Source organism: Xyrauchen texanus, chromosome 27, assembly GCF_025860055.1.
Source record: "Xyrauchen texanus isolate HMW12.3.18 chromosome 27, RBS_HiC_50CHRs, whole genome shotgun sequence".
NCBI lineage: Eukaryota > Metazoa > Chordata > Actinopteri > Cypriniformes > Catostomidae > Xyrauchen > Xyrauchen texanus.
Window position 1 is genome coordinate 24,044,916 of NC_068302.1, and position 72,089 is coordinate 24,117,004.

At 38.3% G+C, this 72,089-nt stretch overlaps 4 protein-coding genes across 5 annotated transcripts in view; 1 reads left to right on the plus strand and 3 right to left on the minus strand.

Moving 5' to 3' along the window:
• xpc (xeroderma pigmentosum, complementation group C) overlaps nucleotides 1-9,628 on the minus strand; it is a 16,990-nt gene extending 7,362 nt beyond the window's left edge. The window contains 8 exon segments of the mRNA XM_052094202.1: nucleotides 1-395; nucleotides 504-596; nucleotides 2,009-2,129; nucleotides 2,232-2,389; nucleotides 2,613-2,697; nucleotides 7,706-7,814; nucleotides 7,981-8,241; nucleotides 9,382-9,628. The exon segment at nucleotides 1-395 is cut by the window's left edge and continues 41 nt beyond it. Of these exon segments, the coding sequence (XP_051950162.1) occupies nucleotides 1-395; nucleotides 504-596; nucleotides 2,009-2,129; nucleotides 2,232-2,389; nucleotides 2,613-2,697; nucleotides 7,706-7,814; nucleotides 7,981-8,241; nucleotides 9,382-9,478 (1,319 nt within the window). The 5' untranslated portion in view covers nucleotides 9,479-9,628.
• A 29,789-nt stretch (nucleotides 9,629-39,417) lies between these two features.
• On the plus strand, nucleotides 39,418-45,228 carry si:dkey-72l14.3 (Glyco_hydro_56 domain-containing protein). The gene is made up of 5 exons (XM_052094206.1): nucleotides 39,418-39,600; nucleotides 41,720-42,316; nucleotides 42,953-43,348; nucleotides 43,487-43,576; nucleotides 44,420-45,228. The coding sequence occupies exons 2-5, from the start codon at nucleotides 41,795-41,797 to the stop codon at nucleotides 44,927-44,929; spliced, it is 1,518 nt and encodes a 505-aa protein (XP_051950166.1). The 5' UTR covers nucleotides 39,418-39,600; nucleotides 41,720-41,794; the 3' UTR covers nucleotides 44,930-45,228.
• A 3,182-nt stretch (nucleotides 45,229-48,410) lies between these two features.
• On the minus strand, nucleotides 48,411-56,379 carry borcs6 (BLOC-1 related complex subunit 6). The gene is made up of 6 exons (XM_052094207.1): nucleotides 56,297-56,379; nucleotides 53,399-53,907; nucleotides 50,605-51,079; nucleotides 50,328-50,491; nucleotides 49,596-49,679; nucleotides 48,411-49,494 (listed from the first exon to the last, which is right to left on the minus strand). Exons 2-6 carry the CDS (start codon nucleotides 53,894-53,896, stop codon nucleotides 49,369-49,371), a joined length of 1,347 nt encoding a protein of 448 aa, XP_051950167.1. The 5' UTR covers nucleotides 53,897-53,907; nucleotides 56,297-56,379; the 3' UTR covers nucleotides 48,411-49,368.
• A 2,244-nt stretch (nucleotides 56,380-58,623) lies between these two features.
• sema3h (sema domain, immunoglobulin domain (Ig), short basic domain, secreted, (semaphorin) 3H) overlaps nucleotides 58,624-72,089 on the minus strand; it is a 28,004-nt gene continuing 14,538 nt past the window's right edge. The window contains exons 9-17 of one of the 2 annotated variants that reach the window (XM_052094204.1): nucleotides 68,832-68,901; nucleotides 67,261-67,405; nucleotides 65,082-65,301; nucleotides 64,880-64,968; nucleotides 64,083-64,124; nucleotides 63,577-63,731; nucleotides 63,244-63,305; nucleotides 62,782-62,924; nucleotides 58,624-61,166 (exon numbers count right to left, since the gene is read on the minus strand). In XM_052094204.1, coding sequence (XP_051950164.1) covers nucleotides 60,732-61,166; nucleotides 62,782-62,924; nucleotides 63,244-63,305; nucleotides 63,577-63,731; nucleotides 64,083-64,124; nucleotides 64,880-64,968; nucleotides 65,082-65,301; nucleotides 67,261-67,405; nucleotides 68,832-68,901 — 1,361 coding nt within the window. In that variant the 3' untranslated portion in view covers nucleotides 58,624-60,731. Of the gene's footprint in view, nucleotides 61,167-62,781; nucleotides 62,925-63,243; nucleotides 63,306-63,576; nucleotides 63,735-64,082; nucleotides 64,125-64,879; nucleotides 64,969-65,081; nucleotides 65,302-67,260; nucleotides 67,406-68,831; nucleotides 68,902-72,089 lie in introns of both variants that reach the window. The other variant, XM_052094203.1, reaches the window with a different exon arrangement.

Consider the following 72,089-nt stretch of genomic DNA (forward strand, 5'->3'; position numbering starts at 1 on the left):
TTGATCCCACTCGACCTCTGAGGAGCCTGACTTTTGACCATTTCTTGGACCTTAGATTTTCTACTAATTTTCATGTCCTTACAGTCGGAGTCTTCACTTTCATCATCATTGTTTGGCTGAAACTCCTCCTCGCTCTGCCCCTCCTCCTCACTGCTGACTTCTTTGTATGATACTTTTGAAGCTACACTTCTTCTTCTGGTGTTTTTGGGTTTTTGTCCTCCTGATGTCTCCTCTCCTCCTCCGTCTTTCTTTTTCCTTCTCTTTCCACCCCTTTCTTCTTTTAGTTCAGTGTCTTTCACTGAAGGGCGTTTGGACCCAGGGGAGATCTTAGGATCTGGGGAAGGATTCTCAGACTTCACTTTGGCAGGAGGACTCTTAGTAGTTTTGGCTTTATTCTACAAACAAGAAAAAACTCTCTATAAGTCAATCAAAATGCAAAGTCATTACAAGCTTCCACACAAGCCATTAAAAAGAAGTAAAATAAGAATCCAACTCCTTATTACCTTATTGGCAGGTGGTGGCTTGAAAGGTAGGGGTTGTAGTGACAGCACCAACCGGCAGAAGAGTTGCAATGATCTCAGCACCAATAAGAACAGCTACAGAAAGTGACAGCATTGATCAAACTTAGTTGACAAACAATATTTCAGACCTACACAAGTTTTTCTAATACAACCCCAATTCCAAACAAATTGGGACAGTATGAAAAATGCTAATAAATACAAAAATTTGTGATTTGTAAATTATATTCACCTTTTGCTATATTGAAAGCACTACAACTACACATTATATGATGTTCTACCTTGTGAAATTCATTGTTTTTTTAATGTACAGTAATTTCAAATCAGATGATTGCAACACACTCCAAAAAATTGAGACGAGGCAATTTAAGACTAATAACAATTTGACGAGTTCAAATAACAAGGCAATGTGAAACAGGTGAGTCAATCATGTCATAGTATAAAGGGAGCCTCCAAAAAACAGCCTAGTCCTTCAAGAGCAAAGATCAATCGAGATTTGTTATTTTGCCAACAGATGCTTCCACAAATAATCCAGCACTTTGAGAATAATTTTTGTGCATTTCACCCCCTATAGTGCACAATAAATTTAAAAGATTCAAGGAATCTGGTCAAATCTCGGTGCGTAAAAGGTCAAGCTGAAAACCATTTCTGAATGCGCGTGATCTCTGATCCCTCAGACATCACTGTTAAAAACGTCATTCATCTGTAATGGATATCATGAACATGGGTTTGGGATAACTTTAGTAAACCTTTTTAGTCAACACCACTCACCGCTGCATCCACAGATGCAAGTAAAGACTTACATCAACACTGTCCAGAAGCACTGCTTTTCTGGGCTCGTTCTCATCTTAGATGGACAGTAGAACAGTGGAACTGTGTTTTTTGGTCTGAAGAGTCCACATTTCAAAACGTTTTTGAAAAACAAAGCAGTCATGTTATCCGGGGCATCATGTCCTAAAGCCAGTGTCTGTATGGGCCATGGGTGTGTCAGTGCCCATGGCATGGGTAACTCGCACATCTGTGAGAACACCATGAATGAAGACAGATATGTACAAATTTTGGAGCAACATGTGCTGCCATCCAGCACCATCTTTTCCAGGGACGTCCCTGCATTTTCCAGCATGAAAACGTCAAACCACATACTGCCTGGGTTTCAAGATAATAAGTGTTATTAGAAGAAATTGTGTTGTTTCACAGTGGAAAACACTCTACTGTCCCAACTTTTTGGAGTATGTTGCAATCATCTGATTTAAAATTACTGTACATTTTCAAAAAAACAATGAAATTCACAAGGAAGTTGTAGTGCTTTCAATAAGGGTGAATATAATTTACAAATCACTCCTTTTTGTTTATATTAGCTTTATACATTCTGTCCCAACTTTTTCAGAATTGGGGTTGTAGTTAATCTGCTATGAACATGACTTGGAAACAAATAAACCCAAAGTAACACAAGAAAATTCATAGGTAAAGGAAATTGTGATCTTGCTCACATAGGTCATCTCCTCATGGTCTCTCACTGATAAACAGCCCATTCGCTTTTCCAGCACCATCTTCAAATCCCCACCTTTTTCCTCAGGTAAGGCGGGGTTAAGCGTAAACTTCACTTGAAACCTGGACAAGGTCACACCAAAAACATTTTTTATACACACAAAAAATATGATCAGAGTCTTACTACAAACAGAGCCAAATCACATTAAGCAAAATCAGGCTTACCATTTAAGAAGCCCCTCCAAGAAGGCTATGTTTACATGTTTTGTGGCAACTGTGGTGAAGTGGGTAGGCAGTATTGACAAGGTAATAGCCAACAGGTCAGGCTCACAGCAGAGTCTGTTTCGAAAAAATCCGCTGGCCAATAAGCATAGCAGGTGGACCTGTATGACAGTGTAAATAAACAACTGTGAGAAATCAAACCACAGTACAATGAAGGCAACAAAATAGAAGCAAATAACTACCAAGGATAGTTAATATTAAAAATGTGTGCAATAAAATGGTCAAATGGACACTACATTGTTATTATGCTATATGTTATTATTAATTTACAATGTTGTTATTATTATAATGATATGTAATGTAAAGATTTAAGAAAACAAACACCTTGTGTGTATCTTCTAGCACCTCCTTGTTAAATCTTTTCATGGTTCGGCGCAGATAAGTTTCAAACTCTGCTTTCCTTTTCTCCCTGTAAACAGTTGCCATAAAGTGTAAGTGTGTTTTATCTGTCACTGATCATCACAGCTTCACTTAGTTTCCTAAAGTTTGTAATATATTCCAGTTGATATCAGCCGTTTCATCTTTATCAGTATCAACATACTCAGAAAAAGTGCTTCAAGAATGAGATTGCAATCTTCTGGATACATACCACTTAGAGACATTTTACAAAGTTTAATTATTTAGCAAGCTCCTCAGCTTAAAAATATAGGTCACACAAAAATGAAAACTCTGTCATAATGTACTCACCCTTGTGTCATTCCAAACTAGTATGACTTTCTTTACAAATAAATAAATAAACAAACCCCATCGACAGAGGTTAAGTGACGCCATGCGAGGTAGCGGACGTGCGAGCGATGAGCTCTGCGCACTTTGCTAGTTTTTTTATTATTTTCATGTTATAATCTGGAGAAATTCGATACACCCAGTTACACATTTGCTCTCTGAGGTAAACATGGCAAAGAAGTCAAAATCCTCGGGCTCTGGAGACTTTTACTGACTTGTAGTGATATAGTGACACTTACTTGCTCAAGATGAAACCTCTGATGGGATTGCAGACCGGGGACTCGATTTGGATGGCACGGCCGGGGAAATTCAGCGTCTACTGTCCAACATGTTGGTGATGCTAATGAAGGTTGTTGCTGACTTGGAGGATCTCGCGGTAATACATCGATCGATTACAGCGATGGAAACTAAATTATCTGAGTTGGTTACAAGAGTGGCAGATGTTGAGAAACGGTTAGATTATCTGGAGTTATCGGAAAGGGAATTATCCACTAATCCACTCGTGACCAAAAAAGACCTGGAAGGTAGTTTGGAAAAACTGGAAGATTTGGAAAATAGGAGCCGAAGGAACAACATACGGATTGTTGGAATTCCTGAGCATGAAGGCAGAGATATGGTAAAATTCCTGGATGAGCTCTTCCAAAGTTTGCAAGACATAACAGGCCATAATCTGGAAATTGAGCTAGATCACGGAGTCCCATCTCACAGATCTGCAGAGGGAGACAGGCCTCAATCAATTCTGGCCATCCGATAAAGATCTCGTCTTGTGGCAGGCGAGGGGCAATGGAAAGCTTTCTTAGAAGAATCACCATATTTTCTTGTTCCCGGACTTTGCGAAATCGACAAAAGAGAAACATGATCGGTTCAAGGAATGCAAGAAACTCTTGCATCAACGGAAGATCGCTTTTGCACTAATGTTTCTGGCCAAACTGAGAATAGACACCAAGAACGGCCGCAAAGTATTTTTATGCCCCAAACACTGTCCTTCATCGAAACAATGGGTGAGTAAGCCATTGGGTGTTTCTCATGTGAGTGGATTGACTCGCTGTACACTGAACTGTACATTGAGCTGAGATTCAGGAATTTTGGTTGAAGGTACAGAGTTTTGTGTTTGATGTTTGGGCATTCTGATTTCGTTTTGCCCCAGACTCCATGTCTTGGGTGATGGGGCGGTCATCAATGTAGGTGACAAATACATAAAAAATTGGGTCTTCACCAGTGTGATGATAGGCAGGCAGATTGTTTTAAGGGGTTGGAAGTCGGTGGGAGCACCCTCAATTCAGGAGTGGTACGAGGAGATGAGAAGGGTGGCAGCCTTTGAAGAGGTAACGTGTATAAGGCTAGGGATATAGGATTCTTTTAATGGGAAATGGGGTAGATATTAGATATTTGTATATATATATATATATATATAGTCTTACTTAAGTAACCACATATACAGAGTATATATATATATATATATATATATATATATATATATATATATATATATTCTCTGTATATGTGGTTACTTAAGTAAGACCACTGGGATGTTCGTTATGGGTCGGGTTCTTGATTGGGGAGGGGTAGTATTGGGAGTTAATGTTGATTCATTGTATATATATATATATATATATATATATATATATATATATATATATACATACACATACACACATTTCTTTTCTTTGCTTTAACATTTGTATTGATATTTCAATCACAAAAAAATAAAAAATAAATAAACTCCATCTCCACAAACAAAACAAAAAACGTGCAAATGAATAGTGACTCTGTGCACATAACACTTGGTCATAAGCTTGACAGACCGGGATCACTATTCTACGGTGGCCCAGGGGTGCACAAAACAAACAAATTAGCAAAGCACATAAAATCTGAAAACACAATGGAAATAAGCCACAACACAATTAAATTAAAACTGTAGTAAAATTAAAGGTGTAGTTCACCCAAAAATGAAAATTCTCTCATCATTTACTAACCCTCATGCCATCCCAGGTGTGTATGACTTTCTTTGTTCTGCTGAACACAAACGAAGATTTTTAGAAGAATATCTCAGCTCTGTTGATCCTTACAATGTAAGTGAACCCTTCAAAAATGTGAAGCTACAAAAAACACATCAAGGCCACAAAATAGTAATCCTTACAACTCCAGTGGTTTAATAAATGTCTTCTGAAGCAATATGATAGGTGTGGTTGAGAAAATTTTCAATTTTTAAGTCCTTATTTTACTAAACACTCTCCTCCCTGTCCAGTAGGATGTGATATGCATGGAGAATGCGAATTGACAAAAACAAAATAACTCTTAGGAGTGCTTAGAAGGGCTGTTTGAAAGTGACAGTAAAGTAAAAAATTAATTTAAAAAAAGTTAATTTTTTATCGTTTTTTCATCCATACTTAAATCACTTCTGAAGAAGTGGATTTAACCACTTTGTCATACGGGCACTGTAAAAAAATACTGTAAATTTACAGCCAAATTCCTACAGCAATCTACTGTGATTCTTAAATACAGTAGTTTGCTGTTAAAAATTTTGCATTCTGGGAGATCAAGAGCAGACTCACTGTGAAGTGACTAGTTTTACAGTAAATAGCTGTTCTATGCAAGGCATTAGGGGAAAATGAACATTTAAAATTGTGATATCATCTCAAGCTATAGAGACATTTTGAAACAAATATATGTCTCATGATGCTTCTGACCAACTCCTCACTTGTCTCTCTAATGAGAAGTCAAATAAAAAAAAAATCAACCTTTGAAGTAATGTACATATTACATGTACAGTTTTGCCAAGATTGAAAAGTGTATTTTTTATGATAAAACAAAAAACCAACAACAACCTGCACACAGTAAAATAACAGCATAGCACTGCATTGTGGGTTATAATGGTGACATACCCATAAGCCTTTGCGCTTGAATAAGTATGCATGCTTCGGAAATGCATTGGGGCTACAAAAATTAAAAACAAACAAAAAACATGAACAAAAGTTTTTATTCAGACTTAATAGAAGTCTGAATAAATTTAATTAGTTTAATTAGTGTTGTTGTTTTGTTACCATTATGGTGATTAGTGTTCTCTTAAACTTGCACTTCGGACCTTCTTTATTATTATATTATGATCTTCCGGCCAGTCAATTTGTGTTTAAGTAAAACACGAGTTGATGCACTGTGATAGTTGGAAGACAAAACATAAGGTCAGACTGAATATCTGATCCTACCTCATAAACGACACTAAACGTGTCAATAGTTATGCATTACACATTAAAATATAAAAGCAAAAACAGTAAAGAATATTTCAGCAAAATTATATCAGCAAACTGAGTGTTTTATGTTTTTGATGAACTTACAGAATAACAGAAGTTGCCAACAAGACACACACAGATATCAACTCTCGGCATACAAATTGCAACAATGGTGACAATTAACAAACAAACTTTTACATAAAAAGTAAAAGCTGAACATTAAAATACAAGTATCTTAGACTGCAACAAAAACAACATCAAAATAAACCAGCAAATACTAAAAAATCTAAGTAAATTCTTCATGCCGCAGTGCATGCTGGGAACATAGCTGTTAACAACAGTAGACAGCAAGTAATTTAACAGCAATATGCAGCTAAATTGCAGTTGTATAATGTAGCTGTCAAAAACAGTAACTTGCTGTTAATTTCAAGAACGGTAACAAACCGTATTTTTACAGTATAATGCTGGCAACCACAGCTGCCAGTAGTTTACTGTATTTTTACAGGATTTATTTTTTTACAGTGTACTTTTAGGCAGCCTTTATGTGCTTTTTGGGGCTTCAAAGTTGTGATAACCATTCACTTGCATTGTATGGAGATACAGAGCTGAAATAGTCTTCTAAAAATCTTTGTGTTCAGCAGAAGAAAGAAATCTTACACATCTGGGATGGCATGAGGGTGAGTAAATTATGAGAGAATTTTCATTTTTGGAAACCAATTACATGCTGACTGGGAAACTTCTCTTGTGAGTGACTTGCTGTGGGATGAGCAGCACTTTGCATCTTCCAAACAGCCTCATGATCTTGCATGCATTGAGTCAGACTGCAACACAACTTAAAATACTAGTGTGTAAAAATTATTTGTTTTCAGTACATTTCATTGTGTTGTGGACTAATTTTGCTGTTCTTTGGCTTAATTTCATTGTGTTGTAATTTATTTATTTTGTGCTGTGGCTTATTTCCATTGCGCTGTTGCTTATTTTAATTGTGTTATGTCTTATTTTTGTTGTTCAGTGGATTTCTGTTGTTCTGTGGCTTAATTTCATTGTACTGTGGCTTATTTAATTTGTGCTCTGGCTTAATTTTGCTATGTTGTTGCTTATTTCCATTGTGCTTTGGCTTAATTTTGTTGTGGCTTATTTCAGTTGTGTTGTGGCTTTTCCATTGTGTTGTGGCTTAACTTTGTTGTGTTGTGGCATATTTATGTTGTGATGTGGCTTTTCCATTGCGTTTTGGCTTATTTCTGTTGTGTTTTCAGCTTTGATTTGCTATACTTATTTGGTTGAGTTGTGCACATCTGGGCCACTGTACCAATCACTTGCATTATGGCAAATAAACCTTGTGCTATTTTTTTAGAAATTCACCTTATACAGTTTTGAAGCAACATAAGGTAAATAAAGACAGAATTTTCATTTTTGGATGAACTATTCTTTCAAACTCTCGCCACATCTCTCACCCATACTCACTTCCTCTCTCTCTTGCGAGCCATGTCTGGTGTCTCGATCTCAATCTCCACAGGTTTTGAAGCAACTGCTAGTTCTGTTGAGGTCTCAGAACTGAGTGGTTCTGCCATCTCTGAGAAAGCACACATTTCAAATAAGATAATGTTAGTGTATGTGATTTCAAGACACACTGGCTTAGAAATACAGTTCCTATAAAAGACACAAACCCAAATGTAAGAGATTCAAAGACAAATCAGTTTAAATATCAACAACTGACAACAAAACATTATACTATTTACCTTCTACCTCCTGCCAGTCATCATCCTCATCCTCACTCTCTTCCTCTTCTACTTTCACTTGTTTTGATGATGGTGAAAACTCTATGAACTTGGCACTCATCTCCTCACTGTTGTCACTCATGTCTTCAGGCTCTTCTGCTTTAACTTTGATGTCCTGGAAGTACTTGCTTGTCTTCCTGTCAGAGGGATCTTTGGCCATTTTGGATGCTCGAGATCCCACTTTGCAGTTTTTGAGGTTGTTTTTCACCAACATGCCATTTTCTGAAACAGACAAGCAGGCCATGATTGACACTCTTATTGTGAGCACAAAAAAGCCCAGTTGCAACAACAACAAAAAAACTACTTAAGAAAAAACGTAATTGTAATAATACCAATTATAACACTATTGTCATTAAAGGTGTTGTTAAAGCTGAAGTGAATAACTTTTTCGGTGTTAAAATACTTCCATCTACCCCAGCAGAGACAACTATAAGTAGACCCTGCATAGGTTAATGTTTTTCAAAACTGAAAACACGTCTCTCTCTCTCTCTGGTATTGTAAAAAAAATCCTGTTTGTTTTTATATTGCACACGCCCACCCTAATATACAAGCTTCACACTCACACACACACACACACACACACACACACACGTAATAATTGTAATATGTAATAACTGCACTGTAAGTCGCTTTGGATAAAAGCGTCTGCCAAATGCATAAATGAAATAAATGAAATGAAAAAATTCAAAGACACACACACACACACACACACACGTTGTGTTTCCATGTTTTATGGGGACTTTCCATAGACATAATGGTTTTTATACTGTACAAACTTTATATTCTATCCCCTAAACCTAACCCTACCCCTAAACTTAACCCTCACAGAAAACTTTCTGCATTTTTACATTTTCAAAAAACATAATTTAGAATGATTTATAAGCTGTTTTCCTCATGGGGACCGACAAAATGTCCCCACAAGGTCAAACATTTCGGGTTTTACTATCCTTATGGGGACATTTGGTCCCCACAAAGTGATAAATACACGCTCACACACACACACACTCTCACACACTCTCACACACACACACACACACACACACACTCTCTCTCTCACACACACACACACACACACACACACACACACACACACACACACACACACACTCTGAGTGTATTGTATCGGTATTTCATTCGAAGTGCAATAAATAACAAGCCACACAAGAGAGCTCAAGCAAGACAGCCTGCACACCTGCACATTGCAGCTGTCTGCATCAACCGTGCACTAGATTCAAACCAATACTGTTCATTCAATTAAATGTTGAATTGTAGATCTGCATTTACCTGATCACAGTGACTAGCTGTGTTTCTACGTTTGAACAACGCATAGCAAGACAACAGTTTTTAATAGAAAGTGGATACCTTTGATTTTTTGCGTTTTGGGTGCTGGTTTGTTCTTTGCAATCTGCTTCGGTTTCTTTGTGTCCGTTTTCTGCTTAGTATCTTTTCTCTTGGCCATTCTGTTGCAGCTGTGAGATCGCGGACTGTTTCAGGACAAGTTATCTCCGGTGTGTTCTGAGAAAAAGAGACATGCATTACACGTGAACTTGTGTAACCAGAAGACCCGTGTTACCCAACACAATCACTTCAGACCTTTCATAACACTGAATGCATGCGCTTGCTTGCAGCAGTCCGGTAGTGTCTAGAAGGGATCCCTCGCTCGTCAACTTCTCGCGCATGCGCATTCTGTTAAGATGTTTTCGCATGTGCTTATTTGCTCCGCGTAATAATTATGGAAAGCATTAGCAACTTAAATAATATCAATAATATAACATTATTATTATCCTTATCATAGAGTAACTATTTGCACTAGATGTAAATACCTGCCACATAGTGCGGCTATTTGCACTGAAATAGTTTGGTGTAAACAAAGAAAAAAGACAATCACCTCAACTGTTTATGCAATGGCTTGGTGAGATAAGGCAGTATTTGTGCTTTTTCTATGTGGATGACCTGGGTTCTAATCCTCCCTTTGACCCAGTTTTCCCCATCCTATCTCCACTTTATATATTTTTCTTCAATACTACTTATAATAATAAAAAATACAATTTATATAATTGTTGATTTAAACTGGCCCCAATATTCACACATATCTTCAATAGATTACTGGAGCAGTGTGAAGTCCCATGCTGTTTCAAACGCTCAATCATTATCTCTGTCCCAAAGACCTGTACAGACCTGTTGCTCTGACATCTGCGGTCATGAAATCCTTTGAGAGACTGGTGTTGGCCCACCTGAAGAACATCACTGACCCCTTTTCTAGATCCCCTTCAATTTGCTTATCGTGCAAACAGGTCTGTGGATGATGCAGTCAACATGGGATTGCTTAATATCCTGCAACATCTGGACAGACTAGTGACATATGCAAGGATCCTTTTTGTGGACTTCAGTTCGGCTTTCAACACCATCATCCCAGCTATACTCCAGAACAAATTACACCAACTCTCTGTTCCCATGTCTATCTGTCAGTGGATCACCAGCTTTCTGACAGACAGGCAGCAGCTTGTGACACAGGGGAAATTAACTTCCGGCACCTGTTCAATCAGCACTGGTGCCCCCCAGGGATGTGTGCTCTACCCACTACTCTTCTCCCTCTACACTGCATCGCCGTCGCTGAAGATGACACTACTGTCATCGGCCTCATCCGAGATGACAATGAGCCTGCATACAGAAGGGAGGTTGAACGGCTGGATGTCTGGTGCAGTCAAAACAACCTTGAGCTGAACACGCTCAAAACGGTGGAGATGATTGTGGACTTTAGGGGGAACACCCCAACACTGACCCCCCCTCACCATTCTAAAGAGCACTGTGGCAGCAGTGGAGTCATTCAGGTTACTGGGCACTACCATCTCACAGGACCTGATGTGGGAGACACACATTGACTCCATTGTGAAAAAGGCCCAGCAGAGGTTTTACATCCTTTGCCAGCTGAGGAAGTTCAACCTGCCACAGGCACTGCTGATACAGTTCTACTCAGCAGTCATTGAGACTGTCCTCTGCACTTCAATTACTGTCTGGTTTGATTCAGCTAAATCAGACATCAGAAGACTACAAAGGACAGTTCGGACTGGGAGACGATTATTGGTTCCCCCTACCCTCCCTTCAAGAACTATACACTTCCAGAGTGAGGAAAAAGGCTGTAAAAATCACTCTGGACCCCACTCACCCAGCCCACTACCTTTTTGAACTGTTGCCTTCTGGCCGATGCTTCAGAGCTCTGAGCACCAGAACCATCAGGCACAGGAACAGTTTTTTTTTCCCTCAGGCTATCCATCTCATGAACAGTTCAAATTGGCCCATTGAGCAACAATTATCTGCAACACACTGTTCAGACTTTTTTATATTTATCCAACATATCTACCTCTTCTGGCATTTAATTCCTATGGGGAAAAAAAGAGAAAAAAAAGGAGAAAAAAAAAATACAATTTGCACAGTACATAACAGATAAAATATTTGTATTAGAATTGCACTATGTATTTGTATGTGTGTATCTATGTATGTGTGTGTCTATATGTACGTATGTGTATAATTATTTTTTTATAATTTTGTATTATTATCTATATCTTGCTGCTGTTTTTGTATTGTTTTTGTATTGCTGTGCACTGGAAGCTCCTGTCACCGAGACAAATTCCTTGTATGTGTAAGCATACTTGGCAATAAAGCTGATTCTGATTTCCTTGCAATGATAGGTTGGTGTAGGGTGTCTGTGGGACTCTAAATAAACACAGTGACACCATGTTAGTATTTAATTAGAGGTGCAAATAGTATCTGTCTAACACTATTTACAATTAGTGCAAATAGCCTCTACCTAACTATTATAATTATTAGAAATTGTAGTATTAGTAGAATTATACAGAAATCCTGTTGTTTTCTTGATATTTCATATAGCATCCCATGTTTCTTGGATACAGTAATATTTTGACATAAGTTCATGTTAAGGCACATATTATTTTAATTCTTAGATTCTGCTATTGTCACTTAATTGACATGAAAAGTAATTCTTTAATTAAAAAATGTTGTGTTGAAAAGAAAAAAACTAGCTGCTGTTTATAGATGTTTATCTCTTTTAGAACTAGAAAATGTAAAACAAATCTTGTGGAAATGTTGTTTGTGTTCCACAGCTAGCTCTCCTTCCCAGTCTAATCGCAAAAAAAATAAAAAAATAAAAAATAAAAAAAATGCAAACAAATGTGTCCCCACTCAAGATATACGTCCACTGAAGTGCAGATGCAATCTTTGTTTATTGAAACAAAGTTGCATCTGAGTGGATAAGAACCCAGGACTTTTTAAACAAGGGAGAATTTACTATCACTTCACCACCCAGTCAGACTCTCAACAACTGAGCTGATTATGTACTCCTCAGTGACCAACAATGTCTCATGACCGTAACAAACGCACAGCTAAAGTTATCAAATGTATTATGTCAAATATTTATTTTAGAGCTTGAATTGATCATCAAAACTGACTGTTCATCAAAACATCTTTAACGAGCGCTTCTCGTTGCTGTGCGACTTCAAATTAACGCCATGTAAGAATCTCGCGAGATTGACGATAGAGGGATCCCTTCTATATACGACCGAGGAACCCCAAGCAGACGTCACATCCGATCCGAATCCGCGACCGGGTACAATCAGGTGGTTAGCAGGTCACTATTAGCCTCTGCTGGTAGATACTGGAACTACATCACCCGATGGCAAAAAAACATATTTCTGCATAGACAGCCATTCAAAAGTAGCCGTGTTTTATGATTAAATGAAAAAAAAAAAAAAAAAAATCCAAGAACAATTTCAATGAAATTATTCCATTACATTATAGCACATCGTCATCCCGTTATGAACTGTTTTTGAAGGGCTCTTTGATGCGTGAAATTTATTTATATTTAAATATATATTTATATATATTATTTATTTATATTTTTATAAATTTATTTATATTTTCCCTATTGACGAGGGATCAGTCACGTGACACTCAATCCCGGAACTGTGTGCTCATGAGCAAAGATGGCAGCCTCCATTTAGCTCTTTTTTATTTTTATTATTATTATTATTATTGCAATTATACATCACAAAACAAAACAGGGAGCATTCAACAAATGTAAGACACAGAACAAACTTAAAGGAACAAGGACAAGGTTCAAGATTCAAGACTGAATAGGATATATATATATAGATTAATATATATATATATACATACACATACACATGCATACACACACACACACACACACACACACACACACACATATATACACACATGCATACATATATAAACATACATATAAACATACATACATAAACATACATATATAAGAACACAAAACAAGGTTGTACTAAAACAACAAATACTTTGACAGCAAAACATAAAGATTCAGTCTTTCTATTTTGCTCTATTTCTGGGAACCATGGGCTAGTTGAGCACAGTCATAGAGATGAATGGGGATGCTAACGGAGAGCTATCTCCAGGTGTGACATACCAGTTAAAAACTAAGTTTCTTATTTGGGGACCAAATGTAATGTTTGGTTAATCAGAAATGTATATTTGACTGGTAGAATATTGCTATCAAAGGCTGAATGGTTGTCAAGATTAGCTTATATAGCAATGGTTTTAGATGCTCCAAAGTTAATTATTAGGCAAGTTAATAAGAAAATGTATAATTGTATTTGGAAGAATAGGCCACATTACTTAAATAGAGGTATATTAGGTAATCTATTTCATCAAGGTGGTTTAAATGCAATTGACTTTGAAGTTTCTAATACTATATTTAAAATTAAATGGATTCAGAATTGTATCAAATGTAATAACAAATTGTGGTATTATATCCCAAATTTAGTTTTTAACAAAATTGGTGGTATTAAGTTTCTCCTCAGTTGCAATATTGATATTAATAAAATCTCCATTAAACTGTCTAACTTTCATAGACAAGCTCTGTTATCATGGTTGCTGGTATACAAACACAATTTCTCTCCCCACAAATGTTTGATTTGGAATAATAAAAATATTACATATAAGAATAAAACACTTTTTTATATATATTGGTTTAGAAATTATATTTTATTTGTGACGCAGTTGCTTCGCCATGATGGTCACTTACTTTCATATGGAGAATTTCTAGGTAGATTTAAACTTCCAATATCTGCAAAGGATTACGCAATCGTTTTTGATGCCATACCTTCTGGACTCCTTCAATTGTACTTGTAATATTTTGTATTAACATTGTTGTTTTTTATACTGTTTTTATTGCAGTTATTGTTATTGACGTTCTCTGTTTGATTATTGTGTGATTTTGATACCAAATAAATAAATAAAAAACATAAAAATAAAAAAAGGGTCTTCATTTTTGGGCTAAACTTCGACAGCAGTGAATGGGCTATCACAGCAAATATTATTTTCGCTTACCCATTTGCTCCAAGACCAAAAAAAAAAAAAAACATCTACTATTACGTTTGAATGACTTACCAGAAGAGGAAAAAATAGAGAGCTGTGGAATCAGATCGGAGAAGATGCCAAATTTACTGTCTTTCTCTCAGCAGCTGTAATAGAAACCCACCTCACAGCAATGGTACGGTGAGTCGTTGTAAGTCCAGGTTAATATAACACAAAGCATATAATGTTGTAAATTTCCACTCAATATTTAAAAAATGTATATGCTAAATAAGGCGCGTCATCACAGTCTGTGAAAAAGATCTATTGCAGTGTGATGAAGTAAACACTAGAGGAGGTCAGTGTTTCACAAAGTTATTTCAATAGAGTTCGCAAAAAGGCGATAATGGCCTTGTGTTTGTTTCTGATCTAACTGAAAAATGACTGGGAAAATGTCCCAAAACGTTAAGCTAAATCGTAAAAACAAAAAATATTCCGAGGATATCCTCAAAGGTAACAATTAGGGTTATAATATATAAAATATTTAGACAACTAGGTAAGATAATAAACTATGTACTACAGGTATTATATTAATGTTGTAAATTATCTATACATAGTATTTTTTTGTATATCTATTTATACTCTTGGACATATTGTGTGTGTGTGTGTGTGTGTGTGTGTGTGTGTGTGTGTGTGTGTGAGAGAGAGAGAGAGAGAGAGAGAGAGAGAGAGAGAGAGAGAGAGAGAGAGAGAGAGAGAGAGAGAGAGAGAGAGAGAGAGAAACAACCCATAAGACTTTGAATCTATCTGGAACTTTACAGACTGATTTGTTTCTTTCATGATTATGCTAATTGTGTTTCATGCATAAACCTCAATTTCATTTGTTATTAATATGTTTAGAATTGTATAATGTCTTTTTAATACAAACACCTAAACACCTAAAATCATAACTCAATAAATGACCACACATAGATATATATATATAACTGTACAGTTTTTATTTTATTTTATAATTTTTCCATTCAGCTTGTAAATATTTGAGCTGTGATGAAAACATGCAATGACTCATTGTCAGAAGACAGTGTTTGCTGTTTCAAACATACAGGTTTCTTAAAGGCACGTCTGTGTACACTATGATGTGGTGTAATGCATGTCATCTATATAACAAGAACTCTTAATGATAAAATACTGTATTGATTTACATTAAAATGCTGCAAACAGCAGGCTAACCTCATTCAGTCAAGTTAATTAACATTTGGGTCTGAGTTTGTCTGTGTGTGTGTGTGTGCGCCTATGTGTATGTACCTGATGGTGCTGATGCAAATTAACAGCTGTCTTAGCGTCACTTGGCAGCAGATGTCCAGCCAGCATGTGTGTGTGTGTGAGAGACTTCAGAGAGCTGTCTTTGGACTTGATTGGCAGAGTAGGATCAGATATTCCCCCTACAGCGAGCCAGGCTCAGTGGGCATCTGTGCCCTGACCAATGCCAGGACAGGTGTATGTGTGTAACATGATTGGCGAGTAAGATTGGTGTTTGGCACCAAATCTGAAACAAACACTAGGTATCCATGACGACACAGTCTCCCAGCCCTGCATGGCTTCCATCCCTATATGAGTCCTTAGAATTCTCAGATAGGAATAAAAAGCCATACGGGGCAAAGAGCAACGAGAGGGTTCTCCTTCGTGCTCAACCACATATTCACTCGCACAGAATAGCATCTAATCTTTCGAAGTTACCTTCTATGTTCTGGCGAGACATCTAGTGGACAAGTGCGGTATTGCAAGGTTGATATGGCCAACAGACGGAGCGAGACAGATGACGCTCTTTATATCGCACTGCCATAATCGTCACCACTACCGTTGAGACCATTACAGGACATTCTTTCCGATACAAGATCGACAACAATAAGGTCATATCCCCACACTTTAAAAAAAGTGCTTTCCTAGCCTGTGCTAAAACATACACGGCAAAGTGCACTAGGTCTATATGAGAAGAAACCGTGGTTTTTACAAATTATATAATTAGGTTTCCCATTATTGTATACTAAAATGCATTTTGAGGTTAATGGCAGTTAATGAATATTAAACAGAACTCCGGGATTTTCGCGCAGAGAAGGAAAATGCACCTGTTGTCCTGCCATGAGCTAAGGTGAAAAACGGGAAACGTTTAGCGACGATTAAACCGTTTTAAATTCTCTTCATAGGTGCACGATACGAGTAAAAAAAAAACTTGCAAAAAATTACTCAGTACACTATTAATCGTGGTAAAGGTTGGGATTTGTTTTTCAGCTGCTGGCGTGCAGTTTGGTTGCTAAAAACTTGCAATCGTCTACTTGTCATGCATAACATTAAAATGAACAACGTATGATGAAACGACTGGAAACGTCTTCTGCAATAATGCAGATCACTATAAGCACTTATACCTGCTTTTTCTGTTTTTACCATTTCGATGTACCCGAGTTTTGCCCTGTAAGAGATAAGTGAGTCAGACAGAGAAGGAGGCAAGACAGAGGTAGACAGACGGGCAGAGGAGCCCTTGATCGATAATATCAGTGACCGGATGAGAGAAGCCATGGCGCAGCTGTCTGACAGCAGAAATAGCCTATGATGAACGGCGAAGTGATGCACAGGTTTAGTCGCGTGTGTCCGGCTGGTCCCGACTCCAGAAGAGAAGAATCTGAGAGGTTAAAAGTTAACAGAACCCCATTCGAAAGCATGGTTCGGATCACGTCATCCCGAACCCCCGACCCAAATGACCGTTTTCAGCTCCCGTGCCGTCATAAGAGTTGGTTGGAGCGACTGCGAGCCAGCAGGTGGATGTCGCCTCGCCCAATCAGAGTGCCTGTTTAGCGGGTCTCAGTCAGTCATCCGGTCGGGCCGCTCTGAGTTTGAGCAGCGTTGTGCAGTTGTGCGCTCCTCCATTCACTCGCGCAGACAGAGGCGAGGGGGGCACCGTGAGGAGGGGTGGGGGAGCAGGCAGCCCCCCCACCCCCCCGGACCGGTTCGACCAATGGCAGGCGAGCACCAATAACAGAAAAGACATCATACCTGAGCACGAGACCAACCTCCGTGCGCGCGGGGGCTTAACCCCCCTCATCTGTTTCAGAAGCGCGCTTGTTAATAAAGGGCTGCAGCCGCTGAATAGGGTCTTTTTTAGCTTTCTTTTCAAATACCGCCTGAAAGCAGTTTCTTTCTGCCCCTGATAGTACATGAGGGACACATGGAGTGAGAGAGCCGTTAAATAGGCTATGTGCGATGAGTGTGTGTGTCGTCTTTTATTCTTCCTTCATCTTACTCCTTCATTCCAATGAACACCTCACCAGGGCATCAATGCACTTGCGCCCCTTTCTCCAATGTTAAGTTATGTGTGTGTGGTTCCCAGGTTCCCTATTTGTACTGTATCAGGCGTCCGTTCCTGTTGGTTGTCCTAACAACACTCTTGAGACAAAAGACAGCTTCAAGTGTCTACTGAGAGAAGAAGGGAGAAAAAAGCCCTTACAGAGCCATTTGGAGAGTTCACTGCCCCCCTTCTCTTCTCCAGCACATTCCACAGCGTTTCCTCGCGCCCTGTCTCCCCCGAGCATAATGGCATAATGGTGTAACGGTGAGAAGGAGGGAGAGATGGGGTCGAAGGCGTTTTTCTGAGGGAGAGCGTTTCTTTTCTTCAGGCGATTGCATAGCCATTTGAGGCAAATGTCAAATGATGTCACTCTGCTATCTGATTTTGTTTTGTTATTTTGCATTATGCCCAATAAATATTTGGACTCAGAGATAGGAAGAGACTGCTGTATATTTCTACTGCCAAGTGGGATCATACACCTGATGATGGTTGGTTCAAATGAGAGGTCTTGCTTAGTCTTAGAGGGCAAGACACAATATGTTATTTTCGTAAACAAATCTGTCTTTTTGAACAAATCTTTTAAGTGAACAAATTGTTCTCGGTCATCTCCATACACTTACTCATCTTTCTCAATCACTGACGTCTCTCCTTTTCAAACCCAGTGAGTCTGAAGCGTGAGACTGCTTTGGTGGCTTTTCTTGCCTTTAAAGCCTGAGCCAATAGCATTGGAGTGCAGCTGTGAAGCAGCATATCATTGGTTTGACCGGCTGAACAAATTGAGCAGGTTCCTTTACTGAACCATTGGAGTCGGTCATTTGAGTCTAAACAAGATAAGACGTTGGGGAAATGCTTATGATACTTAAATACTGTAGTGATGAAGTCTCCCAGTAGAATTGTAGACACACAAATTTTAATAAAAGATAATTAGACTTGTTCTGGTCGTGAATTACTGTGCTTTTGATTCAATGTAATTCACTCATTCAAATGCAAAAGATGGTCATTTGGTGCCGTCTACTGTCACAAAGGTCTAATTTTCAGAAATGGTCAATAAAAGAATCAATGAACAAATTTTTTTGGTGAATGGATTGAAAAGACTCGAGTCACTTAAATGAATCAAAATCGCCACCACTAAACTAGACTGATCTCACATAGAAATAGGAAAGAGTAGGTTGAATTTTCTTTGGCAGAGATCAGTCTACACTGACTGAAATTTGATACACTGCCCCAAGTGGCAAAAGCGGTTAGTGTTGTTGGGGGTATGGGCATGTGTGTGTGACATTTTGTAGTTGAAATGAAAATGGCGGCAAAAGCAAGTTGAAAGGCGAGCTGTTTTCAGCTGTACAGGATGTAATACAGTGAAGAGAAATGCATATTTTATCATTTTTTTTGGCAAAAAAATCAATTGATTACTATAACTAATTACTTTGTAATCGGATCATACCCAAAACTTTCAGCAAATGTATCATTTGTGCTAGTACTAGATATATTTAACTTTTGATGAACATGGTGAAAAAAGCATATCTCTGTGATATGTCTGAATTGTCATGCTTACTGATCCACCAGAGAAACTCTTTGGCACATCTAATAAAGAATAATGGATAAAAAAAGCTCAGACACAATTGTGCCATTTGAATCACTTCGAGAGTAATGAGACAGAACGGTTTCATGGTTGAAAAACCCCTATTCATTCTCCCAAAATAATTTGAAAGCAGGTGTCTGAAGTAGTTTTCAGACTTATCGGAGAAGTAGCAAGTGGAAACTATTGCTTGGTAAATTGGAATACTTGGGGGGGGTTGTATGGTTTCTCTTGTGGAAAATATTACCTGAGTTTTAGGGTTGAAAGTTGGGCACACCTGCATGTGCGATTAGACGAAGGGATTGTGTGAACAGCAGTGTCGGCCACTGGAACAAAAAGAGAGACAGGAAAATCATGAGAGTCATCTGGTCTGCAGCGAGGCACCCCGTCAGAATTCCAAGCTCAGCTCTCTGGACGCCACACCAGCACAACGACACAATGAACTGCATAATCAACTGGGATTTACCTAACAAAGACAGCCTTACACACATGGGCACATGCACACACACACACACACACACACACACACACACACACACACACACACACACACACACACACACACACGCTGGCACCTGAACACACTTGCTCAAATAGAAACACACAAACACACACACATTTCAGCAGCTGATATAAGCACACCTTTGAGCCCGCAAAGCACACCTTCTCAAAGTTTTAGAACCACTGAATCAGCAGCAAACCAGTGCCAGTAGTAAATGAGAACACACACGCAACCACACCACCACACACAAAGACAAGTCTATACAGCAAAATAAAATCACACACTTTAATTAGTGACTGTGATGTGATTTATATATGTAATTGAAGGTGCAGATCTGTGTGCATAATTTGTGCATTGTAGCATACTGTATGTTTCCATGTGGCTGTGCGTGTGTGTGTCTGAGATGTGAATGGCTGGGTGAGATGTGTGTATATGTGAGCATGAGGTGTGAGTCTGGTAGGGGGTCGAACAGGTCTTTGATCATTACAGTCTGCGGAAGAGAAGTTCTGACAGTGTACTGCAACCCCTGCACACACACACACACACACACACACACACACACACACACACACACACACACACACACACACACACACACACACACACACACACACACACACTTTCAGTACATTTAATTTTAAATGAACATCTGTACACACACTTTGAATATGGCCACATATATTGTATGTAACACCTGTAAAGCACTGTTTGGATAAAAGCAATGATCAGTGTGCAGTTTATTTAGAGATAAAGGAGCATGACTTTAAGTAATGTTTGCCAGCTTGCTGTCAGAGCTTTTCTCTCAGGGTTTTCTGTTCAGTCCGTCCCCTCAGTCACTCAAGGGTGAAATCTCTGTTTCTTATCTTCTTATACAGAAATGTGAAAGCAGTCTTTGCTTTCTCTCCCTGTCTCTCTGTTTTTGTCCTCCCTTCTACCTCGTACAATACATAGGCAGTAGATACTGTAGTTCCTGTTCAAGGTAGTGGCTGAGGTCAGTGAATGTGTGTTTGTCTTTTAGTTCTGTACACGATCAGAGTCCATCTCTGTGGAGACTCTTACCTCTAGGTTTACTTCAGGAGACTCAACAGTCCCCCTACAAACATACTCTAATCCTTTCTCACCTTCTGTCTCATTCTTCAATTTAAAGGAATATTCCAGGTTCAATACAAGTTCAGCTCAGTCAACAGAATTTGTGGTGTCATGTTGATTACCACAAAAATTTATTTTGACTCATCTCTCCTTTTCTTTAAAAAAAAGCAGAAATTGAGGATACAGTGAGGCACTTACAATGGAAGTGAATGGGGCCAATTTATGGAGGGTTTAAAGCCAGAAATGTGAAGCTTATAATTTTATAAAAGTAGTTTCTGGCATATTCTTCTGTTAAAACATTAAAAGTATTATTTTTGCTGAAAAGTTGTTTAAATCGTCAATATTACATTCGTTTTGGGGTTTTAGGGATTGTTGACATTACATTGTAATGGCAAAAAAGTTTTAAAATTGGTTATTACTTTACAAAGAAAAGGTTAGTAAGTGATTTAAATAATTGTAATGTTTTTTAATGTTTATAAACTGATCCCATTCACTTCCATTGTAAGTGCTTTACTGTAACTGTACTTTTAGCTTTTTGTCAAATAAACAAGGGACAGGTAAATTGTTATTATGCCACAAATGCTGTCCAATGAGCTGAACTTGTATCGAAACTGTATTAATATTGATAGCTGGATGACACAGGTTACTGCTCTAAAATAACTGTTGAACAGTGAGAGGTAATCAATACCTTTTTAGATCAGTGTGGCTGGGATTGGTTATTACCCACTGCCAAACTATATTATATATTTGGCTGCATTTCTCTCACTCTCTTACTCACTTTGTCCAGGTTATGGGTAGTGGTGTGTGTGGATGTGGGTGTTTGTCAGTGGGTGTGTGAGTCAGTGCGTGAGTGTGTTTTTGCGTGAGACAGGCAACTCTTCTTGCTGAGTGGTTGTCATGGCTACAGCAGGGAGATGGAATGCAGTAAATATCTAAATTTCCCAATCAGCCACACACACACACACACACACACACACACACACACACACACACACACACACACACACACACACACACACACACACACACTCAGAAACACACATTGGTGCAGGTATCCTTATGAGGACACTCTATAGACATAATGATTTTTAAAGTGTGAACTATCAATTCTATCCCCTAACCCTACCCCTAAACCTAACCCTCACAAAAAAACATACATTTAAAAAAAAAGACATAATTTAGTATGTTTTTTAAGTGATTTTGATTATGGGGACTCTAGAAATGCCCTCATAAACCACACTTATAGCATAATACCCTTGTAATTACCAGTTTGTAACATAAAAAAAATGTCCTCGTTAACCACACAAACCTGCCCACACACACACACACACACACACACACACACACACACACACACACACACACACACGGGTGGTCAATTGGGAGAAAGGTCAGAACATGCCAGAAGACAGAAAAAGAGAGACAGAAAAAGGGAGTTCAATAGAGACATCAGTGGTGTATTTTAAACTTGTAGCTACATTGGTCTTTTTTTTTTAGTTCATTTGAACACACTGTCAAAAGAACAATTTACATGAAGCCTGAATAATAAATAAAATAATAGTAAAAGACTGCAGTTTGGCGGAGGGCTGAGGAGAGCAAAATAAAACCAAAATCCTTAACTTCATCCAGCTCTTGCGGTCAGTGCAAGAACTACCAGCAACTAGTCTGTTATCACTTATGGTGCTTATTAACCCAAAAAATCTATCAAATTATGAAGGCAAACTAAAAACAACAGCAATCTGGGAAAAGCAAACACGGTCTAAAGCATGATCAATACTAAATTCCGGGTTCCTCAAATTTGGTTTGTTTGAATGATGTTTAAAAACAGCAAACATCATCTTACAAGGGGAATGTATTCTATGAATCTGGGCTTCCCAACTAAGGGTGCAACAGCGAATTACTGATTTAATGAAATCTATCTGTAAAGGACTACCAAACCGTGATGCTGATGTTAGCAGGTTGTGTACAATCAAGCAGGTTTGTCTATTTGTGTGTACATGTTACTAGATGATAATAGCTGTATAGGGGCTGAAATCTGCCACCAGTAATATCAGAAAAAGATTTATGATTTGGTTATTGAAATCCTGTAATGCAATTAAAAGCACTCATTCAAATTTTAGAGACTTCACAAATTCTAATCTGAGTAAGGAATCAAAGACTATTCCTATGCTGAGCTTATTGTACATAACGCAATGTTCCAATTAAGCTGTTTAAAAGTAGCTTATAGAACTACTCCAGTCATCTTTGATTTTCCATGCTACAGAGCATATGATCGAACATGCCCCTCCACATTACATCAAGTAGTCCTAAATCCCAGTTTTCCTGCAGTTCTTCCCCTTTTTTCTTTCTGTCTTTATGCAACCATGATAGCCTTGTTGGTTCACCCAGGAATTTTGTATACAGGAATATTGTTTCCTCACCCTCATGTTGTTCCAAACCCTAATAACTTTCTTTATTCTGTGGAACACAAAAGGAGAAACTTGGCAGAATGACTGCTTCAGTCGCTATTCACTTTCATCATATGGAAACAAGTACAATGCAAGTGAATGGTGACTGAAACAGTCAGCCTGTCTCATTTTTGTGTTCAGTGGGGAAAAGTATTTCTTACATTGTTGAAACATAATAAGAGTGAGTAAATGATGACAGAATTTTCATTAAAATTAAAATAGTATATTCTCAATTATATTCAACCGAAGTATATCCCAAAAATTAAGAATGCAACTACTCTAACTTTGTTTTTTTGTTTGTTTTTTACAATGGTTTGTGGAATGATTACTTTGCATATTGTTCCTTTGCTATTATTAGTAATACAACCCCAATTCCGGAAAAGTTGGGATAGTAAGAAATTTGCTAATAAAAACAAAAAGGATTGATTTGTAAATTATATTCACCCTTTGCTATATTGAAAGAACTACAACTACACATTATATGATGATTTATCTTGTGAAATTCATTGTTGTTGTTTTTTTAATGCACAGTCATTTCAAATCAGATGATTACAACACACTCCAAAAAAGCTGAGACGGGCTAATTTAATACTAATAACAATTTGATGAGTTGAAATAACAAGGCAATGTGAAACAGGTGATGGTAAACAGGTGAGTCAATCATGTCATAGTATATAGGGAGCCTCCAAAAAAACAGCCTAGTCCTTCAAGAGCAAGGATCGATCAATACTTGTCAATTTGCCAACAGATGCTTCCACAAATAATCCAGCACTTTGAGAATAATGTTCCCCAAAGACAAATTTGAAGGATTTTGTGCATTTCACCCTCTATAGTGCTTAATATAGTTAAAAGACTCAAGGAATCTGGTCAAATCTCGGTGTGTAAAGGGCAACCATTTTTGAATGCATGTGATCTCTGATCCCTCAGACGTCACGGTCTTAAAAAATGCATTCACACCACTCGTTGCTACATCCACAGATGCAAGTAAAGACTTTACTATGCAAAGCAGAAGCCCTACATCAACACTGTCCAGAAGCGCTGCTGACTTTTCTGGGCTCGTTCTCATCTTAGATAGACAGTAGAACAGTGGAATGTTTTTTTTGGTCTGAAGAGTCCACATTTCAAAAAGTTTTTGAAAAACAAAGCCGTCGTGTTATCCGGGCCAAAGAGGAAAAAGGCCAAGCTGTTATTAGCATCAGGTCCAAAAGCCAGTGTCTGTATGGGCCATGGGTGTGTAACTAGCACATCTGAGAACACCATGAATGCAGACGTACTGCCATCCAGCACCATCTTTTCCAGGGATGTCCCTGCATTTTCCAGCAGGACAACTTCAAACCACATACTGAACGGATTTCAAGGCTTTGCATGGCTGTGTAAGCAGAGAGTGCAGGTGTTAGATTGGCCTGCCTGAAATCCTGACTTGAGAATGTTTGGTGCATTATGAAGCGCACAGACCCTGTACAATTGTGCAGCTAAAGACCTACATAATGGATGATTGGGGGTAATTCCACTTTCTAAACTTAACCAACTTGTGTCTTCAATGCCAACAAATCCAACTTTTTTGGAGTGTGTTGCAATCATCTGATTTGAAATTTCTGTACATTAAAAAATGAAATTCACAGGGTAAAACATCACATAATGTATAGTTGTAGTGCTTTCAATATAGCAAAGGGTGAATATAATTTATAAATCATTCATTTTTTTTATAAGCATTTTTCATATTGTCACAAATTGTATGGAATTGGGGTTGTGCATACCTGAAAAAGTAAATCGGGAATGTGCCATCAAAACCTGATTTTTAATTGAATGTCTGGCAAGGAGAGAGATCGAGGAAGAGAGAGAGAGAGAGAGAGAGAGAGCAAATGGGGTGGTAGGATATTAGAGGAAGAGTGAGGGAAAATGATGAACCAGGTTTAAATGGGTGGAAAAGAAGGCAAAGGGGGAACAAAAGCCAAAAATCTAAAAAATAAATAAAAGAAAATATAAAAGAAAAGAAAAGACTTTCTGGTCACCTGGAGATCCCTGGCCTGGGCTGAGCCATGGGGAGGTGGTAGCAGTCATCATGGAGAGGGGCTCTGGTTGCTATGGCAACAGCTGGGCAGGGGGGTCAGCAGCTAAGGGAATGTGTTTGCACACAGAAGTGCATGCTGGGAGGAGGATCCTGCTGGGTGTGTTTAAGTGAGCGAGTTTAAAAGAGAGAGAGAGAGAGAGAGAGAGAGAGAGAGAGAGAGAGAGAGAGAGAGAGAGAGAGAGAGAGAGAGAGAGAGAGAGAGAGAGAGAGAGAGAGAGAGAGAGAGAGAGAGAGAATTTTTTTTTTTTAGTTGTCCCTTCAGAACTAAAAACCGCTGTGTTGCCATAACAAAGAGGAGAAATTAGTTTGGAGCTGAGGTAATTGTTTAGGCATTTTGTAAAGCTCTTTGTAAGTAGTGGATGAAATAATTTGTTCGATGAAATGGAAGGCAGTTGTTAGGTTGCGATTTGGTTGTTATTGAGTTATCTGTTTATCTGAACAGCTGGAAGTCTTCAGTTTAAATATAATTCCTTGCTACACACAACAAACATACACATAGAATACTCACAATGTTTAAGATACTACTATGACCCTGGTACACACAGGGACACCCTAATATTAATCTCTCTGCCTTGTGATCTGCTTTGTAAACTTTATCGAAAGGTTATTTCTGCATCCACCCAAACTCAAAATTAAGTTTATGAATGGCCAGGAGATGTCAGCAATCCAACAAACATTGTATGTTTGAAATGGATGTATGGATGAATTACATTCATAAGAGTATAAATAGAGTGTGATATTCTATCAAAGCTTGCTTTTCTTTGTAACAATCAAAATAAGTTCATGTAACATTTGCACTCACTTACACACTCTTAAACACTCCCAAACAGCTTAGAAACTCTACCCACAACTGTTATATTCCAAGCCATCAAGTTCACCAAGATTAAATCAAAATACACATACACACACACAAACCCTGTCTCTCAAACGTTACGGACAGAGCTCCCAGAGTCGGACTGTCTGCAGTAGATGCAGTGAGATGGAAAACTTTAATCGCATTAAAAGAAAAACCTTCTCCTTTCATTTGGAAATTCCTCAGATTCCCCCATTCTCTCTCACCCTCATCTCTCTTACTCTCTCTCTCTCCATTTTCCCAGTTCTCCCTCTTTCTCTTTCCAACCTTGCCCCCCCACCCCCCGCACTTCAGTCACTTCTGTTGCTCCCAATACCCTCCCAACCCCCCTACTACACCGTGGAGGAATTACAATCTGCTCCCCTCTCTATCTCTCCCTCTGTTTTGCTCCATCTCATTCGCTGTTTCTCTCCTTCTTTCTCTCATCCTCTATCTCTCACTCTTTCTTTTCGTCCTGCTTCTGTGATTCTGTCCTCCTCTTTCAGAATATAGACAGATCAAAGGCTGCCCCCTCCTCTCTTCTCCAGAAGGTTTTGTCTCCATCTCTATGACACTCGCTCTTTGTGGACATCTTTCCGGTTTCAGGCCACGTTCAAACTCTCCTTTTGTCATCTGGTTCCAAAACACACTTACACAAAAACACACAAGTACACACAGTCACACACAACACGGATAAAACACCTGCGGAGTGAAAGGGATTTTCATTTTATTTCAAAGCATTAGTGACTGGGGGATTTTTGGAACTTGGGGGTCCTAAAGACAATTTCAATGTTTGACACAGTTTAGGCTCTCTTAACACTGGCACAAACACACATGCAACATTTCAACACTTGGGTAAAAAATGGGGTAAAAATATGGATTATTAGTTTTGGAAGAAAACGTTTTCTTTAGAATTTACTTGGTATACTACAAGTAGAATACCACAATCATGTGTACATGGTAAAACATGTGAATTCAAAACATAGTTTTATACCTGTTACACTATTACAACTAATCTGACACAAAAACTTGACACACAGGATGACCATCAAGCAATGATTTCAAAGAGCACATAATATCCTCACACCTCAAATAACCACAAGAGGGCATTGCTGCAACTGAGTTCTGTGTTTAACTGAATGGCAATGTTAGAAGTGATTAATAGATTAATTTGGCATTTTATCTCACAAACAGAATAAGTACAGTATACTGGCATACACATACACAAGCATCACCATGTCTTTTTTGACTGCTGTCATTTCAGGATTAATTTCTTGGCCTCACAGTCACAAAAAATATGACAGTTTTGTGATTGACAGGCTTCAAACTGACAGCAATCCTGAAATTAAAGGTCTGACCGCAAAAGGGACAGAATAAGGCTGAGGATGAAAATAGAACATTTTCAGGCTCATTAGTTAAGTTTTCTCTACAGCCTCTGTGGAATAACAGAACATAGGTTTGACTAATTCTTCAGTTTGTGAAATCAATTGATCAACTTGTGTACTTTTAGGTAAGGTACATCATGTTCATTTTAAGTATCATTATGCCTATTGTGCAAAAGTTTCCAGGTTAACCAGCCTCAGTCAAGTCAAGTCATTTTTATTTGTATAGCGCCTTTTGTTTCAAAGCAGCTTTACAGATCAGGCATTAACAGAATATAAAACTGTAATGTCTATAATGTCTTAGAGTTGATTGTGTAGTTTGATCAAATACGATTGTGAATTGTGTTTAAAAATAAGTAATTAAATAATAATTGTATTTATAACCTCAGTTAGCAAGCAGAAGGCGACTGTGGCAAGAAACATACAACTCCATAAGATGGTGGTTAATGGAGAAAAATAAACTTGGGAGAAACCAGACTCACTGTGGGGGCCAGTTCCCCTCTGGCTAACATCATGAATATAATGCCAATATTACTTATGTATAGTGCAATTCATGGTCTTAAATTTGTGAAAATTATTAAACTAAGTAAATGTTAAGGGTCAGTGTTTAAACAAAGATTTTGTTTGAATTGTAAGATTAATGACTAATGTATTTGAAGTTCATCCTGTATTGACTGCAGATGTTCACATAGATGCAATAACAATTCCTTGTTAGTTGGCTGATGAAGGGTTTTGTTGGTGTAACCAGCCATGGTCGCCCCACTCTGAACGGGACTCGAACCGCACTGCTATCTATCTACCAGCTGGCTCCTGTTACACTCACCCCCCAAACCTCACTCCTATCCGGGTCACGGCACCATTGAGATGGTCCTGCTCCGTACGGGACTCGAACCGGCATCTCCGGCATGGGAGGTGGGTGCGCTAACAAGGAGGCTAAAGGCTACAGCCCCTAGCTTCAGTCGCTAGTGCACCTCTTGAGATCAGGAGAGTGAGGTTTACACACTGCACAGCAATCTACTAGCTGGCTCCCGTTAAATTGGCAATTAATTGATAGTCGATGTATTCCATTATAAGAGTGTAGTCCATCATTAGACTGAGGTGATGCAGGCAGAGATCAGTTAGGTGCATCACAGTTCAGCCTGGCCGGTCATTTCGGTGAGGTCTATTCTAAGTCCAAGTTTCAGGCAATGGCATATGAAGTATCCCATGTCTTATGGTTGGAGTTGGCATCAGTTCATCCTATGAAGTCCATCATAATAGACTGAAGTGATGTTTGGCTGGCAGCGGCTGCATTTAATCATCATCACTCGGTTCTGGTGACCTCAGGATAGGAGTCCTGAGGTTGAGACAGGGAAACAAATAAAATAATATTAGCATAGATGCCATTCAATTTATTGCTTAGTTATAGATCATGATCACTGTTTCTGGTTCTGGCAGACCTAAATAAAGCAGCCTAGTTGTGAGTTGAAGGATAAATTAGGTGTATGCTTAGCTAAATAGATGAGTTTTTAGTCTAGACTTAAATTGAGGGAGTGTGTCAGCATCTCGAACTGTGTTCGGGAGTCTATTTCATAGTTTTGGAGCCAAATAAGAAAAGGATCTACCTTTTAATTTTAATATTCTAGGAACTATTAACAGGCCAGAATTTTGTGATTGTAATGAAAGTGATGGATTATAGCGTGGTAGAAACTGGTTTTGAAAAGAGTCATGACTAGCCCAAAGATTGGATATAACTTTACACAGACAAGACTAGTAAGGGATTTTTTTCACACTACGGTGTGTTTATATCTATATACGGTATATGTTTATATAACATATACAGTGTTTATTTTCATGTTTATTCTGGTGCAATGCATTGCATGACTGACTTCTGTTGTAAGTACATTACTTTAATGCAATTTTCTGTCATAATTGACAGAATGCCCCAGATGATGTTGATAGAGCTTAACTTGTATTGAACCCAGAACATTCCTTTAAATAACTGCTTTTAAGATGTACTCTGATAAATGAGTTACATTTTGGTCTGTTCTCACCCAAAACCAACTGGATCGCTTTAAAAGACATTGATTTAACCACTAGGCTCATATAGATTAATTTGTGATGACTTTATCTGCTTTTTTTGGAGCTTCAAAGGCCTGATCACCATTCACTTGCATTGTTTGGACCTACAGAGCTGAGATATTCATCTAAAAATCTGCATTTGTGTTCAGCAGAAGAAAGAAAGTCATAAATATCTTCGATTGCATGAGGGTGAGTAAATGATGAGAGAATTTTCATATTTCATGAGTGAACTATCCCTGTGAGGTCAAGGGCAACTTCTTGCTATCAGACAGGTCAGGGCAACTTCTTGCTATCAGACATCGGCTGCAACCAAAAACATAGGCAGCTGACTTGCTGCTTTGCTACCTAATCAGTTAATGGCTCCAGGTGTGGGTTTAAGATTTCTAAAGCCCCAAGCAATCGACCAACCCAGGACCCCATTTAGAAATGTTTTGCTTAAATGTAAAAAATACATAAAATGTATTTTAAATCATAATTTTTCATTCATCCTTGCCAAATACATTCAAAATATTTAATTAAATACAAATCTAGTTACAGATCATTTCCACAATACAGTGATAAATAAAGTAATATTTACCTACATATAATTCATTTTACAAAACACACACACACACACACACACACACACACACACATATATATATATATATATATATATATATATATATATATATATATATATATATATATATATATATATATAATTTATTTATTTAAATTTTTTTGTGAACAGGGTGTGCAAAACCTACTATTTGTCTACATGGGTGGAACGCTGTGTCTTTTCAAACACGGGCGTACCGTTGTTATGAGCCATGGGTGACACGGACGGGTTAATCTGTTGGGTACCATCTCCAGGACGTGAGCGGGGTCCGAGTTGGGGTGGCAAGTGGGGTTTCAAAGCAAATTTTTAGGGTGGCAGCTGCCACCCCATGTCACCCTTCTGGCCCCACCCCTGATCGTAGGCAACATTTGTAACAGTGTTATAACAGTCAACATACAAGGCGGGGTGGGCCCTCAGCACACTAAAGAGAACACTGAAGAAACAGTGAGACAGTGCAACAGTCAAGAAAGTTCATCCAGCATTCATCTATTGAATGGCTCAACCAAAAGCGTTTTTGAATGAAAGAAACGGTAAAGAAAACTGGACCCAGAAAAGTTTGAAAAGCACCTAATTTTCATTCTGCCTCCATATACAGCCTGTAGCATTTTCCAGTTTTCGGACACAGCCATTAAGGTTGTTTTCGGGATTGAGGTTGGTTTTGGGGTTGGGGCTGATGTTGGTTTTATGTTTAAGCTCAGACGCTTGGCTGAGAAATTTGAGTTAGTCTGACTTTGTATTTTAGCCCTACTCTCTCTAATTTTGTTCTTCAATTATCCCTGTATTCTCTAAGAAGTTGTGTTGTCAAGTGCATCTGCCTACTGCCTTGATCTTCAAGCTAGATTCCCTGGGTGGTTTAACAGAATAACTTTCTAGAGTTTGTAACACTTGTCTTATAAGTTTGGTGACCCTACATTTAAATAATAGAACCCTCCATGTGAGTGACTTCTCAGCTGTTTTAATACAATGCCTTTTACACTGTAGTTGATTTTGCTGTAATATTAGTAGGACATTGCTGTTGACATTCACATAAATTTTTTCTGTGGTTCAACTATTTTATGTCAGGAACCTTTCATTTGCCTCTCTGCTTGAAGATCACATATACATTTTTTAATCAGAGTAATCTATCAGGAGTAACAAACAAACACACACACACACACACACACACACACACACACACACATGTTGTGTTTCCATGTTTTATGGGGACTTTCCATAGATATAATGGTTTTTATACTGTACAAACTTTATATTCTATCCCCTAAACCTAACCCTACCCCTAAACCTAACCCTCACAGAAAACTTTCTGCATTTTTACATTTTCAAAAAACATAATTTAGTATGATTTATAAGCTGTTTTCCTCATGGGGACCGACAAAATGTCCCCACAAGGTCAAAAATTTTGGGTTTTACTATCCTTATGGGGACATTTGGTCCCCACAAAGTGATAAATACACTCTCACACACACACACACACACACACACACACACACACACACACACACACACACACACAAATACTTGTTTTTATATCGTTGTGGGGACTATCCATAGACTTCCATGAATTTTATGGATTTTATACACGTAAATAATTTAACTGCTTTCACAGAAAGTGTGAAAGTCTCACATTTAGAACACCGAATTCTTGTAGCCAAGCACATACTATTTTCAAAATTGGAACGGTCACACGTTTTCCTAGTATAACATACAAATATCCACATGAAAAACATTTAATGGAAATCACTTCAACCTCACCAACATAAAACCGGCTAATACTGAGAAAGGTATTTGTTTGTTTCTCTAAAGGGTGATATGAAAAGATTAACAATTCGTTCTGAATAGACGGAAGTCATGATGCATGTCAACATGTAAAATAAATGTATAATTGGTCATTCAATTATTTTAAGTGTAATTCCCTAACAAGTAAACTGTAAACACTGTAAAATAATAATGGTAACACTTTACAATAAAGTCTAATTTGTTAGCAGTAGTTAACAACAGTAGTTAACATGAACTAAAAATGGGCAATACTTAAGAATTTATTAATCTTAGTTAATTTTCATTTCAACATATACTAAAACATTTTTAAAAACAAAAGTTGTATTATTTAACTACAACTTTTGATTTTAAAAATGTACTATGCACTGTGAACTAACAATGATCAATTGCATTTTTATTAACTAACATTAACAAATATTAATAAATGCTGTAAAAATTATATGTTAATTGTTTATTCATGATAACTAATGCATTTACTAATGTTAACAAATTGAAACTTACTGTAAACTGTTACCGTAATAATAATAATAGAATAAATATATAATAAAACACACATGCGCGCATGCAGTGACACGCGGGACTAAGAAAATAAATTAGAGTTAGGAGTTTATATTAGCTCAGCCGGGTGACCCAGGTCACATCCAAGCCTCCACACCTGTTTACATGCATAAATAGATACAGAAAGAAATAGAAAGACGTGAGCAAGCTAGAGATTTTACATATATTATTTTATAGATCTTCAGTATGATTTCTCACAAATTTTATGTCATTATTTAAGGTGACTCTGTATCTTGTCTTCAGTAAACAAATTTTCATATTATCAGTATCTAATCTAACCACACATCAACAAAATGACACAGAAGTCAATTTCACCAAAACACACACACTTATAATACTAATACCCTCACACAAAGCACTTCTGTAAAACTCCCACAAAACTGGATGTCTATATACAAACCTTAACCTAACACACGCACGCACACACACACACACACACACACACACACACACACACACATCCTTAACCCCCATCCACCGCCTGGACCGGACACATCTGAGACGTTGCCATGGTGACGGGACCAGGAGAGCAGACATCACCTCAGATACCTCAAACAGATAATCTCAACTAAACACACACACACACACACACACACACACACACACACACACACACACACACACACACACACACACACACACACACACTCCGTAGGAAGTAACATCACACTCCAGAAACACACATTGACACATAACATAGATGAACATAAGCAAACACAAATGCACCCAAATCTGTAATATGCGGTCAGTTTTAACTGATTAACCAGAGAATAGAAACTCCAACTGAGCTCTTGCTTTCAATCCAGTGTGGCCAGCTTGATAAAGGGGTGAATCTCACAAAGAAATGTCCAAATAATATTTTAATCACAAAATGAAAGGATTGTTTTTTAAATTAAAGCCTATTGAGGATAATTGTGATTTTTAAATAGTAACAATATTTTCCTGACAATTAATCAAATTTTCAACCCAATTTCTATGATGCAATGAGAGAGAAAAAAAGAAATTCTCATTATTGAAATACAGAGATGAAAATCATCCTGCCTGGACACAATTATTATTATTATTTTTTTGGTAAATTACATAAATGTGCTGTATATGTGAAAGGTTTTTAGCTCTTTTTGAAAAGAGGAAGAGGGAGATGGCAGATCCAACTCAAAGGTGTTATTTATTTTACAAAACTCAAAACTATGCTTTCCAGCAGTAAACACTCAAACACAATGTTCATTCAAACAGCACTGTCTCTGGGTGTGTGAAGCTCTCTCTACTTTACTGGCATCCGACTTGCCCTTAAATCCATCTCCAATGCTCACTGCAGTGACAAACAGCTGTTAGACATAATCAATGACATGTGATGATCCTTACCATTCTCATCTCCTTGCTCTCAATTAACAAACCGGTGCTCAAATTAATGATTTATAATACTGTAAGTCCTTAAATTAAATGTAATAAAATTCAGTTTATGTGAACGAAAACTAACTTTACAAATTTAAATCACACAGAATTATTTTAACATTGCAGTAATAAGAATGAGATTTCAATGACAATGAAAAAAAGAATCGTTTCAGTTCTTGACCGTTTTCAAGAGATTCACCCAAATGTGCTCAATTATCAGGTTTTATAGAAGGAAGGATGAGGACTCAAATGCAGAGTAGCATTATGAGCTTTATTCATCAAAAATATAATGAAAACAACAAAAACTACACGAAGGAGAGACACAAACACAGTCCAGGGCGACAACACAACAGACGGAGACCTCACAGGGGAGGTAAAATACATGCAACATCACACAGCAAACTGACACAGGACAGATCACAAGGAGTTAAATAGAGAGAGGAAAGAAGGAGATAACGAGGAGGGCAGGTGGAACAAACTAATAATCAGATAGCTAACAAGGCCAAAGAGAGGTGGGTTATTACTGAAGACAGAATGAGAATACTCAAACCCAAGTGCATTCACACAGCACAAGACAAAACACAAGTGCCAAGTCCAGGGTGGGATGACCGGTGGAGCAGACCAGGGTAGAGCCACCTGGCGGCTGTGGCTTGGAGCGGTGGGTTGGTGGTTCGATTCCCGACCTACACGACTCCACATGCCGAAGTGACCTTGGGCAAGACACTGAACCCCACATTGCTCCCAATGGCAGGCTAGCGCCTTGCATGGCAGCTCTGCGGCCATTGGTGTATGAGTGTGTGTGTGAATGGGTGATTGGGACACACTTAAGGTTTAAAAAAGCACTATATATGAGGAAGGGGGGCAGAGCCGGTGTCCTGGGATGCAGCTTGAGGAACCGAGCATGGACGAGGTCAGGCAGTCTAGGGGCAAGGGTGTTGTCCAGCAGCCTCAGTGTAATGAAGGGTTCGGCAGCCTCAGGGCAGGGATGAGGTCCAGCAGGTTCAGGTCAGGGAAAAGGATAGAGGTGGGGGAAAACTAGGTGGTGACCACTGATGAGGGACCAGACTGGGCAGCAGCTGCTGGCAAGGGTCCGGACTGGGTAAAAGACACACTGCGCAGAGCAGAGAGGGTAATGGCCACTGGGAAAGGTTCAGGGTTGGCACCAGTTGCAGGGGAGAGTTCAGTAACTACCATTGCCCAGACACAGCGGTGGTAGTCAGATAAGAGGTGGTAAGCTCAACTGGTATACTAACCTCAACAGACAGCAGTGTGGGCAGTGGTAGGGGAACAACCTCTGTGTCAGAGGATGCTAGTAGTGGCAGGGGAACGGCCTCTGTGGCTTTGGGCGCTGACAGCGGCAGGAGATCGGACTCTGTGGCAGCTGGCAGCGGCAGGTGGTTGGGATATCGCAGAAGGAAGATACCCATCGCTTCTGCGGAGTCCAAAACTGGCCAGTTTGTTCAGTCAGGTTTTGTAGAAGGAAGGGTAAGGACTCAAATGCAGAGTAGTGTCAAGGGCTTTTATTAATCAAAAATAGAACAAAACAAACAAATTACCCCGAAGGAGAAAAAACAAAGTCCAGGGTGACAACACGATGACGGGTTGGGCTGGAACTGGGAACCAACAAAAATCCAACTTGACAGAAACACAGACAGAGACTTATAATGAAAAATATAACAAAAACAAACAAAAACTACCACAAGGAGGAAACACAAACACAGTTCAGACTGACAACATGATGACAGGCTGAGCTGGAACTGGGAACCAACAGGAATCCAACTTGACAGGAACACAACAGACAGAGACCTCACAGGGGACGTAAAACACACGCAACATCCCACAACAAACTGGCACAGGACAGAATATGAGAGGAGCTTAAATAGAGGAAGGAAATAAGGAGATAAAGAGGAGGGTAGGTGGAACAAATAAACTAATAATCAGACAACAAGTCAAACGAGAGGGCGGTTTATCACTGAAGACAGACATGCACAAGGTAATGAGAAAACACAAACTCAAATGAATTCACACAACACGAAAAAAACACAAGTGTCTTTTCTCAGCCACAGATTGAATACACCGAACCAACCGAAGTGACTGAATCTAGACACAATACACAAAACAGACAAAGAACACATACATGTCAGGGGTCTGCCACAAAGGGGGGGAAAACCCAAAACTAAGGGCAGAACACTGACACTTAAGACAGCACTTTCCCTCTTGAATCCTGAACTTTCAACCATGTCAATATAAAACTACATCACATTAACTTTTCAAAAATTGTAATGCTCTGTGTTTGTATGCCAGAAATGTAACATTTATGACCTTCAATTTTATTCTTGTCATTAAAAATAGCGCAAACAAACCATGACAGCATGCACAAAATAAACTCAGCTACTACAAGAAACCTAATCATTCTCTCATCATATCTGAAACAGTATGTGGCAGGGCGGAGGGCAGGACCGGGTCGTGATCCTACACACCCGGTCCCGTATTAGGCTAATTATGCCTCCGTGAGGGTTAAAGGCTGACTGCAGGGGATCGTGCGGGAGAGAGAGATCGTTTATGGACATGTCCGTCATGTGTGGTTTATGCTGTCTTTTAAGTTTCTCATTAAAATATTATTTATATTGAAAAGCCGGTTCTCGCCTCCTCCTTTCCATGGAGTGATACGCCATAGTAGAGTTCTCACCATTACCGTCCACCCAAACGGAGCAGCCGCGGCCATCCGCCTGAACGAGGACTATGGCCACTGACCGCGAGGGGAGAAGGGGCTCCTAGCCGACCGCCTGGAGCGGTCAGGGCCGCTGCCAGGGGTGCAGGAGTCGCCTACCGGCCGCTGAAACGCAGCAGGGTTTAAGACCGCCGACCGCGAGGGGGGAGGGGCTCACTGCCGACCGCCTGGAGCGAGAGAACCGCTGCCAGGGGCGGGGGAGACCCCTTCTGTTCCCCGAGAACGCGGCGGGGTGTTCCGTCCGCCAGGGGCTGGAGGACTGCCTCGGATCCGCCCGGAGAGGCGCGGCTGTCGTCCGATAGAGGGTGGAGGAGTGGCCGAGGAACAAGCTGCGGCGTATCGGAGAACTGGCGAGTAAGAGTTTTTTTTTCATCTCTCTCTTCTCTCTCTCTCTCTCACTGTGGCTCTGCGTTGGCCTTTTCCCTCTTTTAAATTTGACAGTTTTTTGGGGGGTAATACACTGTTACAGGAAGAACCCACCATTTGAATTATTTCTGTTTCCCTCCCCTTGTCCCCTCCCTCATCCAGGTAGATGGGGATGACCTGCAGGCAGACAGCGCAGAAGGCGCGCCCTCCCCCAGGGAAAGAGGGTGGGGTGTACGTCAGGCCGGGGGCTCCCCAGCCTGAGAGAACGAGGGAGGAATGTGGCAGGGCGGAGGGCGGGGTCGTGATCCTACACACCCGGTCCCTTATTAGGCTAATTATGCCTCCGTGAGGGTTAAAGGCTGACTGCAGGGGATCGTGCGGGAGAGAGAGATCGTTTACGAACATGTCCGTCATATGTGTTTATGATGTCTTTTAAGTTTCTCATTAAAATATTATTTATATTGAAAAGCCGGTTCTCACCTCCTCCTTTCCATTGATCCATTACACAGTAATATCTTATGATGGATTATTTTTGGATGATATAATTGTGAATAATCTTTTCGGTAATTCTTTTCAGGTAATGAGTTGGGCTTTGGAAGAGTGACAGTTGACAGTGTGCAGAGATGAAGTGAAAAGAGAAAGAGAACAGATATTAGTAAAATCAACATAATAAATCTTTGTTTAAAAACCGGCCCGTAACACTTATTTAGTTTACTCATTTTAAACCATGACTTGCGCTGCACATAAATAACTAATATTGGTGTAACGGTTACCCTCTCTTGTCTCACTGTTGCCCTCTTGTTTTCCATCTTGTCACTTTTCACTTCTTAGTTCTCACTTTAGTCCCTTATTTAACTCCATAGTCCACCCTGTCTCGTTTCACTGTTGCCCTCTTGTTTACCATTGTTGTCACTTTTGCACTTCTTAGTTTTCACTTTAGTCCCTTATGTAATTCCATAGTCCTTGTTAGCGTTAGCGTTCGTGTTCACTGTTCATTGTTTACACCTGCCCTTGTTAATTTGCCTTTGGTTTCTGTTAATCACCTTGTTATCTTGTTTGAGTTCTGTTCTTTCATTGGCCACCTATCCCATGTTTGTGTATTTATACCCCGTGTCTTTGTTCTGTCTTTGTCGATCGTTGTTTGATGTTTGCCTGATGTTTGCGTCTCTCCCTTGTTCCCTGTTTGTCTCTACCGTGGTTACCTTATCTAGTTTATGTTTCTTTTCCCCATCGTGGGTTGTTCTTTTGTTCATTTAGTGTTTTTGTGATCAAATAAACTCAAACTGCGTTTGGATCCGCATCTCCTCGTCAGCCTCATTATTCAAACGTTACAATTGGCATTATATTCATGTTGTTTAGTCAGAGGGGAACTGGCTCCCACAGTGAGTCTGGTTTCTCCCAAGGTTATTCTTCTCTATTAACCGACACCTTATGGAATTTTTTTATTCCTTGCCACAGTCACCTTCGGCTTGCTCACTGGGGTTCTAAATGCAATCATTATTTAATAATTTATTTCTATACACAATTTACAATAATATTGAATCAAGCTACACAATGATCACTGTAAGACATTATAGATATTACAGTTCCATTTTCTGTCAATGCATGACTTTCTGTAAAGCTGCTTGAAACTAAGTGTGCTGTGAAAAGCATATACAAATAAAAATGACATAACTTGACTAGAACAAGGCAGAAACAAGAGTGCCAAGTAAAAAAGGTTGGGGATTCAAAACAAAAAGAGATAAGAAAGACAAAGTCAGTGTGATAAGTAAATGTGGAAGTCTACAGAATGGTTATGGGAGTCATTAAAGCATTCGTTCAGTTCAGTCACATGACATAAGATTTCTGGGTTGACCAGTTGTTGAATCGAAAATGTAAAAAAGCAAATAAATAAAAACAAAAATAAATAAATCCTATGCACAGAAATAAAATAATAGTTATTTTCTACACAATAATAATAATAAAAAAATTAATTAAAATAAATCTCAGCAAATTGATGTTGTTATTTAGCTTTAACACTAGTGCACGTTTGTGTGCTTTAGAACAAATGTATGTTATGAGTATATGTGTTTAAGTGTGTGTGATTATTTTTTGTAAGTCTGGTTGGGTTTGCTGTTTGGGAGGGAGTGCTGGATTAAGGGATTACGGTCAGTCTGATCATGTGATTGGCATGGTCGGTGGTGACCCTGCTTACTATAAGATTACCCTGGTGAAGATGAGGTAGCCTGCTTTCTTGTTGTTTCCTCCTTCTGTCACTTCATCCATCCTTTTTGTCAGGACCTCCCATCATCTTATCACTCATGGTTGGGTTGGAGTCTCTCCCTTCTGTGGCTTGCTGTTCTAAGCCAGGACACTCCAACACTCCAACCTGCACAGATACTCTCATTTCTTATTATTCCTGGAGATCTTTCATACCTGCCCTCTTCATCTTGACCTTTCATTCTGGATTCTTTGACCTGGGGCTCCAGGCACACACACCTGATCTTCCAATGCAGAGGTGAGTAACAGCTTAGTTCCCATCTCCTCAAGCACCTGTATCCATCTCACTAGTTCAAAATCTCTGCTCCACCTATTTTATTGCTGAAAAACAGCAGATATCAGAGAGTATAAATGGGTTCTTGCTTTAAAGGTTAGATAAATAGAATGGAAACTGGCACTATAAAAGCTAAGTCAATTTCCCACTGGCTCTTTGAAAGCAGGAACTGGCCTAATCACACCCAACAACAAAAGCTTGCTTTGAAACTGCCAAGTTTATAACTGGATGTGAGACAGCAGGACTTCACTCTCTGAATGTGAGAATGACAACACAGCTTTCAGTTCTTTCAATTTAAGTGTCAGACTGTGTATTCTGAGAAAGACACATTTGACTCAAATTGATATCCTTACATTCACTTCATTATAGACATATACAACTGGCTGTCCATGTGTAATGGCTATTCTCCAGCAGGATTGTTAGATCAAAATCTTTTAAGAAATGTTAAGTAAAATTGATAATTTAAATGCTACACATTTAGAAATGTTATGTTTGGTAATGTTTCTCCCACTTACAGAGAGCCACAAATCCTTCGCGCCAAAATACCTATCTACCTTGTGCATCAGTTATTAAAAACAATTTACGAGAAAAACAACTTAAATGAGAAAAACAACTTAACTGTATGATTGGTATATATGGAAAAACAAGTAAATTAATCATTTAGTTACTAGTTTTATTCTAATAGAAATAATGATGTAGAAATAAATAAGAATGATATTTTGGCGGAAAATTTAGCATGCTAATGTTTGAACGAGCATTCTCATGGAAAACAGTTAATCTTTGCGAAAATTTATTTATGATTAAGAAAATAGTATCTACCGAGTAGTGAAGTGGAAATAAGTGCATTTTGTTCATATTTTCACTGTTTAATAAAGTATGTCGCTAAAATCCATAAATATATTGGCCATCATGAGACGACCGTTATGAGACGAAGGTGACGCTCGGGCGCCATCCTGTTGAAACACCATGAACAGCAGGCTCGTATCAGGAGACTAGTAGACCTTTATAGAGTGATTACAGTCGAACTTGGGCAGCACTAATTAATTCTTTTACCGATTAATTATCGCAAAAGTGCGTCGCAGCTTTTTTTTTTTTTTCAAGATATCGGTCAACAACTTTTGATATGTGACTACAATGTATGCTGGAATATTTCAGGTCACAGGTCAGACAGTTGTTTTGTTTGAAAGTTTCGCTATTCATTTTGTTCGAATATACAAGTGCTTAAAAAACATTTCTGTGTCGTAACATAATTCTGCGTTCTACAATAACTCATTCATTGTGCCACATGTTTCATTGCGTGAATATAACCAGTCAGAAACAGAACAGATATTCAAAATGGTAACTCAATCATTTTTACAGCATTTGTTAATCTTTGTTAATGTTAGTTAATAAAAATACAATTGTTCATCAAAATTATAAGATTCTTAGTAATTTTGAGATATTAAATCATAACTATGAAATACTAAATCATAATTAAGATATCACTTTTTATCTAAAAAATTAGTTTTTTTTAAATATCGTAATCATTAATTTTTTATCTCAAAATGTGGACTTTTTATTGAATCTAATAATTATGATTTAGCATCTCATAATTATGACTTTTTTATTTCGTCATTTCGTAATGACTTAATCTCATGAATATGACTTTTTATTTCAACATGCCTTTTTATCTCAAAATTACATTGGTATTGCAAGTGCGTTGGTAAATTATAATTATGACTTTGTACCTATTTATTTTTTCTATGTTGCTGAAATTGGCTTCCATATATTAGTTCAAAGTACATTAACTAATGTTAACAAATTCAACTTTTGATTAAAAAATATATATGACTAATTGGTTAATTAGCATTAACAAAGATTAATAAATGCTGTTAAAGTATTGCTCATTGTTAGTTCATGTTAACTGTTGTTACTGTAACTAATGCTAATAAATGGAACCTTCTTGTAAAGTGTTACCATCAAAACTAATCAGATAATCAAAGTCACACCATGATTATCTTAACAAAAAGATTTAGGCTGTTGCCATTTGTTAAACAATTAATTTTTTCAATGTTTATTATTATTTTTTACTCTTTGTCTTCAGACATTATCTCTCTCCAAGGCGGTTTTTGTGTGAGTTCAGGGGTGAGGGGCCTTGAAACCTCTTTTGTTCAGCTCCATGGCTGAAAGAAAATACAAGTTCATCTCCAAAGTCCTCCTCTCCCTCTCTCCTCTACTTCTCCATCTCTTTCTCCTCACCCCTGCGTGTGTCTGTGGTCCTGCCCGGGCCCCGCTTCTCGCTGGTCAATCTTTCCTGGTTCTGTGGGGGGTTCCAGATAAAGACTGTTTAGGTCGGCCAGACCCAGCAGCATTTGGGATGGAGTGGGAAGGCCGTGTGGCAATTTTTTACGAGGATACACTAGGACTCTACCCATACTTCACTGCTCAGGATCGTCCTGTCAACGGTGGCCTACCGCAACACACCAGCCTTAACCTGCACCTCCAGAAGATGGAGGGGGATCTGACAGCCACACTACCCCAGGCAGGAGCACCTGGGCTGGGGGTGCTGCGCTGGGAGGAGTGGGCACCTCAGTGGAGCAGAAACAGGGGGGACAAAGCAAAGTACCTTGTGGAGTCGAAGGCTCTTCTCAGAGGATTTTTTCCTGACTGGAGTGCAGAGGAGGTGGAGAAATGGGCTCAGGTAATAACAATCACAATGTATATGGACATTAAAGAAGCTAAAAGAAATGAGACATGGCTTTAGACCCTTACACCCGGATGAGTACAGTATTACATTAATATACCATGTCTACAAAGACAGGTTTACACCAGTTACCGTACTAAAATTAAACAGGTTTAATGAAAAAATACCTCTCTGTTTTACAGCAAAGAGTGATTCACACGTAGTGAATACCACATACTTAAAAGGAAATTAAAAGTTTGTCAAATATTTAAAGGGAGAGTTCACACAAATTTAGATTCGTAAAATAAAGATTTCACCCTCATGTTGTTCCAAACCTGTATGACTTTGTTTCTGTGGACACAACCGGAGATATTAGGCAAAATGACAACCTTAATCACTATTCACTTGTATGGAAGGCAGATGCTTTGTGAATGGTGACTTGAGCTAACTTTTTGCCTGACATCTTGTGCTCCATGGAAAAAAAAGTCATATGGTTTTGTAACAACATATGGTTGAGTAAATGATGGCAGAATTTTCATTTTTATGTGAACTGTCCCTTTAAATATATGAAAAACTTTAGAATAATGTTATTATTCTGAATTCTGCATTTCTTGATTATAATGTTTTTATTTATTGATTATGATTTCCTGTCAGGTTGACTTTGAAGCAGCATCACAGTCCATACTGATGGAGACCCTGCGAGAGGTGAAGAGACTCCGCCCACGGAGATTATGGGGCATGGCCCCATATCCTAACTGCTATAACTTTGACTCCACCCAGATAGCATTAGCCAATTACACAGGGAGATGCCCTGCAGTGGAAATGGCCCTTAATGATGAGCTGATGTGGCTGTGGAAGCGTAGCGGTGCCCTTTACCCAATTCTCTCACTGGAGAAGCTGCCAGAAGGAACCAAAGGGTCATGGCTTTATACAACCAATCAGATCAGAGAAGCATTACGAGTGGCGGCTCTTGCGGGAACTACCTGTGATCTTCCAGTGTTCCCATTGATAAAGATTGTGTATACCTCAACTAACGCCTTTCTCTCAGAGGTAAAACATAGTTGGTTGTCATCTCTGAGTGAAACAAAGCTGACTGTTACTTAGTACAAATTCAAAATCATTAGCCATATAAAACAGTTCACTTGATGTCTGTATTGAAGAGTTTGCTTTAATTTGTGTGTGTAACAGATTGACCTGGTGAATACTATTGGAGAGAGTGCTGCTATGGGTGCATCTGGAGTTATTATATGGGAAAAAACTATAGCAGTTAAAACACAGGTATTTATTCATTAATTTGCCCATTCATCCATTCCTATATTGACTACTACACTATTTTTCACTGTCCTGTCTTGCTGTCTCTTCAAATGCCCTTGCAGCTATTGCAGATTGCTGTGTGAGTGATATAGTTTCCAATAATTCGAGCAATCACTCCCTTGCTGATATCGGCAAATTTAGCTGCACTGAGAGAGCAGGATATGCTCAAACTGTGGCTAAGGAGTAGCATATGCTTCTTAATTAGGACCATTTGTCCTAATTACGTAGAAATTCTAATTACATAAATAATTCTATGACAAATTTGAAACAATTTGCTCTGACTTCAGAAAGTTTGGGGGAAAAACACAACTTCATTTTAGGTAAAATTGCATGGCATTAGACGCATCATAGACTGATGCCTGTCAGGGAATCGACCAATCAGTGAATCGCTCATAATCACAAACAGTACTCACAGCATCAAGAATTCTACATTTACATTTTAGCTTATTTTATTTGTTCTCCTCTATTCAGGTTTAGTTCTTTATAATCCTTCCAAATTATTTGGCATTAAACTATACTTTTGTCATGTCAACTAAGCACTATTGAATATTTACATTTAGGCATTTGGGAGACACTTTTATCCAAAGCAACTTACAGTGCAATTATTACAGGGACAATCCCCCCGGAGCAACCTGGAGTTAAGTGCCTTGCTCAAGGACACAATGGTGGTGGCTGTGGGGTTAGAACCAGCAACCTTTTGATGTTCTTTGACCAGCCCTGTGCTTTAGCCACTACGCCACCACCACTCCATTATAGAATGGAATCTATTATAGAATTAAATTGTATTATTATTATTGTTTCCAATAGAAATCCTGCTCAGAATTTGGCTCGTATGTACGTGAGGTGCTCGGCCCTTACACTGTCAATGTGACCACCGCAGCACGTCTCTGTGGAGTTTCACTGTGTCAGGGCCGTGGACGCTGTGTGCGCAGGAAACCAGAGGACCCCACCTACCTGCATCTTCCTTCGGGCCACTTCCTGCTCCTCGCAAATGGGGCAGGAGGTGTCAGGGCGACGGGAGAGCTTCCCGATGCTTATGTAGATATGTGGAATAAGGACTTTCGGTGCCAGTGGTTCGAGGCATTGGAGGATGCAGCTGCAGATCAAGACTCTGGTGGCGTGGTGGAAAATCGGAGGAAAATAGCATCACCTACAGTAAAGACAGTTGGCATGAGCCAGAGTGAGAGTACCGTAGTTCCAGTGGTGCCTACCAAGATGGACAGTGGAAGCGCTGCACTTACTGAACCAGTTATCCCTATTTCCATGCTGGTTCTCATCAACTTCGTTATGTTTGACGTGTTGGGAGCAGGAGTATGATGGCAAATGTTTTTTATATGTTTTATTTTTATTATTATTGTAAAAAACCAAATATCTGTCATTAGGAGAACTTTTCTCAAAGAATCAGGCGACCTCAGAGACAGAGTTAAGTTCACAGTCTCAACATGACTAAATGAACTGAATCAAGACCTTGACCAGAACTTGAACGTGTACAGCACAACTCAGATGCACTGTTTTTAATCAAAATTGTTGTTTGGTTTTCAAAGCCAAATTAATTAGTTACTTCCTATGAGGTCTTGTATAAAACAAATAGGCCCAGTCAAAACACTGACAAGTGTAGGATACATTATATGTAGGGAATAAAGGAAATGCGACATTTAGGAGGGAACTTTAAATTGATTTTTATTCTCACACCACTATATGTAAGGATATTTGGTTAAATTTAGAAGGGAATTTTATGGTCTTGAAATATGTGAGCTATGGACTAAATTAAACTGTCCTTATTAGGTAATGAAATGTATTACGGAATTAGTCGCGTTTGACAACCATTATAAATTAGATAAATGACAAATAACTAGATTATTTGTCTAAATAGATTCTCCACCTTTGAAATCGTAATACAACGTCTAGTTGTATCTGCTCACAATTTCTACTGTAAGGAATTAGCTTTAATAAGTGAATTATGATTCATTCACTTATTGGAGTGATATTATTCTCATGGCTTATTGAAAATAATATCACACATATTTAGGTATAGCTTTGAAGCAAAATCTTTTAGAAACAGGGATAAGATTATTTGTCAAAATATACCAAAGTCATGTCGTCTTTGAACACAGACACTTTATTACTATTCTAAACATAAATCTAATCTAACACACACATATATATATATATATACATGAGACAGGTTGGTGAAAAGTGACAGAATGTGAAATAACTGATCAGTAGTGAAAAGTGAAGTGACTTTTCAGGGTCACATGGTCAACTGAGATGTCTTTTCCAACAGTTGAGTTATGGTCCTTTGTTTCAGACTCTTAAAAGTTTCCCGCTCAAACATAGTGCATATTTAATCATGAGCTTTTATATCTTGAGAATGGTACAAGAGACATGATATTTGTTGTGATCAGCTTCCTCTGCATACACCAGTGAACGCTTACATACAAAACATGAAATTTCTTTATGGATGTTATACGTGTAGTTAACAAAACATAAAAATCCCTGGTTACAAAATCATATAGGTTTTACACATCATTGTATTTTATCAAGTTAAGCCTTATAGTTACCATTCTTAGAAGAATGAGATGAATCATACAAAATTAAAGACTATATTTATCAATTATAGGTGATTGCACATCGCTACACACATTTTTAAAGAGTTCCATCAGTCTATAATCATTAATTTGTCAGGTACAAATGTTACCACAGTTCAAATCGATTTTCAGCATTATCTAGCATGGCTCTTGCAAATCTGATGGTCCTTGTAACCTTACATAGGAAAGTCTGCTTTAACTCTGTGTGGAAGATCAAGAGGTCAGGCTGTGGATGGGCCTTTCTGACCAATGAGAATGCCTGGGCCGTTTGATTTATGACGTGGAAACATTCCAAACTGAAAGGCTGGGTTTTTCCTAGATCCATATCATGTTGCTGGAATTCTTTTGCATATATAATCTTACACCAGTGAATATGTTTTTTTTTAAAATCCTGATAAAGCTCGAGATTATATTTTTCTGTTTCAACCAAAAGTCTTAAAAGGGGTCATCACATGAGAAATAAAATTTTCCTTGATCTTTTGACATATAAAGAGGTTATTGTACTATAAAGACATACTTTAAGAGCTCAAAACTTAACATAAATTTGTTGAAACCAAGCTGCCAAAATTACTTGTTCACTACTTCCTCCACATTGTGACGTCACACTGTGGTATACATTTGCATCTGACCGCCTCCACAACATCAAGGCCTACTTTAACTTTAATCACTTCTGAGTGAGCAGTGAGATGGCAAGGAGAGAGCAGGTCAGTCAAGAGCAGAGCCAATCATAACAGTGGGCATTTCCTTACAAGTCTTAAAGGAGAAACAGCACCAAAACCAAGAATTTCTGACAGGATCAGGACGAGGGTGGAAAATTATGTTTTACAAATACATGACTGAACATATGAATATAAGTGAACCTAAAGGAACATATTAAAATAACAATAATACAAATGCACGTCAAGAAAGCTTTCAGATGTAATAATGTCTCTATCAAGAACACAGATCACAATCTATCATTTATTTAATCATGTGATGTTAGCATATGGCAGGAACTTAATGTAGATGAACACTTTTAGTACCACAAGCTGATTTGCTGCGAGTTCATTGAAGAGCACAACAGCATCTGATACTGTCACACCCTCCTAAAGGCAGAAAGATTACTGCAGAAAGAATGCTGTAACAAACTCTTATGCCAATGTTTATTAAAACAAATGAACATAAACAATGTGCATTCCCAGATATGTGAGCAAACAAGACATAAATGCTCATTAAACACACAAACTTAAACATGCAGACATGCACACATTACAATGTCAAACGTGTAAGGCTGACAAAGCAGTGATAACGCTGTGATGTCATGAATGCAGCTGGGCTGGGTTGTAACTCACCACTATCTGCCTACACTAAAATCTAATCAAATGTTTAGTCTCAATTTTATTTGTTACATTTTAGCAAAACAGAAACCAGCCATGTCTACACTTAATCTAGGCAGCATTAGAAGCCAAATCTGAACATGGTTAGATTTACACTCTCTGGTCTCAAACAACACCATTGTATATAATGAACACTGAAAGCTTTTAAAACATTCAGTGACAGATATGAAGACTGTTTGGCAACTCTGATTGTAGTTAAATTACATAACAAATTAAACAAAAACCCACTGGCAGAGGAGAAAAAGAGAGAAAATTATATTCTGGTTTCCCACACCTTTTGACCAATACATTTTCATGACCTTCTTTAACCTTTTATAGAAACTGCACTCAAAATGAGCAATTGCTTGCTAATTAAATATGATAGAGCTGAGCATAACTAGAAAATAAATAAATAAATACATACACCATAGAATTTTTCATAGATTTCCAGGGTTGGAAATCAAAGTTTTAAAATTCTCTGATATTTGCAGGTTTTCAATGACCGTGGGAACCCATTCAGTATTTACTACAATAATAAACATGCAAATATTCTCCATTTTTAAATGTCTGTGAACTCATCAGTGATTAGATGGGAAGGTGGCAGAGGGAAACCTTTTGTTTACTAATGTAAGTTAATCCTGGCAGGACAATATGAAGGCATAAGTCATGCTCACTCTCTTTCAGACACACACGCACACACCCATCCCTGAGAATTTATCCCTGAGTCATGGTGCAGATCAGGATGCAGCTATAAACTCTGCATCAGCAGTCAAGAAAAAAAAATATCCTTAACAGATATACTCTAAAGAAAACAACAGCAAGTCAACAGCCTAAAAAAAGAATTTAACCCCCCAAAAAAGTACTAATCAGTCACTGAAATCATGTAGCTTGTTCTAGTAAATTTATTGTGGTATATATCATTATTTAAAATATACATTAATGACAGATTGTTTTAAAAATCAGGGTTTGAGTAAGCAAGACAGTAAGATAAAGAGAGAAAGAGTGAGAGGCTGTTTAAACAGGATCAGACAGAGAAAGGTACAGATCATTTTCACCATTAAAAAACTTTCACCCATCCTCCGTTTTTGTTTTTTGTCTTGATTCTCTCTTGACCCTCTTATTTGAGGGTTCTTTTTGATGATGAACACTTGTATTGTAGAAAACATGAGACATTTGTCAAGACTCTCAATGAAGAGTCCAAAATTCTAAGATGAACCAAAACAGTGCTTCCATTAAAACCTACCTGTTTTAACAGGTGGTAACAGGAGCTGATCTGGGATGCATAGCATCCATCCTGCAAAGACAGACATCTGTAATATACAAGTATCCACGGAGCATCGCTTTCAATTAATGTTGATACACAAACTGGCAAATATTGGTGTTACATACATTACTACTCTATGTCTTAGATTAGAGGCCATTACAGGTAGAAATGGCATAATCTGTCAGAACACCCCACTTACACACTTCATAAACAGGGGCAACACTAACAACAATCAGTGGCCAATAACACATAGTCCTTCGGTGTGAATCACAGGGAGGACTCAATACCATTTCCCATGGCAATTATTCTAGAGAAGAGGAACTGCAACAAAAGGAGGTGCTTACAGATGTGGCCTCCAGGGGGAAGGGCAAGAACCAAGCTGTCTCTAAGGGGACAAGCACTTGCAGAGCATGGCTTGGAAACATTAGAATTAGCTAAATGATTCCATTGCACGGTATTTAGCAGAATGACTGCAGAGGGCGCAGCCACAGCTTATATCCAAAGCGAGTTGGAATTTTGACTTGTTAAGGGTGTGGTTTGATGCCATAGTTACTTGCAGATGGCTTCCAGGACATCGAGGGTTCGTTTGATATCTCTGATCTGAGCAGCAAGTGTATGTATAGGTTGCATGGAGCGATCTAACTCCTCACACCGTGCCATGAGTGTGTACATTCCCTGCAAGCACACACATTCTCAAAGCAACATATAATATAACATGAAGGAAATATGATAAAACAAAACTTTCCCCAGGCAACGTACCCAAAAGCATTTCTCACCTTTATACTCATGTCCACTGACTCTCCCAAACTGTCCACTGAGTCTCTGTAGGTCTGGATATAACCAACACTTAATGCAGTCATCTAGAGAGAAAGCGAGATTTTATGAATATGTGCACCTCATGGGTGTGTATAAAGGCATATTCATTTTAGCAGGAGCCATGAACTTACACTCACAGAGCACTTTATTAGTAACCCCTGAACACCTACTTATTCATGTGATTATCTAACCAGTCAATAGTCTGGCAACAGTGCAATGCATAAAATCATAAAGACATGGGTCAGGAGCTTCAGTTATGTTCACTTCAACCATCAGATTGGGGAACAAAATGTGATTTCAGTGATTTTGAATGATCATTGGTGCCAGACGGGCTGGTTTGAGTATTTCTATAACTGCTGATCTCCTGGGATATCACGCTCAACAGTCTCTAGAGTTTACTCAGAATTGTGCCAAAAACAAAAAAGATCCAGTGAGCGGCTGTTCACGGAAATTCCTTGTTGATTATAGAGGTCAATGGAGAATGGCCAGACTGGTTTAAGCTGACAGAAAGACTACAGTAACTCTGATAACCACTCAGTAAAATTGTAGTGAGCAGAATAGAATTTCAGAGCCGAACCTTGAGGCGGATGGACTTCAACATCAGAAGACCACATCTGGCACTAGGACCACAGTGTTCCTAATAAAGTGCACAGTCAGAGAGTGTATGTCTCTTGAAGCAGAGTAATACTCACATTCTGTATGGTTCCATTGAGGCTTCGTAGCATCAGTTCTACACTTTGGGCCACTTCCTGTGTGTGTTTCTGCAGGTCCACTAGCACTGATGGGTCAATGGGTGGAATATCAGCAGGCCGACGCAGAGAGCTACGTCCACGTACAACCGGCCCTGAGCAGTCCACTGCAGTAGTCATATAAATACAGAGCACAGTTAAAATATTGTTAAAAGCTCAAATCCAACACCGATAAACCCCAGTCTGCCTCCATCCCCACCAAACACCACTATATACTTACAGTCTGTGTCCAGACTCAGCCGCGAGCTCATTTTAATCTTCTGTTCAAGATTTTTGGCGATGAAGTGTGTCAGATCTCCATCATGACTGACAGTTCCCTCCAGTTCAAGGGCACTGGATATGGTGGCTCGGCGTCCCTCCACCTGCACACCTCTAGTCGCGCCTCCACATGCCCCACTGATCTCATCCAGGCTCTTACTGTCCTGCATGCCACGCACGATATGTTCCCGCTCTGGCAAAGACCGCACACGCACCTCTGCCATCACATGAGCAGGGCACTGTGAATCATCAAGGCCTGGCACCAGAGTGGCAGTGGCCTGGTCAGGGGGAGGGGCTGGAAGAAGAGGAGGGGCCTCATCAGAAGAAATGGAAGTATTTGTTCGGACTTCATCATTGGAGGAAGACAAATAGGGATCGGACCATTTATACGTTTCAGAGTGAGTGGGAGGGTGTACTGTTGAGAGTACATCAACCGGCTGTGAAGAAGTGATAAAAAATTAGGCTTCAAATACATAAGTTTGTTTGAACTAAATTTGAACAAAAACAGAGGCAAACAACAAAAACTGAAGTTTATAGTGTTAAGGTACAGTTTATAGTGTATGCGCTTTTCCCACTGTTCTCCCAGAAATTTTGAATTATTTTCCGCCGTGTTGACTTGTTGGGCTCCATCCTATGATGTTTGTTATTCAGTCGTCATCATCATCATCAGAACGGCGGTTATGCGTTTACATGGCCACATTAAGCAGGGTTCTTGAGGAGACGTTAAACGGCATAAGGATATCGGTGTTCTCGTTTACATGTCATTTCAGAAAACCGCTTTCTGCAAAATCCCTGCAATAAAACCGTTTTCTATTTAAACAACTAATGCATGCCATCACTAAACAACCTTTGCTGGCTATGCTCAACAATGCTCGTAAGTATGAGCAGTTCGTCATGATGTGAGCCAGTCTTGAGCCGTTACAGATGCTGCAAAATGTTCTAGTATATTTGATATAATCGCCACATAATCTTGTAGTATGTGCAAAGCAGCAACATTGACGAACTGCTCCAGCCAATCGCATCTTATCATGCATCTTTGTACAGGAATGGAAAGGCACAACTTGACATTTTCATAATTGTGTTTTATTGAAATAAACTAAGAAGAAATAATTTTCTACAAATAAATAAATGGTCTGAGCACTATATGCTATGTTTTATTTACACTTACAGAGACAGACTGTCTACAAAATCAGTAAACAGACAACTTATGTACAGTGAGCTGATTGTGACCACCTATTTCTGGAAAAATCTCGTGATCACTAATTTTGCAAATTAAGTTTTTCGCTGTTGGTTGGGGATGCCTCTTGGACAAAGATCTTGTAATTTGTGCACCTCGTCTGCAATCTGTTGTGTAGTATATACAAGTAGACAACAGATGATGTAATGTACATATGTTTGTGGCTGTGCATTTATCCTGTTGTTCTCAATAGCTTTACCTCATTTTACCACTTCTACTTAGTCACAACTCAGACATAAACTTTAACTACACTGGCCGCCAAAAGTTTAAAATAATGTACAGATTTTACTCTCATTGAAAGAAATTGGTACTTCTATTCACCAAAGTGGTATTCAACTGATCACAATGTATAGTCAGGACATTAATAACGTGAAAAATTACAATTTAACAAAAAAATTCAGAACTTCTTAAACTACTTTAAAAAACTCCTCCACATGCAGCAATGAGAGCTTTGCAGATCCTTTGCATTCTAGCTGTCAGTTTGTCCAGATACTCGGGTGACCTTTCACCCCACGCTTCCTGTAGCACTTACCATAGATGTGGCTGCCTTGTCGGGCACTTCTCACTTTTCTTACAGTCTAGCTGATCCCACAAAAGCTCAATGGGGTTAAGATTCATAACACTCTTTTCCAATTATCTGATGTCTAATGTCTGTGTTTCTTTGTCACTCTAACCTTTTCTTTTAGTTTTTCTGTTTCAAAAGTGTCATTTTCTTTGCATTTCTTCCCATAAGGCCTGCACCCCTGAGTCTTCTCTTTACTGATGTACATGAAACCGGTGTTGAGCGGGTAGAATTCAGTGAAGCTGTCAGCTGAAGACATATGAGGTGTCTATTTATCAAATTAGAGACTCTGATGTACTTATTCTCTTGTTTAGTTGTACATCTGGCCTCCCACATCTCTTTTTGTCCTTGTTAGAGCCAGTTATCCTTTGTCTTTGAAGACTGTAGTGTACACCTTTGAATGAAATCTTCAGGATTTATTTGGGCAATTTCAAGCATTGTATAGCCTTCATTCTTCCTCAAATCAATGATTGACTGGCATGTTTCTAGAGAAAGCTGTTTATTTTCTTGCTATTTTTGACCTAATATTGACCTTCAGAAATGCCGGTTTATTGCATAATGTAGCAACTCAAAAACAAACACAAAGACAATGTTAAGCTTAATTTAACGAACTGTATTTGATGTAATGGCGTGATTTTCTAGTACCAAATTAGGAATTTAGCATGATTACGCAAGGATAAGGTGTTGGAGTGATGCTGCTGGTAATGGGACCTGTCAAGATTTGATTAAAAAAAAAAAAAAACTTTTTTCAAATAGTGATGGTGCCGGTTTTTTTTACATCAGTTATGTCCTGACTGTCCTTTGTGATCTGTTGAATGCCACTTTGGTGAATTAAATTTCCTTCCAATTTCCTTCTGAAAAAGCAAAATCTGTACATTATTCCAAACTTTTGGCCACCAGTGTATATAATTATTTTTGGAATGCGTTACCATAGCATATTTTCAATGTAACACTTACCTGTACAGAAATGAGAGTCTCTTTCCTTTGCTTGAACTCACTCTTGTCAATATTGTTCACCTCTTCATCGTCCCTCTTTTCTTCTTCCTCCTCTTCTCCTCCTCCTCTCCATTCTTCCAGTTCTCTTTTGGAGCAAGCTTGTGTTGGTTCTGTCTCAGATGAGTGTTTGTCCTTGTGTGTGCCATCTTCAGTTGGCAAGTGTATGTGTGTGGTGTTTTGAACTAACGACTCGTCTGAGTGTACTGTGTGTGATTGGAGTGTATGTGCTTCTCTGCATCCATAGTTCATGTGGTCAAGTGTCTGTGTAAGAGTCTCTGACAGGGCAGGCTTCCCCTCGTGAGGTTCTTGCTCGGAAAAATAAGCCACATCTCTTAACTTTAAACCCTGTGGGGTAAAACCATGAGGTCCTGACCAATCAGAGGTCTTAGGAGAGTCAGATGTTTCCAACCCATTGCTTGCTTCCTGCAAATCAGGAATGGTCAGAGGACAGTGGCTCATCCCTCCACCCGCTACAACAGAAAAATTTGCCATCATTAGGGATGCACAGTTTTTTTGGCCGATACGATACAGATTTTAACAAAACAATATAGGCCGATATTGATACAGATATTTAGCAACTTGCCTTATTTTGTCATCAGATCACTGTTTTACTTAGGAATGCTTAAAAATGAACACAGTGAAAGATAATGTGGCAGGGCGGAGGGCGGGGCCGGGTCGTGATCCTACGCACCCGGTCCCGTATTAGGCTAATCGAGGCTTGATTAGCCTAATACGGGACCGAGTGCGTAGGATCACGACCGCCCCGCCCTCTGCCCTGCCACAGATACATACAAGATAAGATACAAAAAATTACTAAATAAGATAAGATGATGACTGATGATGAACTTTATTTTTATTTTGTACTTCTAAAACAATTATGCACTTTTGTAAATGCAGCCTTTTAAGGTTTAGCAATCACACAATGCCATATTGCAATTTCATGCAGCATGCATTGGTATCATACAAATATCTCTGATGTCAAAGTCTGCAGGATTTAAAGCATTTTGGATGGTTTCCCTTATCTTGTAGCCAATAGGTAAGTGCCGCTTTAACAACTGTCACGTCCATTTATGCATTTTTTTCTGCATTAACGTAAGAAGGAGACAGAATATAAATGTATTATTACATGTTCTTAGGAGTGCCAACCCTTCTACGTATTGTGGCTATTAATATTTCTGGATAGTGCATATGAATTATCAGAGATGAATTCAGTGTGTGTTACTAATTAAATATAAATAAACCATCTGTTTTCATATAAGCTTTTTCATGCTTATTACCAATATGCCAATGGTTGTAAATTGGTCAATATTTGGCCGATAATTATCGGCAGCCGATACATTGGTGCATCCCTAATCATCATCACCATCATCATCTATATATTCTTATGTTAAGCACTGACAATTGTGACATCACTATGAACTGTGTATCAATAGCTGTATTTTTTTGTGTTTTACAAGTTATGCTGCGCCAAAGTCTTTTAAGCATGTCATGCTTTGGAATACTCTCGGGCAGCTATTTTTTTTAATGTAAAAGAGCGGCATGCAAGAGCAGCTCCTATCTACTTGAACGGGGAAACACCGAAATCTCCAATACAATTGGTCAAAATTATGATCAAAGAACATATCTAAAATCAGCAGTAAAATCTGACAACACTAGTATCATAAATTGTGCTTCTTTATCTCAGAAAATGCTATTTTTCCAGGCTTGTATAGCTAATACGCATACATGTTCTCTAGTTGACTGACAGGTGATGTCTGACTGCATATACAAGGTGATTGTCTCTTTAACCTGTAAGGTGGGACTTCTACATCCTTTGACCTTTCCAATTCAAAATTGCATACTACCCATACTATTCGTACAACTCCTGCCATATCTGTCTATAGCAGAAATAGTAAGAGTAGTATGTAATCTGCAATCCCAAATTAGACATATTCTCTGGTTGTGCTCTGTATTTTTACAATTTCCTCTAGAGGAACAGTCAATTAATCTATCAAGTTTAAGTAATCATTCAATCAAGTATATCAATCTAACTATTGGTCTGTCAATCAATAAATATCATAGCTTGAACTGTGCATTATAAATGCATATAGTTAAAAGCGAATGGCCTTTCTTTATTCCATCAAAAAAAATCAAAGCATTTAATAGGGCAATGCTCTGACAAGATATTGCAAATTAGCTGTAAAATGTCATATCATGAAAAGTTGATATTAAATCACACATTTGATAAATTCTATCAATATTCTACAGCCTACATTGAAAATCTGATCCATTTCAGATAAGTTTATCTGTTAATTAATTACAAGGTTGCAAGAAGAATCTAAAGACACTCTTGTCATGAATGATCTTACAGTACACAAGTCACATGTGTAAATACTGTTGCATCATCATGATTGAATTTTGTTTTAACAGCTGTCGTAAAGCTGTCACTTTAGTTGTTGGTCAGCGGTGAAATCACAAATTTAATTTAGTGAAATAAGCACTACACTGTAGTCATAGTTTATCTTGTGTTGGTGTGTCGCTCTCTCTCTCATGACAGAGGAACTGAAATCATATGACGCTGACATCATCAGCTAGCGGAGCTACAACACTGAATTAGTCCCATATGATTCATACAAATAAAAACTACGGCATTTTCTCTAACCGAAAGAAAAACAACAACATATTAATCAAATCAACTAGAGTCGCCAGACGTTATCTTTAAGATGAGCTTTAGATTTGGTGCAGGCCTCTGAATCCACAGATATCGGCGAAAACCAGCCGGTTTATTACCGTAACTAACTAACCACCGGAAAGCTGGATCATTTTGTAATCTGTCAGGGGTCTGCATAGCGCTTGTGGATTAGGAAGGTAAATATTTACCTGCTGCTTTTCGCCCAGAATGAAAGTTGCCAGAAAACTGAGTCCGGACTGAAAATGTGTCGTACTAAATCACTGACGTTGACGTTACAGTTCCGCATAATAGACAGGGATAAATGTAAGTGGACAGAACACGTGCATAAAATGTATCTAAAAAATATGTTGTGTGTTGATGTGCTATATATAAATATATTTTCTCAGAGGAGTTCGTTTAAGATTAAATTAATAGGACGATTGTCAAGAAACCTATCAAGAAATGGCCTAGTCTTATATTAGTCCAAAATCAAAAACAAAATTGCCAAAAAAAATAAAATAACAAAAAAGCGAATGTGGTTAAAAAAAAAGCGAACCCCCAGAGCCAATCATTTTAAAAACAATTTTGTAAAAAAAAAAATAATTTTACAAATATTACAGTAAAATCTTCATTGACAAATAAAGAACATAAAATAAATGAAGTGTCTTGAAAATAATATCGGAATGCAAAAATATATGCTAATCATTTATTTGTAAACAGGGATGTCTAGACGTTTAGTACACGTATTTAACCACAAGAGGCGATAGACACCGCTGACTCGTTCAGATGGCGTAGCATGAAGTTCTCCCCAACGTCCTCTGTAGTGGGCTGTACTGTGTATTTTTACCCTGCTGTCATTTTGTATCTTTGAATTAAAGGAAAATGTCAGCCACAACCTTAGGTCAGCTTTGCCCATGTCCCAAAACCCTGTCTAAGACCAAAACCTCTGAAATGAAAGATCCTGTTATTATCCAAGAAAACCTCTACTTACAATAAACCCCTTTGAAAAAGAGCCAGAGTGATGCTGAGTCACAGCCTTACCCTTTTCTTACTCTCTCTTGCTCCCTCTTTAAAAAAATCTCCTTGTCTGTATATCTTAAAGGTCAACATTTGGCCATTTGCAAACAGTTTCACTTTAGAAATTTGACATACCGAGTTTAAAAAAAGGTTACTATTATTGTAACGTTTGTAAATTTACTGTGCATTAAAGGGATAGTTCACCCAAAAATGAAAATTATCTCATCATTGCATGACTTTCTTTCTTCTACCGAACACAAACAAAGATAAAAAAAAGATTCTTTAGAAGAATACATCAGCGCTGTAGGTCCATACATGCAAGTGAATGGTGATTAGGCCTATGAAGCTATGAAGCCGGATATAGTCACCATAAATATAAGACTCCAGTGGTTTAATCATTGTCCTCTGAAGCGAATCAGTTGGTTTTGGGTGAGAACATACCAAATAACTACTTTTTTTACTGTACATCTTGACAGAATTTTCCTTCCGTGATCAGGATTTTAAGCTTGATTGTTCTTCCTATAGCACCATTTAGTGCTCCAAGCATGTCTCAAGCACTAAGAAGTGTAATCAAACTTGAAATCATGATCGTGCCTAGAGCTGCAATGGCAAGATGTACATTAATAAAGAGTTATGTTTTAGTCCGTTCTCACACATAACCAACTGGATCACTTCAGAAGACATTGATTAAACCACTGGAGTCTTATGGATTACTTTTATACTGATATTATATGCTTTTTAGAGCTTTAAAAGTTTGGTCACTATTCACTTCCATTGTTTGGGCCTACAGAGCTGAGATATTCTTCTAAAAATCTTTGTTTGTTCTCAGCAGAAGAAATAAAGTTATACACATCTGGGATGGCATGAGGGTGTGTAAACAATGAGAGAATTTTCATTATTGGGTGAACTAACGAGGAGGAGGGCGGTTCCGGGCCCCCAATCAGGCTAATCAGCCAAGGTGAGGGATAAGGCTGAGCGGATAAGGCAGTTCGGGAGAGAGAGAGAGAGCCACATGCAGCTGCCATATCCGGCTTGGCCTTATCCCTCTCCTTGGCTGATTAGCCCCAAATCTATTTGGTATCCAGTTGTGAGTGTTTTAAGGGCCAGCTTAAAGTATCCAAAGCAACCTGCCTTGTCAATTTCCCAATGTCCTGTCATTTGTAAGGAGCGTGCAATATAAATAAATCTGCTCATGGCATTCAATGCTTGTCACACAGCAACCAGAGAAAGAGAAAATTCCAGCAATAGAAAAGACTCAACCTAATTGAGTATATGATCTACTGTGTTTGTGCATGTGAGAGGGTTTCTGTGGTGTTTATTTTGTATGAAACTAATCAACTATGATAAAAAAATGACCATTCTCCCATTAGTCATCTTTTAGTTATTTCATCTCCTGTTAGAATCTTGTACAAAACAAATGCATTCAAGTTTTTGTAGTATTACATTAAGTGCTATACTCAATAATCTGACGTTATAACAAAGTAATACATAAGGGAGTGCAATATTCAGTTCTGTTCATGAGAGCCTTCCAAAACACTTTATTCAAGGTTCAAATCCACTCATGAAAATCAGATTTACAGTTATAAGCAGAACAGAAGTGCAAAAAACTGTAGCGCACATGACTGACAAGGTTTAAATCATTGATGGCAGGATATGCCTCTTCATATGTAAAACACAGACAAGTATGAATCATCTATTTAACATTTTAAATGTTCCTTTTATGACTGTTAACAACATTTGAGTTTCATTTAACCAGTTGCAGGCCATTTGAGCAGCTTGAAAACACACACACACACACACACACACAAAGATCACTGGTTCTGTCTCTCTCATGTGGTGCGGATCTGACCACATTTTTCTCTCTTTTTTTTCCTCTCTGTTTGTACTGCACTTTAAAACTCATAACCTTTCTTTTTTCCATCCTTTTTCAATGGAGGAACTTTAAGGTGGGTGCCAAACCTCTTGGCAGGCATGTGTTCATGTGCAGGAGAATGTAGCGTGCATGCCCTTGCATTTTGGTCCAGTTAAACACACCCTTTGTGCCTCCATCCTTCCACAGAGAAACACCTATTTGTAATCATACAGGATCATAGAACTGTGATTTTACCTTTTTATGAGCTGCTCTATTAGGAACAGAATAAAGATTGAACCAAACCATGGCCCTCAAAAGTATTTGGACACTTTAGGCACTTGAAAATGTATGAATGTATTTGTATTTTATAACAAAATATCAAACCAAGTGGCATTTATTTAAAAAGAAGAAAAAAATAAATAAAATAGCACACCTTTCAGACAAAATTTTTTAGGTTTGAAATTATAAAACAATAGACATATTGCTCAAAATTAAGACAAAATGTATTTGGACACTTTAAAGTTGTCACACGGTAATACAACTACACCTGTATGACTTCATACAGTATATTCATAAATAAATTGGAATAAGAGCATAGAAATGTGAAGTTGGTTGTGAGATTTGTTTGCAAACCCAACCTGGTTTGATCTTTTGTTACAGCATTTGAAGTGTGACTTAAAAGGATAGTTCACCCAAAAAGGAAAATTATCTCATAATTTACTCACCCTCATGCCATGTCAGATGTGTGTGACTCTTCTGTATAACACAAATTAATAAACAGATTAATATTTATGTCCTTTTTTTAAATAATCTCCACTTTCACTTTTTGAAAGTGAGAGTAGAGATTTAGATTAAAAAAGGACTTTAAATTGATATGTTTCTCACCCACACTTATTATATAACTTCTAACGATATAGATTAAACCACTGGAGTCTTATCGATTACTTTTATGCTACCTTTATGTTCTTTCTGGCACTTCAAAGTTCTGGTCACCATTCACATGCATTGTGAGGACCTACAGATCTGAGACATTCTTTTGAAACTACATTTGTGTTCTGCAGAGGAAAGCAAGTCACACATCTGGGGTGGCATAAGGGTGAATAAATGATGAGATAATTTTAATAATAATTTTTAAGTGAACAATCCATTTAAGCATCCAAATGCTTTTTGGGGCCACTATATATAATTTTGTGTTTGATGAATTTAAATCTCTCTAAACCCAGTGTTCTTTCTGCTGAATGAATGAATGAAAAGGCAAGCTTCATTAATGAAGGCAGAGAGAGAGATTTACACCTTATAAAAAAAAATTAAAAAAATTTAAACAAAAGAATACCTTATACATTTTTACACATATAAAATGCAAGAAAATATATCACAAAAAAAATAAATACCATGACAGATAAATAAGAACACAATGGCAATACATACAGTATTTAGTGCAGATGCTGCGCAATACAGAAAAAAGTGCCATCAACACTGCAGTCTTTTTAAAACAAAGAACTTTTCAACATGCTCCCTAGCTTTGGAAGATTTGTCAGATCTGCGTACCACAGTCCTCAAATAATGAATTAATTAGTTATTCCTCTCTTGACCCCACCCCTTCCAGATAATCCTTCCCATTGGAGACTTAGTGAGCAATAGTCCTTCATGATCAAGATAATGTGCTAACAGGATATCAAGTACTGAAAATGTGAATCAACATTCCGTGTATATATTGTATAATGCATGTTTTTGTTGTGTTTATATGGTGAACCTGCTGATGTAAACCCCTGTGTCTATGCACTCCTCGGCACCCTCTGCGAAGAGCTCTGCATTCTGCTTCGGTTCTTTCGCCCCCTCCCTTTTTCCTTCTCTCCCCCCCTCTCTCCTCCTCCTCCTCCTCTGTGTTTGCTTCGGTCTCCTCTCTTTCGGTCTTGTTTGTTATGCTTGTGGTTCCCTGATTCCTTGTTGTTCTGATGTTGGCTGAGTTCTTTGCAGTGTCGCTCCAGTTTGCTGTGGTTAATCAGTGCCATCACATCCTGATACCATGGCTGAGTGGAGCCATGGGTGGGGTGCAGGGCGGGGCTCCACACAATTAAGTGAATAGTAACAGCTGTCCAGCGGAATCCATGCTCTTCTAGTTGACAGTGATAAACGCCTTCATGATTGAGCTGCGCCCTGGGAATTAGGATGCCCCTGTCGATTATAACCAGCTGGTCTCCAGATATGACCTGAAAGAAAGAGGGGAAAACTTAGGCTACATCCATATTAATCCAGATACATTTGAAAGCTGTGTTCTCTCTGTCAACACTTCCGTTTTCAAGCTCTTCAACACTGAAGCACATGAAAACTCTTAAATCCCCTCACTGCACATGCGCAAAGTTGCCGTTCCATGTAAGGACTGAAACGCAATTGTACTCGTGTTCTGTCGCCAGACAGCAATTCAGAGTAAACTTTCTGTCGACTTTGACGGAATGCAATGTGAAGTTGGTACAAAGAAACATTTATCTTTCACAATGCTATCACAGTGAACAGCAGGCACAACAATGCCACTACAATATGGGCCACCATCTTGAATGTTTGTGTTGAAAGGACCACATGACTGTGGCACATGACAACAAATGTATCCACTTGGGAGAGCATTTTCTAAAAGCTACATTTTCTCAGTCAAGAACGCTGTTCCAGCGTGGACGGAAGGCCAAAACATAGAAAAAGATGCGTTATTAAACAAAAACATTTTAGTGTATATGTGGCTTCGGGCTGATTTCACATTTGCTTGCCCTACACCCGAGTTTGATTGTATCCCTCTTCCCCTGCTGGTTTCTTTATTTATTGTACTTTTGGGACTGAACCAGTGAGTACCAATGCCAATCTGAGTACCAGTAGCTGTTTACCACAGTAGCTAGTAAGGCTGTCAAATAAATCTTAAGATGAAAATGCATTACAATTTTAGATGTGTGCCAAGTACTGACAATGGAGTTCTTTGGTTTATGCATCTTGCTCTCTTATCAGCGTCTTGCAGAATAAGCAATTTGTTTTAAAAAACACTGTCTATGGAAAAGGAGTTCAGTTTCGAAAAGCAAGTCTCAAGATCCATATATGCACCGTTTCATTCTGTTGCACTCTGTCTAGCGTCCTGTTTGAACAGCCATTTAGATATATGCTGTTACAGGGGTAAGGCAAAGTTTGACTGAACTGCAAATGCTGATTCTCAACCAAGTTCAGCAGAATACCACTATCATACAACTGTAATGAATACAAATCATTTTATGTACTTTTGTTAACAGCCAGGGATGTTTTTTTGCTATAAAATGCATAACAAGGTGCTGTTTGCTCTATATTTATTCGTTGCGTCCTCTTGTGGACTAAGATGATGTTTTAAAATCTGGCGATTTCTGATGTCTTGTAGCTTTTTCCCCCCTAACTGAAATATTGGCTTTGAAATTTGAATATATTTTGAATTTTGGTAATATTTTAGAGAAAAATTCTTGTTTAGTTGTCAGCCCTAGTAGCTAGGAAACAATGCAGGATGAGCATATTTTAATTTTCATTCATGCTTTTGTCCCTACCTTTTAAAAATTATTCTAAGAACAGGGAGCATGCAAAGATCCAAATGATTGGTCATGAATAGCAGTTCACTTCTGTGATTTTGGACAAATTGCTTTCATACCAACTGCGAACAAATGCAACATCCAAATGCAACATAACATACCATACAACTGTAATTTTACAAGCAGACTCACATTCAGTTTGCTACCAGAGTTTTAAAAACTGATTTCACACCAACCCAATGCACTGAACTCTGACACCCAGAACTATAATGTGTATTTGTTTATGTTTGTGTACCTTTTGTTGTTCCAGGCTGTTTTCTCCTATGTCTTTATACCAGGTGACGGTAGCATGGTGAGATTTGGGTAGACACTCCAGATAGGTGCTGTTACCCACCGCAACAACCAGTATCTTCTCCACTGCCTCCACTTGAAGACCAGCTAATTAACAAAGAAACAAACAAGCAATGCTTCAACAAGTGTTTCTATATGTGACATTACATTAAAATGTACAGTTATTTTCTTTTAACAGATCCTTTTGCTCAGGTCCCCCTAGAGCAAACTGTGGTTAAGTGAGGATGCTAAAAGATGATAGAGCTGGACTTTCATTTTAGTATCTAGTTCATGCAACCTTTGAGTTACCAACCCAGATCTAAATACAACAATGGATGAAATCATAAAAAGACATACAAATTCATATAAAAATGACTGAAGTAAGATGTTTATTGGTTGTATATGTCTGGTTGTCTGTTTATCTCACCTCCCTGTCTGACACACTGCTTCAGTGGGTTGCCGTCATCATTAACCTGACGAATGTTTCTCCTGCAGACGGGGTGGAATGTTTCAGACCAGATTTATATTAGATACCCCAAATACCAGCACTTTCACCATAAAATACTAATGTATGGGAAACAACTGATTTGATGCATGATTTAAACAGAGTTTTCTATAAATGTAAGTACAATCTGGCTTTAAATACTTGATTCCATTTTAAATTTTGCAATGTACAATTATATTTGTGTGCCTTTATTAAACTAAAGTAAAATTAAAATGGTTCAAAATGTATGAGAAAGTGTGAGCATGTGTGTGATACCTGCGTGCAGTTGGCAAATATGGGCTGCAAGAGTGCCCGTCCCAAGTGCAGTATGGGTCTCTAGCGAGACAGCACTCAGCGCAGGCCTGGCCATACAGATCACAGTGGAACAGACCCAACTGAACCACACCTTCTGCAGATCCAGCAAATAACCACTGCTGGAGACAAAACACACACTATGATAAGGGCCAGACTGCAATCCTGTTTACTTCTGCTTTTATGTTCCTAAAGGATGTTTTATGAGCAGGAAAACTGGGTCATTAGCTCAAATATCTAAACCACATCCACAATACAGCTACAGAAAAACAGCACTGTGTTGTAGATTTTCAGTGTGTTTTGTGGGAAATAAAATGGGTGAAAATTCACAGTTTTATTTTAAGTATCTCTCCCCATGCCACATATTGCCATGGTGACAACATGGCATGGCTTGCATAATAAAAGTGAGCTGGTTTAACTTATGTATATATTCATGTATGTTTGTACGAGTGTATGGTTAGAAATTTTACCTTTTTCTTGGACAGCGTCATAGCAGTGATCGGTGACTTGTGCTGTTGATTAACAAGAAGATGACAAGATAATGTTAAAAAATCAAGGTCACCTAAATAAATCTGTATTGTCAAATCTGGATAGTTGACCCAAAAATGAAAATTCTCTAATCATTTACTCACCCTCATGTCTTCCCCGATGTGTATGACTTTCTTTCTTCTGCTGAACACAAACGAAGATTTTTAGAAGAATATTTCAGCTTTGTAGGTCCATACAATGAAATTGAATGGTGACCAGAACACTGAAGGTCCAAAAAGCATATAAAAGGCAGAATAAAAGTAATTCATATGACAGCAGTTGTTAAATCTATATCTTCAGAAGTGATTTAATAGGTGCGGGTGAAAAACAGGTCAACATTTAAGTCCTTTTTTACTATAAATCTCCACTTTCCCATTCAGCCACTTATTGGTTGGGGCTGGTCAAAGGTGGATATTTAAAGTAAAAAAAAGGACTTAAATATTGATCTGTTTCTCACCCACACTTATCATATTGCTTCTTAAGATATGGATTTAACCACTGGAGTCTTATGGATTACTTTTATGCTGCCTTTATATGCTTTTTGGACCTTCGATGTTCTGGTCACCATTCAATTTCATTGTATGGACCTACAAAGCTGAAATATAATTCTAAAAATCTTTGTTTGTGTTCAGCAGAAGAAAGAAAGTCATACACATCTGGGATGGCATTAGGGTGATTAAATGATGAGAGAATGATCATTTTTGGGTGAACTATCCCTTTAAATCTGCAAAATCATTACCTTAAACACCTGAAGCTGTTCGAGAGTGACCTCCTGATTCTGTCCGTTGGCTTTAGGGAGGTGAATTACTTTCAGCACCAGGCCAGAGTCTGGTGAAAACACATATATATGTATAAATATTTACAAACTAAAAAGAACATTTTGCAAACACCAAAAATAATTCTAAAAAAAATAAACATTGACCACAAACATAGAAACAAACCTGTGCCAATGAACAACACATCATATTGTCCATCTACCGCCTCCACTCTGTCCACAAGGAGGCGGGTCAGCATATAAGGCACTCCCACTCTGATGAGCAATGGTTGGCGCCCAAGAGGATGTACCACCTGCTGCATTAAAGGATGTGTGCGGCTAAAGAAGATGACATCATCAGGATATTCTCTTGTGGATTGGAAACCTCCGTAAGTGCTGCTGGGACACTGAAGGTTGACAGGGTAATTTCTGTATTACTGTCAAATAATAACAGGAAACTAGATAGGTACATTTCCTGAAGAAAATGTGAGTGGTGCTTGCCGTGGCAAAACTCGTCAAACAGCATGTTATAACTTGAAAAGAACAAAAATCATGGTCATAAATAAATGAACCCAGAAGTCTCTACATTTTTCTGATGCAGAGGTATGTGATTTGTTACTCGGTTGCTAGGGTAACCCCATCTGGTTGCTAGGCAGTTACCATAGTGATACTAATCAAGTCTCCTTGCCATCCTGATTGAAATAAGTCAACCCGGAAGTCTCTACCTTTTTCTGATGCAGAGATATGTGATTTGTTACTCTGTTGCTAGGGTAACCCCATGTGGTTGCTAGGCAGTTACCATAGTGATACTTATCAAGTGTCCTTGCCATCCTGATTGAAATAAATCAACCCAGAAGTCTCTCTGATTTTCTGGTGCAGAGATATAGTTATTTCTAAACGGTTGCTAGGGTACTCTGTTTAGTTGCTAGGGAGTGGCTTGGCAGCTGCCAATCATGAAACTCCAAAGGCTGCTTGTCAGTATGAATGATATAAACCAACTCCCATGCCTCTGTGACATTCAGAATGGAAGATATCCCTCTATGGATTTTGGTTGCTAAGGTGCTCGATAATGGTTGCTAGGGAGGGGCTAGGAAGTGTTGAGGTGATTCTTGATTGGCGGTTTCCTGCCCCGAGTCAAACGAGACCAGCCTTGTGTTTCTATGACACTTCTATCCGGAGATATCCCTTTGATGTTTTTCATTAGAAGTGTATGGGACTTGTTGCTAAGGTGCCCTAAATTGTTGCAAGGGCGTGGCTTGATAGCTTCACAATGATCCCGAGAGACTGATTGGTCGTCTGAGTCAAATGAGCCCGCCCCCTCGTCTCTATGACACTGTGATCCAGAGCTATGTTCAATACAAAATTCCTATGCCATTTCATTTCATGGGCCGTCCTACACCATTATAAGTCAATTAGGGCATTTTTGGGCAGCTCCTGCCCCCAAGGGGTGCAACTTTTACCCCATATTGAGGTATGCTCTTACAGAGCCTGCCAGCCTCTTCAAATGTGGCAAATCACACGTTTCTGTGAAATCCTCGATCGGAGCTGTGACGCGTCAAAGTTTGTCGCAATGTTAAGTCTATGGGATTTTTCGGCCGCTTTTTTGCCCCTGGGGCAAATACCATAGCCCCGATCGCTTATAAAAGTCATAGCACACGTGTCATCAATAGGCCGTTCGATTTGACACCTCATTCGTGGGTCTACGCCAAACGGTGCGGGACGAGTTAGGTGCCGAAATTTTGTACGATGCGTATATAAAAATAATAAAAATAAAAATAATAAGTATGTGAGATTACAATAGTGATGCTTTGCAAGCACCACTAATTATTGAAATAATTTTAGAGCCCCCTATATTTTAGTTCTAGTAAAATATTATAAAATCTGCAATGAATTTGTTCATCAAAGTTTGACTGGAATACTTCTTAAAACTGCAGAGTATAATTTTTAAACCACTAGTGCAGCAGAATTTTGCAACAGAATCGCAAAAAATAATTGCTTTTATAATACTATAAGCTTCCAATATCTGTGTTTAAACTCTCAAAAAATTCACTTCCATTGAAAGTGCCTCACTGTAACCTTGATTTTTGCTTCTTTCTTTCTTTTTTTTACAGAAAAGTAGAAGCGAGTCGAAAAGTTTTGTGGTAATCAACATTATGCCACAAATGCTTTCGATTGATCTAAACTTCTATTGAACAGGAATATTCCTTTAAACAAATGTAAATTTCATTTAGTGCCAGAAAATGACAGAAATGACATTCTGCAGTTTTAAAGCTGAAAGATCTATTTAACCTGCAAAGCTTTACATTTACATTGAAGGACATGACTATTTGTTTTGGGTTGTGATCATTTCGGGTGGGAATACTCACTGTGCCAGGCCTTGGATAGGGCACTCTGCCTGTATACTCTGTCCATTTGTACTGTTGTCCCTCACTGTGAAGAAAGTTTCCTTTAAAAGCATGAATAATGTCCTGCATCCGGTACACACACACAGCAGATCCATTCAGGACATTGCTGTAAGGAGAATTGACCAACACATACAAACGCAAATAGAACATTCATTATTGGCTGATCGAATATGTAGATATTATCTAACTAGCAACCTGCATTAGAATAAATCAGAGTGTAACAAAATGAATCATGAGTGAAAGGTGAATTGAACACTTTCCCATCTGCCATTGATCGAAAAACAGAAAATCCCACCTCAAAGTGACTTTGTCACAAAGTTGCTATGTCGGGCTGGTTGGGATGCTTAAACAAAGCAGTGTAGTGATAGTCTATACTTTTTTAGGGAATAAACGTATGAATGGCTTAATTATAGTTGTTTCTGTATATTAAGCTAGGAAAGAAGAAAGTAATTTACCATTGAAAAAAAAAATTGCTTTTAAGAGAATTCACCATATCCAGTTCTCAATAAACCTACATGTTTTTTACTAAGCTAAAATCCAACTAAAACCAAGCTTTCTACAGATATTTACATATATGAGCAAGCTGCAATATATAGTAAGTAGTAAAACCTTTGTGGACCAAATGAAGGTGGCAATTTGAAGCCAGTAGGCAGTAAGTCACTGACTCTGCTATGTTTTTTAAAATGTCACCTGATCTGAATTGAATTGAGGTCTCCTGTGAAAGCTACAGTCTTTACAAGTATGTGAGAGATTTAACACACTTGGTGGAAAAACTCAACAGAGAGCCATAACACTGTCACTCTATCCATTCTGTTTTCTCTGAATCCATATTTCACTGTGCACTCCACCCTACATAACATGCCCCAAACCCAAACACACAAATGGGTTCAACTTATATATCATGGGTGCATCATTTATGTCATCTTAGACCATGAATAACAAAGATAAGAAAGGGTAAAAAATGTAAACATACAGCTGTTAAGAGCTATTTCTACCTGACAATTAAAGGGGAATTTTGACATTTTTGGGGTGTTAAAACATTTGTCATATCCCATCTTAGTATGCAGATACAACTATAAGTAGGCCAATAATTTTAGGCTGATTCTCTTAAGTTAAAACAATGTGACTCTGTAGCACTATCAAAATGTTGCTCTGTTTGTTTGAGCATTCTGAGCAACAGTGGCTCAACCAATGCCATGTGTTTGGGGTGGGGCTATCTTTTTCCTTACCGATGGTAGATGGAAGAAATGTTTGGGGACCCCTTTTTTAAAAGTGCCATTATTTTTGCTATTCGTTTTTGTGACACTGGTGTCATTAATTTTATGTAATGTAAAGTAGTAAGGTTGATTCTGTCATATGAAATATATTTATCTTGAATAATACCAGATAACTTCGATGTTACCACATAAAGCACATTTTCTAGGTTATCTGACACTTGTTACAGTGTACCTCGGTTCATTAATGTTGGTTGATTCATAACAGAGTCAATTAAGTGTTTAAAATCAGATCTAAGGTCAGTTTGTAAAATTCACCTGGTAGTGGTAAAGAGACCATAGATGAGGGGGTTCTTTTTGTCCTTTACATGCTGAATGAAAACATCCTCTATGGGCACAAAGAAATGAACATACAGGGTTAGAATATTACACTCACGAAAAATAATATTTATCTAGTCACACTCTCTTTCTGATGCAAATCAAAATACAATGCAACATATCTGTCATTTCACTTCTGTTCCAAAACTCAAGCATAAAATACAAACAAGCACATACACGTACACACCCAAATCTTCATGATGAACTTGTGGTGTAAGGGGTAATAGTTCATTTCTGCATTCATACATTCCAGCCATGTCAGATAGGATCAAACCTTACCAAATAAAACACACACACACTCACACAGCTGCTCTGTCTTTTACTCATTTTCTAAAAAAATAATAATAATAATAAAAAATTAAAAAGGCCTAAAATCAGGTTAAAAATTACATTTAAATAGAGCAATAGATAATATTTGCACTAAGTGCAATTAGTGATAGATGCTATTTCTAGTGTTCACGTTTGGCAGGTCTGGTTCAATTAAAACAAACTCAAGAGCGATTGCTCTGTGTGAACGCTGCCATCCGAACCTTGGTGTGCACCAAACAAGCGGACCGAGACCCGCTAAATAGTGGGACTCCGTCCGCTTCCAAACGAACTCTGGTGCGGTTCGACTGATATATGAACGCAGCATGAGCCAAAGATGTCTAAACGGACCAATAACCGGATGTGAAGTTAATAGATGCGACCCTAAAAATCACATGATTTGATAACATAGAAAGAGCGGTAAGAGCGGTAAGAGCGGTGTCCGCAAAACAAAATGAGCAGAGGGCAAATATGGTGCAATGAGGAGGTAAAGTTCCTTGTTAACATTTGGTCTGATATTTCCAATATACTGGAGAGAAAAAAAAACACACAAAAATGCTCAAGTGTTCAAAACGTTCAGTGATCGGTTGAGGGAATGTGGGTCCAACGAGCACATTTAGCCCAGCAGCCAGCGTTGTTTTGGATGTTCGGCAAGTTCCATTGCCAAATATACGCATAAAGCTGTCCAATCAGGTTGTGACCTTATTCTTATGCCTTTTGTTTTGTATCTTTAGGTTGGTGTTAAAAATGCCAGTGTGAACGCTAAGTGAACCAGGAATAGGCTACATGTATAATTAATTTTTTTGGTCTGGACCAAGAGAACTGAACTACAAATGTGAACACACCCCAAGTATAAATAGCAATAAAAAGCATCTTCTTTGCAGTAAGTGCAAATAGTGTTAGATACCATTTGCACTCTTAATTAAATACTAACAAACCGTATAGGGGCATCACTGCAATGCGTTTAGTACAAAAATGAACCATTATTTTACTATAGTAACCATAATATCACGATGATATTTAGCAGTAAAATCATAGTAACCACAAACTTAAACATGGTTACTTTACTAACACCATATTATTGTAGTAACACCATGGTTAATTTAATTAAAACTATGGATTCCTCCAAAAAAAATAGTTGCTACAATAATCCCTATAGTAAAAACATGGTTAATTTTACTCGGATAAAACCCTTCTCTAAACTCCCCAACTGTCGCCGGACCAAACCACTTCAAGAAAATCATCCTTTATACACATTTTTTATTTATTATTATAAGTAGAATTAAAGGAAATATTAAGAGTGGAAGCAGGAATCGAACCCAGGTAGTCCGCATGATAAAATTATATCCACACCGTCTTTACACCCCACAGCACACAAAATATGCCTGTCACGAAGACAGTGAAATTATTTAGCTTTTTTATCATGTCAATCAAGCATCTCTGTCTCTCATGAAACTGCATCTTCCATTGATTTTTTTGTTTTGGTGGTTTAATGCAAAAAATATTTATAAACCTTTTAATTGAAGTAGGCATACATACTCTGACGAGGGTCCTGACAGATATTCTATGCCGCATACAGATCCTAATAACATTACAAGCTGTTTAAAATGCTTTATTGGCGTAACATGTTATTTACCCAACAAATCAATTTTACTCACATTTGATGCTTGATGAATGTTTATTTTTATTTTATGGTCTCTGCATAATTCAGCATTCTCTTTCCTTTTACACTCCCATTTTGTTTCTCTCAATTTCATTGTTATTCTTCATTTCTCTACCACCCACCTCCTCCCTGCCTCTTTCTCCTCTTCTTTTCAGTCTCACTGTTTTCACCACTACCTAGTCTTTTCTCTTCACCAACCTCTCTCTCCTCCTTTCACTTGTCAATTTCTCTAAACAAAAAGTTTTTGTTCTCCTTGAGGAGAGATAGTTTTGTCTGCCCTGTACTTGTTGACACTTCTCTATCCAGCCCATATCTGTCCTTATCCATCCTTACCTCCATCTGTCCTGCTCTCCGCTTTCCTCCCTCATCTCCATCCTGTGTTATTTACTCAGTAGATTATGAGCAAACAGGATGGGGGTGCCACCGGAGTCGTAAAAATGCACACACAGAAACTCAGAAGGGTCTGGTAAAGTGTAACTTTTCCCAATTATCTACAGTTTAAAGTCTGTGAACATAATGCTCAGTTTCCCAAAGCTCTCGATTTATACAATGATACCATAGTGATGAACAGCAGCTTTTAACTAAATAATTTAATAAAAAATATTTTTTTAAAAAGACGTAAAATATGGCACAGAAACATCTGTGCAGAATTAAAAATAAAAGTACAGTTGCGTTTAAAATTTTTTTTTTTTAAAGTGTACTATTGTATTTAGTATATACTCTAACCTTAAATAGCTCATTTTGTCTGAATTCACTTTACATACAGGTGCTTATACACAGAGCACTTTAATAGGAACACCTGTAAACCTACTTATTCATGCGATTAACTAATCAGCCAATAGTGTGGCAACAGTGCAATGCATAACATCTTCCAGATATAGGAGCTTCAGTTAATGTTCACAGCAACCATCAGAATGGGGGAAAAAAACATTCTCAGTGATTTTGACTGTGGCATGATTATTGGTGCCACACAGGCTGATTTGAGTATTTATGAAACTGCTGATCTCCTGGGATTTTCATGCGCAATATTCTATAGAATTTACTCAGAATGGTGACAAAAACAAAAAACATACAGTGAGGGGTAGTTCTGCTGACAGAAACACATTTTTGATCAGAGAGGTCAACGGAGAAAGGCCAGACTGGCTTGAGCTGACAAAGTCTACGGTAACTCAGATAACCACTCTGTACAATTGTAGTGACCAGAATAGCATCTCAGAATCCACAACACG

Bases quoted from the DNA above. Each gene is read 5' to 3' on its own strand.
- borcs6 (XM_052094207.1), bottom strand. From the start codon at position 53,896: ATGAGCCACTGTCCTCTGACCATTCCTGATTTGCAGGAAGCAAGCAAT. The intron at 50,492-50,604 runs GTAAGTATATAG...TGACTACTGCAG, and splicing joins GCTGAGTCTGGACACAGACT to TGGACTGCTCAGGGCCGGTT. The intron at 49,495-49,595 runs GTGAGAAATGCT...GTGTGCTTGCAG, and splicing joins CAGTGGACATGAGTATAAAG to GGAATGTACACACTCATGGC.
- si:dkey-72l14.3 (XM_052094206.1), top strand. From the start codon at position 41,795: ATGGCTGAAAGAAAATACAAGTTCATCTCCAAAGTCCTCCTCTCCCTC. The intron at 42,317-42,952 runs GTAATAACAATC...ATTTCCTGTCAG, and splicing joins AGGTGGAGAAATGGGCTCAG to GTTGACTTTGAAGCAGCATC. The intron at 43,349-43,486 runs GTAAAACATAGT...TGTGTGTAACAG, and splicing joins CTAACGCCTTTCTCTCAGAG to ATTGACCTGGTGAATACTAT.